Source organism: Chaetodon trifascialis, chromosome 19, assembly GCF_039877785.1.
Source record: "Chaetodon trifascialis isolate fChaTrf1 chromosome 19, fChaTrf1.hap1, whole genome shotgun sequence".
NCBI lineage: Eukaryota > Metazoa > Chordata > Actinopteri > Chaetodontiformes > Chaetodontidae > Chaetodon > Chaetodon trifascialis.
In genome coordinates, this window is record NC_092074.1 from 2,142,348 (window position 1) to 2,195,102 (window position 52,755).

The 52,755-nt window shown below is 40.8% G+C and overlaps 3 protein-coding genes across 3 annotated transcripts; 1 reads left to right on the forward strand and 2 right to left on the reverse strand.

Annotated features, from left to right (window-relative positions):
• The first annotated feature begins 4,874 nt into the window (after positions 1-4,874).
• On the forward strand, positions 4,875-25,293 carry znf292b (zinc finger protein 292b). The gene is made up of 8 exons (XM_070987120.1): positions 4,875-5,087; positions 11,987-12,141; positions 12,258-12,336; positions 12,691-12,826; positions 15,535-15,737; positions 16,189-16,325; positions 17,266-17,407; positions 18,320-25,293. Exons 1-8 carry the CDS (start codon positions 4,923-4,925, stop codon positions 24,866-24,868), a joined length of 7,566 nt encoding a protein of 2,521 aa, XP_070843221.1. The 5' UTR covers positions 4,875-4,922; the 3' UTR covers positions 24,869-25,293.
• Positions 25,294-31,724: 6,431 nt separating this feature from the next.
• gjb7 (gap junction protein beta 7) lies at positions 31,725-32,620 on the reverse strand. Its single transcript, XM_070987400.1, has one exon. The coding sequence runs from the start codon at positions 32,597-32,599 to the stop codon at positions 31,763-31,765; it is 837 nt and encodes a 278-aa protein (XP_070843501.1). The 5' UTR covers positions 32,600-32,620; the 3' UTR covers positions 31,725-31,762.
• A 10,552-nt stretch (positions 32,621-43,172) lies between these two features.
• Positions 43,173-44,159, reverse strand: LOC139348084 (putative nuclease HARBI1). The gene has a single exon (XM_070988030.1). The coding sequence runs from the start codon at positions 44,157-44,159 to the stop codon at positions 43,173-43,175; it is 987 nt and encodes a 328-aa protein (XP_070844131.1).
• Between the last annotated feature and the right edge of the window lie 8,596 nt (positions 44,160-52,755).

The following is a 52,755-nucleotide window of genomic DNA, read 5'->3' on the forward strand; positions in this document are numbered from 1 at the left end:
GGTTTTATAATTCAGTCAAGTCTACCTCAGTTTCTGCTATGTTTCCAAAACACTGCACATATCTGAAAACATTTTATTCAGCAGAAGGTGAATCAGCTTGTGAACTTCCTGCACTAAACCTGCAGAAATAAAAAGTTCTCAGGTTTTTCTCTGTTTACATTTTTACACTTTTTTTTACATTTATTATTTGAGTGTTTTCCATGGCTGTGTTGACATTTCCTTTCCTTTCTGCCTTGATAGCTGAGGGGATTACAATCAGAGGAAGGTTCAATTTAAAATAAAAATGTTTAAATTGAATGTACTTTTCTCCTGGTCCTTATTTTAAATAGGTCATAAAAAATATCAATAATTATCGATCAATATCACCCATATAAAACACTTATATCGCAATAGAGTTTTCAGCCATATCGCCCAGCCCTATACCCGTCTCAGTCAGTATTCGTGTGTTATCTCCCATTGATGTTCAAACTGGCAGTGACCTTGACAGTGTTTTCAAAACAGTCTTTCCATGAGTGCTATGTTGACTCTTCCCCAAATTGACGAGCTTTTCTGGCGATGTCTGCGTTGTTTTTGGTGAGATTCTCATTTATGAAGACGTCCTTTCCAAATTTACCCATGCATATGTGACAGTTGAGTCCCATCACTATGCCTCCTGCCCTGGCTACTTGGCGAAGGAGATATCCCTTTGGCTAAATGGTTAGGAGGCATGACTCTAACACGGGAGTCTGTGATTTGGAGCCTGCCCGGGCCCTCTTCACCATGCCACACATAGTGTGCACATGTATTCATGTGAGTGTGTTAGGCTATGTGGTGAGTTTCAAATGACATAAGCCACAGTAGCTTCACAATCACATAAATGGCCAAAATACATTTTATTATTCATAAAGGTAGCCAAATTATTTAGTTTAGTTTTGGAGTACTTCAAAATCATCATCATTGTCAGATGCTGATGCAACAGCTGACAGGACAATTTCATCAAATAGGCCTAATCCTGGATGTCCAAGGCAGAGCGTCTATTTGCAACTTATTTTGGTAGACGTCCAGACCAGGTCAGGTTGGTCGTCGCAATGTCATTTATCAATTAATTTTGGATGTCCAATACAGGTCACGGCCTTGTCATTTGCAGCTCATTTTGGATGTCTGTAGACGTCCAGAACTGGGTAAGGGGTGCACGTATAATCCCAATGTCATTTATCAACAAATTCTGGATGTCCAATACACGTCCAAATCATGGACAAGCAGTATGTCTTTTTGCAACTCATTCTGGTTGTCTGTAGACATCCAGAGCCGGGTCAGGCTAGACTTATAATCGCAATGTTATTTATCAACTTATTCTTGATGTCACGTACGTAAACATGGTCAAGCAAAACGTCTTTTTGCATCTCATTTTGGTTGTTAATAGACGTCCAGAACTGGGTCAGGGTGCACATACAATCGCAATGTCATTTATCAACTAATTCTGGATGTCATATAGACGTCCAGATCATGGCCAACTAAAACGTATTTTTGCAACTCATTCTGGCTTTCTGTAGACGCCCAGAACCGGCTCAGGCTGGACGTGCAATCCCAATGTCATTTATCAACTAATTCTTGACGTCCCATACACGTCCAGATCATGGCCAAGCAGAACGTCAGGATGGACGTATAATAGCAATGTCATTTACCAACTAATTCTGGATGTCGTATAGACGTCCAGATCATAGCCTGGATGGGATATCAACTCGTCTTGGACGTCCATGGACGTTGCCTGCTCAGTGGGTCTGCTATACACACCTCGGGTGGAAATGTCCTCATGTTTTCACTGAAGACATGCAGAATAATGTTCAGGCACAAACTGTCGGTTAAACAGCCCCCAAAAACACCAACTACATACTTTTCACGGAGTTTTCCTTAGACGTTGCGACTCAGGTAGTCAAGCTACACACATCCAAACAAAACTTCCTTTTCCTGGCATTACCTTCAAAAGAAAATACTCTCAGAATAAAAGATGTTTATTTAACGACGTTAAACCGAGGGAGCGTGCCGTTCACAGACACCAGAATTAATGAGTTCATAGTGACGTCAAGTAACGAACTTTTTTTCCACGTATTTTCAGGAACCAAAGTTCAACGAACGTGTCACTGAAAAAATGAACTGCACACGTACGGCCGTTCTATTCGATAGACCTCGCTAATCACACATACACACCTACCTACGCGACACCTACCTCTCTGTCTCTGAAGCTTATCCCTCTCTCTCTCTCTCTCTCTCTCTCTCTCTCTCTCTCTCTCTCTCTCTCTCTCTCTCTCTCTCTCAGTGCGCGACAATGCGCATTAATATGACTTCGTCTTCATGTTATGGAAAAAAAAACCGTCAATGTGTTACATGCACACACAGATGAATAGATACTTTATTTATCCCCACGGGGAAATTCACAAAAATGCATTGTTTCCAGGAACACATGAATATAAACGGCGTAGATCACAGCCTAAAAATAAGAATCTTTCGTCGTCATACTTTCATGTAGAAACATGATTGAAATATTTTCTGGGTCACAAAGACTTCAGAGTTGCCCGGTGAAATACGTTTTTGATATCTAGTACGGGTTTTATTATATCGCCATTTAAAAACTCCCGTCATCTCTGTTTTCGACAGCTCACTTACACACAGCTGTCTATGGGTTCTGGTCGGCGCTGTCTGCAGACAGAAACTATTTATTTAGAAACGGTAAGTCATATCAAAATGACAGCAACACAGTGTGACAGAGGACAAATTTCTCTACGTTTTTATTTAGACATTGTACATGAAGGTTGAACAATGAGGGCAATACAAGAGGTTGAAAGACATTTGGCGAACACAGCTGGAGCTAGAGCGCGGGTCACGTGACAGGCGCTCTCAACTGCAGTGTTAAAAATATTGTGGAAAAAAAAAAAAAAACTACTGACAAAGTACAAAATATATCAAAGAGTTGAATTGTGGAAAAATTCTGCTATATAAGTTGAACATTTGACAAGTTGAATGAAGTTTCTGGCTGGAAATATAAGGCGAAGCCCCTGCTGTGTTCAGTGCTCAGCACTGTATCACAAATAAGAATAATAAATAGTGAGAAGAACATAAGTGTGCAAGCTTCCAGCCTGCCCACTAAATAGTGGGAAGAACATAAGTGTGCAAGCTTCAGCTTGCCCACTAATAATTAATAGTGGGAAGAACATAAATGTGCAAGCTTCAGCTTGCCCACTAATAAGAATAATAAATAGTGAGAAGAACATAAGTGTGCAAGCTTCCAGCCACTGTATCAATAATAATAAGAAGAAGAACACGCAGAATAACAAGATTGTCCAGTGCTCACTGTAAGTAGACTTATGAGAATGTCACAGAACTGTGAGAAAGATCTCATATTGATGAGTCTAACTTTCTCTGAAGTTGGAGTCACCAAAAGTGAGATCTTTCTCTCATTCATTAGTCCCTGTGTGTTAAGAAATGTTAACATCCCAAAATAGAATATCTCTAAGGAAATAGAACAATTCTACTGTGGAGTTGGAAGTCCAACTTTGATTAAACTGATGAAAAGAATAATGAAACAGTTACACTTACACATAAAGACTTTGGTGAGTGATTGTTAGATCAGTGTCACTTGAGTATTTTTCTGGATGACATTTAACTTTGCATTATGTCAAGATAAGACTTTTTTCTCTCTCTTTCATGAGATGATAAGTGTTCAGCAGCGCTGCCATGAATTCTGCTTTTATGGAGTTTACAAAGTTCAGTTTTTGTTGGCAGTCAGAAATGCATAAATTCAATTATCTGTTATTACTGAGATCATAGTTAAAGGTGTTGTTGTTCTGAACTACATTATACTGATGGGTGTTTCAATTTTTTTATACTCCTATTTACATACATGAGGTGGGCACAATATTACAAACACCTCTGGATATGGTGGAGCTCAGCTCAGAGCTCACCTCGATGCTAAAACATATAACTGAATTAATACCACTATGACACCATAAACAGAACCCTGACCATTATAGACAACATAAAAGCAGAATTTACAGCTGAGCTACTGTACTGGATTACATTAGTCTGTGCATGTGTATCTAATATAGTGGCCAATGAGTGTATATCCCTGCAAACTCAAGTCATGGACTCTGCTGTATGCTCCCTGGGATGTGTGTTCTGGGCTAACCCTTCATCTAAATTACAGCAAATCTCAGCTATGTTAAAGCAAAATGTGAAATGGATTGATTCTGTGTTGTTACTTTTGTTATTAGGAAGATTTCTTGCCACCAGACCTGAGCAGTGGTCACACATGGAGGAAACAGCTGAAATGTTGCCAGGAATTAATCGCTAATTCCTGATGGTACCATAATATTCCATTATAATTTATCAGTTGATTACATTTTGTATTCTTAATCTGAATATGCAGAGTAACTCAAATTCTAAATGCAGTGAGTCAAAACTACAATATTTCCCTCTGTCTGTAGCAGACAGAATACTCAAGTATCTCAATATTGTGTATAACACTTGATTCGTCACTTTCCACCACTGTTGTAAATGAATTCTGCTATGTGAGAGCAGTTCCCCTTCCCTCCAAAATTTTCGCATAAAATCTATAAAGTCTCTCCGCCACTCCCCAGGAAAAACATGCTATATTTAACGTAGGTGTCGTCATCGCAACGCATTGATCAGTGCACATTACTCATTAATATTGACTGAAAATGGATGCAGATATAGCCGCTGCTGATGCGTGGAATTGTTTGGAATTATGTGTGTAACTCTCTTTTTCAACCGTGTTGATTCAAGTATTATCAATCATCAATCTTCTGCACTCATTCTGGTGTGACGTCTGCAGTCATGACAGCAGTTGCATCATCACTACGTAAACATCGTTTTGCGCTGCATACGTCGCTACGCGGTAGTGGTACGAGCTGGAGCTGGGTGTGAAGATGGCGGACGAGGAGGCCGAGCAGGACCGTAGTCCTGAGAACGGTATTAGTGAAATGATTGGGGAACTCAGACAACGGTTGCAACAACTGCAAGACGTCGTAGTTAGAGAAAGCGGCGACTCTCCAACCCGGTCGTCTTCAGAGTATTGCCAGGAGTTTTGTAGGGTGAGTTATTTTCCACACATATTAAGTCAAGAAGCTAGCCAGCTAGCATTGGTAATAACGGTGCGCTACTGGATAATCCAGGGGAATGTTTGATTTGCAAGCCGAATTATGATTGAATGAGAGTGGTAGTTGTAATTGGTACGTTGACCAGTTACAGATTAAAAACACGTGCAGTGTTAAAGTTATCTGTGAAATAACGTTAGAGCGTACGAACAGAACTGAGACTGAAATGGCTAGCTCATCTAGCTATTAGCACACAGTAACTGGTAGCTGTGTCTGCAGGAGGTAGTTAACCTTAGTCTTATCGGCGTAAAAAAAAAATCCATCAGATATTTATCTAACACTAGTAACATATCGTTGACTGGTTCTCATCTGTCTATGCTTGGTTCGACGTGATAGCAATTCTCAGTTACTCAGTAGCATATCAGCTTTAACAGTTCTACCTGCATTTAGTTAGCTTTTAGCTCTGTATGTTTGACTGGATGCGCGTGCACATGAGAATATTTTTTCGCTTATGAGGGTTTCGTAGCCCCCCAGCTAGCAAAACGAAGTAGGTTTACTTCGTAAAGGGTTTCGTTGTAGCCAGTGCCTCAAATTTTGTTGTCAGCAGCAAGTTTACTATCTTGCGTGAAATGTAGAGAATTTGATAGGACTTCACTGGAGAATAGCACTGTTTGTGAGTTTTTTTTACCGCCATGAATTTCCTGTGTGGACGTGCTGAAGAAGAGGCACGCATGGTTGCATACTAAAATCAATACAAAACAAATTAATTATTTCCTTGGAGTCCTTAACGTTGTCCATTGGTAAGCCTTCAGCACATTTCAGTTGCCCCAGAGAAGTGTGTAACATGTTGTCTAAGCATATGAGAGCTCTGGCAGGGTGAATCTGCACCGAGCGTCTCCACTACCATTGTAGTGCGTGTGTCAACTGTCAACTCCAGGAACAGTACAAAATGAGACTAAAGTGTTGTGGCAGTTAAATAATATAAGCTACAGAACACAGGTGTAGCTCTAAAAATGATGCTAGTTAAGTCTTGTGGATGGTTTTTAGGAAATGTGAACTTGATGTCACATCGTGTTGAAGTTTGGATAACTGACATCTTCACTTTGTTTACACTACCATGTTGTGAGGACACCTCAGCTGTCCTCAGGTAAACACTAAATGCTAACGTTATTTACATCTCTGTCGCATGATCTAACATGGTTAGCATGTATGCCTAAACTCTCTAAGTATACACTGTTTTATGTTTGTCTGTACAGATACATTTGTGAGTAATGACCTACAGAGTCCAGTGAAGTAGAAAGTATTTGTTGTGAGGAGCTACCTTTGTGCATGTGGCACAGTATGTAATATAAACAGAGTAATTTCCAGCAATTGGGGGTGGAAAGTATGATATGAAACAACAGCTAATTTGAAACATTGGTCAAGAACTTATTTTTGGTCAAAAGAGTAATCAGTAGTACAGTAGCCATTGTCCACATGTGTTATCCTGACTACACATTAGTTTCATCAGCTCAGTGACATTATAAAAAGGCAGCAAACTGCCTGGACTAGACTTTATCCTTACCATGTCAACATAACTGAAGGAGTTACTGATCTTATGAAGTATCATGCTTATGTAATTGAAAAACTGCTCATTAACCAAAGTATCTGCAGCTACTGTTTTTTTGACCCTCCTAAATGAAAGTTTTTCATACATAACATTTGTGGAAGAACATGTTATGTTTCTTTAATACCACAGGACTTTTACTACTACATTCGAAATTGACCAGAACTCTCCTTAAAAATAAAGCACTTTATTCACATGCAGTGAAATAGGAATATATGATGGGGGGTCATCCTGACTTGTTGTTGGTACCAAGACTTTGCTGAAGCTGCTGGGCGCTGTGTTGTCTGTCACTTGACAGAGGCATAACACCTCCCAAGCAATAACTTACTCCTCTGATTGGTCCTAATTTACTTCTGTGATGGGTGTAGGCATGCCTGAGCTTCATTGGGTCCCTCAGATGATCTGTAAAGACGTGACAGATTAAGTATTACTTACAAATACAAATACATTGCAATATTACAGTGTAAGTACAACAACTAAAGGCTGCAAATGTTCATTGTAGCTCAAAGTAGTCCTAATACATCAGGCTACAAACCTGCACCTCTGACGTGTGTCTCTGTGGTGGTTTGGTCTGGCAGAAAACGTCCCTTGTTGCAGGTAACTGTAGTGATGTGCTGGCCTATATGCAGGGAACAGGTTACACCAACTTCTCAAATGTGTTGTTATGCCAACAGCTACACACAGAAGAATATCAAATAATTTATTCAGTCAATTATTGAAGAAGAAACTGATTACAAAGAACATTTAACTACAAGTGTATTTTGTGCCATACCAAAAGCTTGTAAATATAGCCTATGATTCAATAAAATAATAGTATAGCTGAAGGTTTTGCAATTTTTGTTTGGTTTAAAAACAGGACAAGCACCTTACTTTTGTGAGTATGACTGTGCTCTTGCAGGTTGCTGGCTTATGCATTAGCAGATCTTGCACTCAGGCACTTCAGTACTGTTCATGAGCTAGTAGGGATTTGTAACTTTTAAACTCACAAAAAGTGTATGCACTTAGTCCAAAGAGAGTTTGTAATGTCTGGGTCTGTGAGTGAAGGTAGTGCATGAGGGTCTGTAATCCAGTCTTGGGCTGCCAAGTCATATGGATCTATGTTGTTCATCGTGCTTGCTTTATGCAAATACTGATCCTTAGCATTGTGGTTTAGTTTCTCCCAGTAGCATCCTTGTTCTTTTTCTTTTCCCTTCTCCATCAGATTTGACTAATTTAACCAACTTTTTAGCCAAATAAAATGAAAGGAAAGCAGATAATCAAGATAACAGACACAGTTAACTGAGGCCCCATTTACACGACAACGCTCGCGGGTGAAACAACAAAATGATTTATCGGATGTGCCTTTCGTTTAGATGGCGAAGGCCTTTTTGGGGCTTAAAAACGCAAAACAGTGAAACCCCCCCTCCAGAGTGGAAATCTGAAAAACACTCCACCGTCATGTTCCCGTCTAAAGGGTAAAAACGCAAAAGTGTGCTCCGATCTGTCAGAGCCTGTCCCTTACATTCTCTGATTCCACACACTTTTGCGTCACCATATGTATGCAGATTTCCCCCCCAAAAAATGCAGATTTACAGATAATGCCTGTTAAAAGATACTATGATTTGTAACGGTTTACTGTATGATGTAGTTGGGGTTCGTTTTATGATCAGTCTGTATTTTTTCATGACCATACAAGTATTAAACAGGATAGTAAAGTGCTCAGTGGGAGATGCTGTGGGTGGAAGATGATGAGTGTGTGTGTTGGAGTTGTGACATCTGAGAAGCATGCTGTGTAAACAGGTTGTTGAGCCTAAACCAAGAGTTGTAAATGTCACAAAGGTGTCTCACTTTTAACCTAGCTAGATCGCTATGGTAATTTATGATGGATACCTAACCTGCTCCAGAGGAGTTTGCATTCAGGGTTTCATATTTAAATCTGCTATAAAAAGTGCTGCCCTTTCACAAATTCTTCTCCCGACAATATTCTCAATGAGTGCTATATTATATCCTTATTAATTTCTCTGAACGGCACTGTGTAATTATAGCAGTACAAACTGTATGTATGATGTTGGATTATGTTTTTATGCATGGATTACAACATTTATTGGTCTATTGGTTTATCACAGATAATATTCAATCAGTAAAATTCATTTCACTTCGCAAAAACTAATTTGATTTCCATGGATCCTTCATTTAGAGTCAGTGTCAGACACAAATGCAACTCCTTAGAATAATGGTTGAGTATTCTGTGCAGTTTTCATCTTAGAAATGGCTAAATAAATACATCAGTTTTACAATTTACAGAAATAGCAATCTTCTGCCAGCATTCCTCTCTTGCCTTATTTGCAGCTTTATTGCAACAGTTTTGCATTTTGCTGTAACAATTGTTATATATTTGTCATGATGCTCCATTATAGTAACCTGTTTCTCTTGACTGAAGTATGATCGTACAATCCATTTTGTCTGGAAGAAGAGCCAATTAACCACCAAATGCCCCTTTTTATGAGAACACACAAAAAGCCAGATGAAGAAAACCTGGGTCAACAAAGAAAGTTGATAACCACTGTTTTGATACCCATTACCTCTGATAGGGATTTTAGGTTTTTTTCAAGCCAGCACACACAAAGAAAGCCTGGCTCTTGAACTTGCTTCATAGTATGCCCCCTGTCTCTCTCCTCCAGGTACCCAGAATAACTTATGTAAACTAAGACATTTCTTTTTCCCACCAAGGAAAGAGAAATGATCTAATCAATTCTCTTTGTAGCATCCTCATCATAATGAAAATTTATGCTGACCTTGCTGAAAGAAAAATAACAGATTTTGTTATTTTTCTTTCAGCAGAATAAATCATGATGAAGGAATGCTTATCTAATCACTATGTATCCATTTTGAATATTTTGAATTTATGCTAAAAATGTAAACATCCAAAAAATTGATTTTTTTTTTTCTTTTATAAACTTCCTAGTTTTTTTAGTTTGGTTTGAAACATGAACCCAATCTGACTTATCATTTATTATGGTAAATGGACTGTATTTATATAGCGCTTTTCTAGTCTGATGAGCCCTTTTTACAACACTAGAGAGCATTCAACCTTTCACTCACATTCATAGGATGGCTAGGCCACCAGCTCACTGCAAGCTTTTTAACCATTCACACTCTCACACACTGATGGCACAGCATCTGCAGCAGTTTGAGGTTCAGTATCCTGCCCAAGGATAACTTTGACATGTTGAGGCCAGGCATGGAACCACCAACCTTCTGATAAATGAAATAAAGAAATATTCAGTTATTCCCATCCATCCATCCATCCATCATATAGAACCACTGACCTTTGGATGGTCATGGTGGGCCTAGAGCCAGTCCCTGCTGACACTGGGCGAGAGGTGGGGTACAGCCTGGACAGGTCACCAGTTCATGGAGACAACCAGCCATTCATGCCCACATTCACAACAACTATTAAAAGTCCCCAATTAACTTGCAAGTCTTTGGATTGTGGGAGGCTGCCAGAGTAGCTGTAGGAAACCTGTGCAGACACAGGAGGAACATGTCAACTCTACACAGAAAGTCTGAACTCAGTTCAAACCTACAACCTTCTTGTTTTGGCTATTAACAGGTCATTTCAGAGAGGGCATGGTGAAAGCCTAGTCTCACATAGCCAGACCTATCTCCGCACTTTGTTTTGGTGAAAGTGAACGTTAAAGCCTGATTCATTGGTGTAAAATCCTGCAACTGGTAATAAATTTCCATTACCTTCTTTGTCCACGACAGCCTGTAACCATGTGAACATATTTTATAGTCAGACATTGGGCTCATTGTGTTCGATGACTTAGTGCTCTCATTGACAGGTGGTAAAGAGGCATGACTCCAAACAGTGGGGAATAAGTTTTCAGGGGGGACAGGCAGCAGAGATTGCAAGAGAAGGTTTTGCATTGTGTATTTTTAATTGTGGCATCTGCACCTTTTAAGAATGGTCCACATCCAGGCTTTTCTTACAATGAAAGTTGCAGTTTTGTATAATTTGGCTTTTGTTCTTTGTGCTTTTGCTCATCATTCTTGTTGGTTATTATAGCACTTTGTTCATCTGAAACCTGTTGACACAACAACACAATACTAAGTTAAGTAACTCAGGGAATCAGGTTTAAACAAGTCATCAGTATATGGCAAGTTTAAGTTAAACCAGGATATAGCTCTGCCACGCCCAATTGACGTTAACAAGGAATTTTCAAATACTCTTGACCAAAATGATTAAACAAGCCAAAACATTACACCAAACTTGAACTTTTCAGTTTCTTCCTCCCCAATGGTTTAATTATTTTATTTTTTATTCGTTTTTTGGTCTAGCAAAGTTGACTCATAGTTTGCAACATCCAGTGTTTGCTGCAATTAAGATTTAGGTATGAACTCTCTGCATTCCCTTTGGTGCTTTATCAAGGTCAAGGTAAGGGTCAATTTTATTTATATAGCAAATTTAAAAACAACCAAAGTTGATCAAAGTGCTACAGACTTCTAAGCACTACAAAAACAACATACATGAACATAAAATGAAGAAAGGCAATATATATGCAGCCAGCCAATGCCCAACTGAACTGAAAGCCACTGAGTAAAGATTGGACTTCAGCTGGGACTTAAAAGTTTCCATAGTCTGAGCAGCCCTAATGGCCAGCGGCAGGCTGTTCCAAAGTTTAGGGGCTGCCACTGAAAAGGCTCGGTCACCTTTAGTCCTGAGCCTGGATCTGGGGACCTCCAGGACCACTTGACTGGACGACCTCAGGTCTTTAATAGGTTTGTGGACCTGAATAAGGTCTGCTAAATAAGGTGGGGCCAACCCATGTAAAACTTAAAAAACAAGAAATAAAACCTTAAAAACTGTTCTAAAATTAACAGGAAGCCAGTGAAGCGATGCCAAGACTGGTGTTATATGCTCCCGCTATCAGACCACAGTAGGGCATTTCAACACCTGTGTGACTGCTAACATGGCCATAAAACAAACTGTTGGTTAAAAGATCAGACTTTGATTGGAGTTTTAGTGGTTGATCAAAATATATTCATTGTGATAAGCTGTGATATTACCAGCATCCTTAGTGAATCTGGCAGTGTCAAATAAGTCTTCTGATGCAGTCCTTTCATTTTTTTTTCTCTGAACATTCTCTTTCTATTGATGGCATTCATATCTTGCACTGATGGGCATTTCTGCTTGTGCTAAATACCCAACCTTATGTTTTTATTTTCGCACTGTTGATAGAAGTTGTCAGTACAAACAGGGTCTCTAACTTGCTGTTTAGTAAGTGAATGATTGTGGTTCCCTCTCTAGACACTGCTGGAGTATGCAGGCCGTTGGAGGATAGAGGAGGAGCCTTTGCCGCTGGTGGAAGTGTACATAGTCGCCCTGCTGAGTTACGCCCAGGCTTCTCCATACCTCTCCCTGCAGTGTGAAAATGTTCCTCTTGTGGTTGAGAGGCTTTCACTGTAAGTGCCATTAAAATGTGATTAACAGTAGATGAAATATAGAGCTTATTGTACTTGTGTTTAAAGTTGTGGCAAATATCAGTCACATTTTTGTTTTTTCCTTGTTCATTCTGCAGGAGTTTTGTGGAGCTTTTGCTCTCACTGAAGAAGGATGTTCCAGATGTATTATGGAAGAAATTTAAGTCATCTGTGCAGGTAAAGCCAGCCAAAAAATTGCCAGGCCACTACAAAATTTGCTTTGATTACACAGTATGAAAGTGATTGATTGAGTGAGTGTGTAAATATTGCACTCGTCCTTTTAAAAATTTCTAGTTGAAATATGTCAGTTTTCAAAATGTCCAACTTGTACTACAACAACACTGTTGTTAGATTCAAGTGAGGAAATAGGATTTCAAACTGGCTTTACTCTGTCATATGCCGAGTTCACAGCCTTTAATGTAACTAACTTTCCATAAACTTGCTTTTCATTTGCAGTCCAGACACTACCAACATCTTGACTAAATAGAGTCAAACTTTCTTCAAGTCATAGAGTTTTCCTTTTGTGTACAGTTTGTTTACAGTAAGCTGCAGGAGAATGGAATCACTCAGCTGTCCCTGCTGTCTGCTTTGGGCCAGTATGATGGTGTTTGGACCAACAGGATCTTGCAAGGCCTTATGTCCAATGAAACTCTTCAGACTGAACAAGGTGAGCTCCTGTGCTGGTTTTCAGATGTGTCTAACAGTTTTCTGAAAAAAATTATGAAGACACTGATGTTTAAAGATCATAGCAGCTTAGATAGGAAGTCCTTATAAATGAAGACAGAGGTATGGTGATGCCTTTCTAGACGTCAGTGATGAAGATCCAATCGTTGATAGATGTCTTATGCCTATGACAGTGAGTTCAGTACCCCGACTACAGCTACTAACATAAGAGAGGATTTAATTTCTTTACAAAGATTAGATGTGTTTGGATAAGCAGTATTATTAGGAGATTGAGTACTGATGCATCTAAGATTCACTAGTGTAACACTCTTAGCTCTGTAGTTCTGCCTGGGCAGTTGTACAGTGCTATGAATAGTGGGAACACTATACAGAAGTGAACAGTTAATGGTAATTGGAGTGTGGTTGACTTATAAAATAAATATCACTTGCAGGCATGTAAGTAATTTTTTAGGGCAAGGCCACTTTGGCCTTTAATAAACAAAAATTTATTGCTTAAACCAATGGTACAACAGCAGTAAGTGATAATTATATACAGGAGGTCCCAAGGTTACGACATCTCCAACTTCATCAAGTCATATATTTTGTTGTTCTGTGATATACTCGTATATTCGTACATATGAACCGGAAAAGAACTACTTAACGTAGTGGGCATGGAAAAATACTATGTGGTCGTCCCAGTTCCCGCGTGGCGCCATTTGTAACACATTGTGCATCGTTCATACTTATATACATAATATGAATGTATGACTTGACTTACATAGAAAATCGGGTTACAAATGTAAGCAAATAACGGATCTCATTTACGAACTGGTAACTCTTTATATTATGAAGACAAAATGGTATCCCGTTGACAATCAGGAGTCAGTATATTGAAAATCAGTACTGAATTTATTAAAAAATTAGCCAGAATTTTTAACTTTGTCATAAAATGCTGTCTGATTTGTTTTTTTAAATGTGGCCACCTTATTGTTGCTATACAATACACAAAAATGACCTAAAACACTTTTTACGCATTAAACACACTGACTCACACTGTCTCAAGATAAGACTACTAATTTCTGCAGACAGACAGCAGCTGACAGAAAGAGGAGGTCATACAGGGAAATATTAGCTGTTTCTGGGTGAATAAATGTTAATGTTACTTAAAAAAGGGAAGCTGAAAAAGGGCAACAAGAGTGCTGAGTTTTCAAGTTTCACCAGAAGTCATTAATAACACCATCAAGCACGTGATGTTTAGGAAAGTAGTTAAAAGCATGTGCAAAAAGGGCAACCATTGACTGCATCCTGTCTTTAAAGACTGAGTACAATTAGCTGATAATTAGTCTGATCAGCCACACACATCACTAGACTGTAAACCATTAATCAAAGCAGTAACATCAATGAATGTCAGACTTTTCATGCTTTAGCAGTTACCTTGTGTTTTTTTGTGTGTGCATTTGATTTGAACTCAAGCTTCCTGCACTGTCTGGGGAAAATATGTGGCAAACATATTACATATTATTATTATTTATCCATAAAAACACATTACTCTAGAAACACATGATAGAATGTGCCATATGTCAATAATCTTCTTGTCAATTCAGCATCAATATAATCCATAGAAATGTTACAGATTTTGGGGGCTTCACAGCCTCCATTGGTTAGCTGTGCTATTTTAGTGGTTGATAACCGTGGGAATAAGAGGCAAACCATTTCAAAAATTCAGATTTCTCAAAATAATACGGTCTGGATTAAACAATTAAACACACTCATATCACTGTTTAATTCATTGTGTAGCATCAGGGAAAAATTTGGTGGCATTCCCTGAACACATTAATAGTGAGTTTACTGCAGCCTTTTGGATTGTAACACAGGATGCATACCTATCAACATCACCGGACATTGAATAGTAATGAATGCTGTACACCAGTGTTTCTCAACTCCAGTCCTCAGACCCCGGAGTTGAGAAACACTGCTGTACACAAATAAGTGGCAAGTTAGATCTCACAACTACTTATAAACCCTATGTACAGTTGTAGTTAGTTAACACTTTGTGGCAAAACCTTTTGTAGAGTGGCAGAAATCTGAGCAGTTGATGTCCAGCTGATGCCAGAGGCATTGGGAAACCCGAGTTTCTTTATTTACTGTGTTGCATGTAGTTTTATGTGAAGAAATTCACAACTTTCTTTTAAGGACACAACTGGCCTTGTGGCAGAAGGGGCATTACAACCATACCCCAGGCCATCAGTGACATTTGATTGTGGCATAATTCCTGCCCTACACTTTAAAAGTCCATTTCTGCCAACATTTCTGTATAGCCCAAAAAAACTGCAAAGTTGTCCACAAAAGGCAGGCCCAGTGCACAGCAGACTTGTTTCCACCATAGGTGAAACTGTCAGATTCCACAGAATTTTTTGTCTCTCTAATAGGGAGCAGCTGAAGGGCCATAAATAATCCAACACATAAAAAAGTCTACAACAGTGTTGCTCAGAGACATGTCATGCAGTTTTATTTTGATCGACTGTTGCAGGGAAATGTTATTTGATCCAGTATGCAGGATAACAGATGATGCACTGTGGTGGTTGTTTAGTAGAAAATATGATGGTGTGAAGTATCTCCACTATATCTTTTAAGTGATGGGTACATTCCTGTTGCACCAACAATTAAAACAGAATTTATAAAATGTCACTGAATATTCCCACCAATTTTCAGTTGAGGAGTTCCTGGTCGAGGAGGGACTGGTCCTGTTGGAGATGAGAGTGAAGCAGCTGATGAAGGAGAATAAGCTGGGAAAGGCTGCACTCCTGGCAAAGACGTGTTTTCAGTGTCCTGCCTTCCAAGGGAAGGGACCTTTCAAGCAGATGTACCTTGTCTGCCTCTGTGCTACCTCAGAACAGGATCAGCTGATGGACGAGGTAAGTGTAACTACATAATTGAGATTACTGACTTGCATTTTTGTATGATTGGAAAACTCATAAGAAACTGCTAAGCAAACTCTCACTCTCACTTATGCAAAAAGAATGTGATCCACCTAGTAGAGCTTTGCATTATATTATTTGAATGAAGCATACTATTTTAATAGTGCAACATTGTGTTTACAAATGTTTGGGCTTGAGTGGTCCTCTAATAACAAAATATTATTGTGCAGTGCACATTGCTGAAGCTTCACTCTTGTGCTGTCTATGCTATGCCTTCCACTGAGTGTATCATTTAGACTTTACTTGTAATAGGTTTCTTGTCCACAAGATGGCAGACTTACACTTAAAACAATTTGTTAGACTATGATTTCTCTTAAGTCTTAAAATACTGGAAGATGAAACTAACTTTTAACTTAACTTACTGCATACATGGTATCTATCTGTGCAGCTTTCAAAGGTGGACTGCAGCGATGCATTAGAGATGATCTGTAACCTGGAGTCAGATGGAGATGAGAGGGCAGCTTTCAGTTTATGCTCAGCCTTTCTGACCAGGCAGCTTCTCCAAGGAGATACATACTGTGCTTGGTAAGAAAACACAAGCCACCCCAATTAATGCATCTATATGGAGTTTCCTTGTTTTGTGAAGGGAAGAAAAGAAGAGTTTGGAACTGAAATTCAGTTCCAAATTAGAACTGAATCCAAAATTCGAGGAAATGGATACACATAAAAAGTTTTAATTTTGGTTCTTCCCCTTCCTTTATTATTGTAAACAAAGGACACATATTTGCAAGGACATGGCGACAGTATCTGCCAGGATCTGTCTACATGATTGTCATACATCAACACAACAGAGTGTGGTGCAGAAGGTCACAAGGACCCTTTGTTTGAGTGAGGAGGACGAGGGAGCAAATAGTCATCAAAAAAAGTATGCTTGAGATGCCCATCCCTTGTAGTGACATGAGATTTTGCACTGTAAATTGAGTTTGCAAATTCTACCAAAGTGATGAGCAGAATCAGAATCAGTAAAATTCTAAACATATAATATATACCCAGCCCTAAGGAAAACTTTTGTCCTTGACAGGTCAAATAATGATCAGATAATGCATGATTCAATTCAGAATCTGCACCTGTCTTAAAATGAAATCAACAAAGCTGTATGGCCATTCCACAAACAAATATAAATGCCGGTGAAATAAGTTATAAATTGCTAAGTCCCCTGTGCTTGTCAGGTAAAATATGATATGATGCTGATGAGAAGAAACGCCATACTGAAAAGAAAAGTTTGGTAAAAGTTTCATGCAGAATTGATCTGGATATGTTCATTCAGTGTAAAATGAACCAAAAGTATATAATGAATCTGCACAAGATCAGTATGTCATTTGGTGGGGCTCTTAAATTACTTGTTTGTGTCATTGAATGTTGTTAATAAATGAATAATATTGAGAGGATAATGGTCAGTGTTAGATGAATTAATAGATATTGAACAGAAAATGAATGGGCAATGAATTCCCTTTTTTCAAATCAGGGAGCTCACTTTGTTTTGGAGCAAACTGCTGAAGCGATTAGAACCATCAGACCAGGCATTCCTTGACAGATGCCGCCAGATGTCCCAACTTTCCAAAACCATGTACCACATCCTGTTCCTCATCAAGGTCATCCAATCAGAGGTCAGTAAACAGTCAGCTACTGTCCACTAAAAAGCAGAAATTATCATCACCCTTTAACTCTCATTATCACACTCATTATCACGTATTGTTACACTCCCCCATATAGTTTTCTCAGTACATTTATTGTATCCTGTCTTTGCCTTTGAAATTTAAAGCTATCTTTATTGTATCAAATGCTCCATGCACGTAAGCTTAAAATGTGGTTTTGTGTGCATAGATAACAGCAGCCATGGTCAGCTTTATATAATTTACAATGTGTTCTAAAGGCAACACAATTTCAGTTTCATAGTTTCATCATCATCTTTTTCATTGTCTTTTTGTTTCATTATTATGTTTTGAGTCAATGTTCACCCAAATAGCGTGGTTAGCATTTGTTATTTTTTCTTTATTTATTTATTCATTTATTTTAATGCTAAAAATCTATCACCAACAATAGGTCATAAGGAACACACTGAAAAAAACTCAAGACAAATGCAAGTTTATTTAGCCATATTTCACAATGATGTAAGTATTTGGAACATACTGAGCCTATGGATTTAAGTTGGATGAGGCACACCACAGTTGCTGCCCTCCGCAAAGGAGAATGGTATGTTGCAAAGGCATACATTTTTCAAAGCCACCTTTCATGTCTACAGATAGTGAGTTGATGACATTGAAAAAAATCTGGGTGTAGCACTCCTTTAATCTATTCAAAAGTATGTGGTGGCTTTGTTATGTATAATGCGTAAGATAATAATGATTATGATGAAAGTAATGATTCAGTAATGATTAACTTACTTATTGATGTGAGAAATTATTTCAAATGTTTCTCTAACCCAAAAATGTATTTACTTCGACAATTGTGAAAGTCCCAGGTGAGTTTCTTCCATATATTTGGCAGCTTTAAAATATTTGGCTTCCTTTTTTTCATAGATTGACAGCGTTGGACTGCCAGTGTGCATTGAAATGTGCATAAGGGCTCTGCGGATAGAATCTGGTGATGGAAACACCAAAGCCACTGTGTGTAAAACTATTTCATGTTTGCTTCCCACTGACTTGGAAGTCAAGCGAGCCTGCCAGCTGACAGAGTTCCTCTTGGAGCCCACAGTGGATTCATACTATGCTGTGGAGACACTTTACAATGAACCAGATCAAAAATTAGAGGAGGAGAGTATGCCTGTTCCCAACTCACTGCGCTGCGAGCTTCTGTTGGTTTTTAAAACCCAATGGCCTTTTGACCCGGAGTTCTGGGACTGGAAAACACTTAAGCGTCATTGTCTTGCACTAATGGGTGAAGAAGCTTCAATAGTGTCATCGATTGACTTGCTGAATGATACTGAGGGCCCTGAAGAAGAGGAAGACTTGGCCAATCAGGATGAGTTGAAGAATATCCCAGATCACTTAGTCAGTGGCACCTATGAGCTAAAAGATATAACAGACAGGAGACAGAAAAACAGAGAAATGAAGAAACTGCGAGAAAAAGGTTTCATATCTGCCAGGTTCAGAAACTGGCAGGCATATATGCAGTACTGTGTGCTGTGTGACAAAGAGTTTCTTGGCCACAGGATTGTACGCCATGCGCAGACTCATCTGAGTGGTGGAGTATACAGCTGCCCAATATGTGCTCAAACCTTTGCCTCAAAGGACTTACTGATTCCGCATGTAACATCACATGTTAAACAGTCATGCAAGGAAAGGCTGAATGCAATGAAGACAAACAAGAAATTGGCCAATCCTAAAACAGCCGCCCCTGTTATTGCGGCATTAAAGGCAAAGACAGAGAATGATCTTTATGAAAATGCTGACTCCACAGGGCAAAATGGTGGGTTCATGCATAATGTTCAGGCCAGAGTGGCTAAGTGTAACATGGAGAGTAATGAGGACAATATGTGCCCTGTTGGAAAATGCAGAAGGAGCTTCAAATTTTTCAAAAATCTTGTTGCACATGTCAAAGCTCATGGGGACAATGAGGAAGCTAAAACTTTCCTTGAAATGCGGAGCAAAAAGGTTGTTTGCCAGTACTGCCGCCGTCACTTTGTTAATGTCACCCATCTTAATGATCATTTACAGGTCCACTGTGGTGTGAAGCCTTACATCTGCATACAGTTGAACTGCAAGGCAAGTTTTCTGTCCAACACTGAACTCCTTATACACAGGAAAACACATTCTGTTTTTAAGGCTAGATGTATGTTCCCAAATTGTGGAAAGATTTTCAATGAGGCCTTTAAACTCTATGACCACGAGGCACAACATTATAAAACTTTCACTTGTAAAGTTGTGGACTGTGGTAAGGTATTCCATTCACAACAGCAACTAGATTTGCACAAGGAAAAGCATGACATCCAAGAACAGGAAACCCCATCTTCTGAACAGATCTCACCAAATATCAAGCCTGGCCCTTCACTCATTGAACAAATGCTTTCCAACCACACTTCAATGAAAAAAGAGAATTCCCAAGAAAACTGGAACACTGAAGATGATGTTAGTCCAGATCATGGAAGGCTGCCACTCTCCATGAAGAGTTTGCTGAAATCATCGGAAGCTCCTCTGGAGACCTTGGGACAATACAGAGACGAACTTGAACCACAAAATACACCTTTCTCAACCAGTCATACACAGAGTTCAAATAATTCTGTGATTCAGCCTGTGAATTCCCACTTTTCTGCTACTAATAGACACAGAGATGGTTCTGGTGGTCATACTTTTGATTATATGAGACCACCCCTACAGAATCAAACAGTGCCTACATTTGAAGCTAATTTATGTAACATGCCACACAACTATAATACAGATGTCTCACAAGGCCAGCCACACATATTTGTCAATAATGTAAATACTGGATCAATGAGTTACAACTCTGAATGCAACTTACCATTGCCAGGGCAGCAAGAGCCAATGTGTAGTAGTAACCTGTTAACAGTAAAAGCACTCCAAAACTCCACAGAGCCAGCAATGTCACAACCACTTCCTCCAACAGTAACTCCACAGCCACTAACTGGGAACAGACCAGAGAACTCTGTGGCAGCCTCAACTAGCATGGGTCCCCTTCCAGGACAGAGAGAGCGATTTCACTGTGCATTTGAAACATGTACAAGGCACTACAGCTCCTACAGAAGTGTTACCAAGCACATGAAAACTGTTCACCCAGATTTTTATGAGCAATGGAAAGTCACTCGAACTAAAATCAAGATAACATATGCTCCAGCACCAAGCACGTCATCTGCCAGACATCTCAGTTCAGTTGCCTCACTTCAGAACCACCAGGCTGACAGACTACCAGTTCATGGTGCCCAGCGGCAGAATGTTATCCAGTCACCTCCTTATACTTACATGGGTACAAGCACAAAGTATACTACCCAACATTCCCATTCCTCATCTGCGCACAACCAGAGTGCTTCGCACGTGATGGAAAATGTTTTAAATCCCATTGTTCTCTCTCAGCTCAAAAGGGATACAAATCCAGGTTGTCAAAATTGGCACTCAGCCCCTGGAACGGAGCAGAATCAAAACTGTGGCTCTTCCCAGGTTTATCCATCTAACATGCAAGTGATGCCACAAGTCGATTCTACCAGTGCCACTCTACCACTTAATGTCTCATCTTGCTCAATGATAGGATCAACAATGAACAGAGAGTCACCATTTATGGAAAATGGGCCCCAGTCACTTTTGCCCTCATACCTGGATGGTACTAAGGAAGTGTCACAACAAGCTGAAGACCTTCTTCCACCTTACACATCACAGATGCAAAGCAGTTTGGTCTCTGGTTCCATGGCTTCAGAAAAAAATAAAATAGAAAATCATATGCAGTCCTTATTCTCTTCTTCAGACAGTGCAAGCCAAAAAAATGCTAACATCCAACCTGGAAATGGCCCAGTCATCTCTGAAAATGGTTCTGAAAATCAAAAGCGAGCCAAAAGAAACAAAAGGACCAAATGGCCAGCTATTCTTAGGGATGGCAAATTTATTTGTTGCAGGTGTTTTAGAGAATTTAATAGTCCCAAATCCCTTGGAGGCCATTTGTCAAAACGTGCAATCTGTAAACCATACGACGAGTCAGAACTGAACACAGACCTGCCAGCATCATTTCTTGACCTTCTCAATTCAGAGCAAACGGTTAGCACCGCTCAGCCACAGTTGTCTTACAATCCTGCTGATGTTTATCAGGAGAAGCCCCATCAGTCCGTAAAAAATGGTTCATCAGCACAAAAAGATTACCATACTGGTGATTATCCACAAAATAATTTCCCAGTATATGGGAATGGTGAGACAAATGATGACATTCTTAAACAAATCATGGCTGAATCTAACATGTCCGATCTTTTCGTGCACACGCCTGCTATCCAGCCATTGTTCCAAAACCTTTGTGTTCCCTATGGAGCTGGTGAACGTTTGCCAGGGAGCTCAGTCATACAGCATACAGAAAATGTCCAGCTGAAGCGTGAGACCAACTCATATAGTGCAACTCATTATCCTCAGCCAAGTGTCAACACATTTGCTGGAAGCGAATTCCCTGACCCACTTCTTTCTCAAAATCTCACAGAAAACCCCGCCACTGCTGTTCCTGGAAGTGTTCCCACAAACCACAGTGAAGGGTATCACTCTGAGACAACCATTCAGACACCAGATCCAGATCCAAACCTGGTGACACAAACACTGTTACCTGATAGTCAGCTTAGTCCAGCAACAAATGGCAAGCAGGCTGAGACACAAAGGAAGATAACTGAGCAAGATATTAAAAAGAGACTGCGGGAGCAGATTTTGGCTGGCGACTTTCAGCGTAGAAACAGCTTATGTCATTCAAGCAACACTGACACTAATGCCAATTCAAATAATGCCATGTCTTTCGGCCCAATATGCAGTCCTTCTGATAATTCTGGACTTCATCAAATGTCTTGTGATGTAAAGAGTGACTCAACAAGTGAAGGACAAGTCATCCAAGACAACTCTGCAATCATTCCAGGATCCTCTGGGGAAATTGGACAACTACTTAACACACAGAGCTTTACATGTTTTAGAGACACCTCTACCCCGCAGCAGGAGGTACTGAGCCCCAATGGCATCATGTCAAATGATGCAGATTTTGAGCCTACTCAGTTATCTGCCAGCCAGCAAGAGTGGATGACAGAAATTCAAAGTGCATTTGAAAGGCTTGACTTGGTTAGACAAATATCTGATCAGATGTCAGCTTCCATGAAACAAAATGGCAATGCTACTAACAGCCAGAAAGAATCAGCAAAGGTTGATTTACAAAGTTGTTCAAAATCATCAAACTTTATCAAGCCATTTGCATGTGAAAATGAGAACTGCACATTTAGTTCCATGTCAAGTGAAGCCCTTTGGAAACACCTGTCTAAAACTCACAACTACACACTTGAGATGGTGAATGTGGTTAAAAAAAAGTATGGCCAATATGCTCCTTTCAAGTGTCAAAAATGTAGTAAAACATTCACTCGTAACTCAAACCTTCGCACCCACTACCAGTCAGCTCACAAATTATCTGCTAAAGAAATTGCAGATCTAGATTTGAAGCGCAGACAGGCCAAAACTGCTGCTATTCAAAACCAGGCTCAAACCACAATGGCTATACATTTATCAATGGAGAGCAGAACACATTTGTATACTCTCCAAGATGCAGTAAAAAGCGATTGCCCATCACAGGCATTTGTACCACACACTAGCATGGGCATAATTAATCAGAAATTTCAAGATGACGGTAGTTTCACAGTCATTCATTCTTTGCAAACTGCCATGCCTCAGGCTAATGGGCCTCCCTCTCTCAATAAACAATCTGCTGTTAATAGTCAGGCAATAGTTAAGCCAAGTGTAGAGATTACGAAGAAGACAAAAGAGAAGAAGCCTAACTCAGGTGATTCCATGAGTCCATACCGACCATATCGCTGCGTTCATCAGGGTTGTGTGGCAGCATTCACCATCCAGCACAATCTGATCCTCCACTACAGAGCTGTCCACCAGTCTGCTTTGTCAGCATTGGAGGTGAACAAAGAGCATGACCAAAGTGAGGGACTGGATGAAGTAATTGACCACAACGAGGAGGAACAAGAAGCAGAGCTCTCCCAAATTTCTGAGTTTAGATGCCAAGTCAAAGACTGCTCCCGAGTTTTCCAAGAAGTTCCCAACCTTTTGCAGCATTATGTTCAGCTGCATGAATTCAATCTTGATAAGGTTGGGACTCTTTTGTCTGGCATGAAGCTTGGCAAATTTGTTTGTGGCCACCAAGGGTGCACTGCATCCTTCACTGCTTTCAGGAACTATTTAGGGCATGTCAAAGAACACCATAAAGATATGAAGTTGGCCAAACCCGAACAATTAAATGGCTCCTTCAGGTGTGAAATTGAAGGCTGTGACCGTTCATATGCAACAAAGTCTAACTTGTTAAGACATGTCATGAAAAAGCATCAGGACTTGTACCAACCCAAACTAAAGAACCAACGGATAAAAGACGGGATGAAGCACAACTCTAAGACTTTGCATTATCAAATTACCAAGACGAGTAATGGGAAGGAAAACATTGAGAGCAATAAAAAGATCCTACAAAGGGGAAATGATACAAAGAGAATAAGCAAAGCAAAAAATCACTGGACTAAATATGGAAAACCTTCCTTGAAATCTAAAGTGGAGGCATCTTCAATATGCACTAAGAAATTTCCTCTACAGTACCCCTGCATGATTAAAGGTTGTGAGTCAGTCATGAAATCAGAACGGAGCATATTAAAACATTACATGGGACATGGACTGTCAGAAAAGTACCTGGAACAGCAAAGGAGTCATTTCATATTTTGCAAAAAGTTCCCCAGGCAGAAGTGCCGCTCCATCAGGAGTGAGGATTCCAAATCAGACAATGCCTCTGATCTGTCAGACAACGAGTTGACAGCAGACCCCAGCTTGGAAAGAGGCGAATATGACTATTCAAAGCCTGTCCTACGCAAAAGGGCCCCAGTGGGAATCCCTGCTGCATTGTTTGACAGCAAATTGTCAAATGATGAAAGTTCTGATGGCTCTGTGGTGCTCAAACGCAAACGAGGACGGCCACGAAAACTGATTGAAAAAATTGTGAAGCGCAAAAAAATTCCACGTACAACTAAGGTTGATGTAGTGTACAGTCAGGATGATGAATCAGACTCTTCTTGCCCAGCAATAGTGCAGGAGGAGGTGGCTGAGCAGAGTGCTCCACTGGCCTCTTTTAAACCAATGGGATTTGAAATGTCTTTCTTAAAGTTCCTGGAACAGTCAAATAAATGTGAACATCACTTGACGAGGAAGGTTGATGTGCCAGAAACATGGAGAAAAACATCCATTCTGAACACCAAAGACACCTGTGTCAGGTTCAGCAACCGTCAGAATTTGAAATCGCTTAGTAAGGTTAAAATAATTATTGACAGGGCCTTTTCAGGTGTCACTGACCTTATGTTGAAACAGCTGCAGGAAATGCGGCCCACAGTGGTATTGGAAAAAAATGACTAATTTGTCTTTTTGTTGTTTTTAAGAAGCAGATTCTCAGGACTAGAATGAGTAAAATCTGCTGCAGACGGTGCCCTACATATGAAATGTTTTTTACACATCCCGTCATTGAAAAAAGCAGTTGTTTTGACTTATGCTGTAATATTGTCTGTATTTTTTTTGTCTTTTTTATAGAATAGTGTATAGCATGGTTTTATTTATGGACTCTTAAGTCTAAAAGTTATCCGAACATTTTGCTGAAAAATTAAATGACATCGGCGTTTGGTGTCTGAATAATCCCTGTGGGACTTTGAAATGAACTTTTAAAATGGGTTGTATTGTGTGTAGTTTGTGATTTGAAGATGTTGATTATTGTGTGTTGTGTATATAGTTTGAAATCACGCACTGCCACCAGCAGTCTTACTATTAAAAGAACAACTTTTTTACAACCAGTTTGGCTTGTTTTTCATCATTTGCTATTTTCTTAGATCACACTGCAGTTTAGAAATTCCTTTTATGGTGTAAAGTTTGATCAAATCAAATTTTATTTATATAGCACTTTTCATACATAATAAAATGCAACACAAAGTGCTTCACAGGAGTTAAAAAACAATATAAATCAAAATAAAGCAACAATAAAAACCCATCCCTCCCACCCTCCGTATGTACAAACACCCACCCTCAACTACATGCATACACACACACACACACATATACACACACACACACATTCTTACTGCAGACAATAGCAGGGGTAACGAGACATGGCTCGGCACTAATGGTTGAGGAGAACGCCACCTTTGGGGTCGTCCACACCGAGAGACATCAGGGACTGTGAGCACAGGGGGCACCCACACCTGGGCCCACCTGAGCCCGACATACTGGTGGACCCCACACCAAGGTAGGGAGTTGCCTGACCAGCTGGGCCAAGGGGGCCCGAGGACAGCACCCCCTGCAACAGATCAGACACATCTCTCACTGTGGAGGACCTGCCGAGGAAACACTGGAATTAAAAAATAAACATTTTAAAAAAGTTCATAAGATAATAAGTAAAGTAAATAAAATAGGGTAAAATAATACAACATATAAAACATGAGCATTGAATGAAATAAGATAAAAATAGAAAAACTTTATATTCCCACTGTGGGAAAGAAGCTAGGTGTACTCTTTACAAAAATGCTGAACTACATGTTAAGCTTTAGTGCGGTTTAAAGGGTGAGACAAGTTGTGGGCGTCAGGGGGTGTAAGAGCGCATTCATTGCAGGGCAAGGATGGATGACCAAAGAATTTAAACGAACAAGTCATTCAACAATGTTGCTGTTGTGTCACTTCTCATTTATGGCGACAGATCGGCTTTAATTTATACTCTTGATCAGGGACGGACTGACCATCTGGCATACCGAGCATTTGCCCGGTGGGCCGACGTGCTATCTGGGCCGACAGTCGGCCCCCTTTTTTTTTTTTTTTTTTTTTTTGTTGTTGTTGTTTTTTAAATATTGGTCTCACTGACCCATACAGACAGTTGATCAGCGGCCGAAATTGACACTCGGCTGGCCCGATCACATTGTTACGCACCCTTGCACTTTGGCCCTGCGGCGTAATGCATTTGGCAAAAAAAAAAGTCACCGCAAGAGTTTGTTCGTAAACACCGACTGGCTCTCGACACACGCAGTTCTGCGGCCGATAGGTTATTTTCTTCACTGACACGTGATGGGGCTCATCTCACCCAATCACATGATGAAACACTTCCCCTCTTTTACGTCGGTAACGTAATCTGTTAGGAAAACGAAAAGGAGGTGCAGAGAAACTGCGAGAGAAAAAGAAGCTGGCTCTTCAAGCCAGCGCTGAAAAATTAGTGCTACATTTGCCACGACAGGGCCTTCATCAGCTCCCGTGGACGATGACAGTGGTGGTGGCAACATTGCACAGCAACATGCAGTAAACTGGACTGTTTTCAGAACACTTGTAATGAGGAAAGCAACCCAACAACTTGGCAAATCTGACAATGATAAAACGTCAATAACATATTTTTGGCTAATGTTCTATGGCCAGGTTAGTTTGTATTCCAGTTGGTTTGTAATACCTGTACAATACCTGTATACACAGGTATTTATAAGGCATTGTGTATGTAGCCCTCTCCCTCATTCATGTGTCATCATCCCTCTTAAGTTTTCAGTTTCAACACTGCTATTTTTATCTTGAAGATTTGCCAATAATTAAATCTCTCTGTCTTTCTCTCTCAAAGATACACACACAGAGTTCAAAGTTCATTCAGGAGTTCAGCTACATTCATCCTTTTGGACTGGGTCACTTCACAATTTATTGAGTACTACTCTTGGAAGAGTTAGCATCTGATCCATCATTTCTCATCTCTTTCTTTTTTTCTTCCTCCCTGAAACACATAGGTACACCCAATAGTATGAATTCTGCTTAAAGATCCATTACTGTGATGGAGTGGTGGAGTATACTTTTTTGTAGCGTTAATAAATTACACTTTTTGAAAGTATTTAATGTATCCACTCTCACTGATTCCCGTTAACTCATTGCATGGCTTAAGGTACGTGGTTTTAAAGAGTTGTACAGTTGGTATACACATTCAAGAGACCAAAAAGGTGTCTGGTCCAAAATGCCCGGGCCAATTTCTTGTCCCAGTCTGCCCCTGCTCTTGATGGATTGCCAATCCAAAGCAGCAGCTTTTTGCAGAGAAGCTATTAGTGTTCACAATGTAGGTGAGAAAGAATTGCATGTTTAATGTGTATATTACCTTATTATAGCATTTAACATGTTTACAAACAATAATGACATTTGGTTAATTCTGATGGCAGAAATAATGCTTGTGAACAGCAGTGTAAATTGGGCTATATCAAGCCTTTTTTTCAAGCCCATCAGTACAGTATAATGTAAAATAAAGCTAGAGACATTACAGCTGCCAAACAACAACGTGTGTGGGGTTTCCCCCATATATGATATTATATAATGTCAATACAAGCCAGAATTGTCTCAATTCAATATTCCTTTATTTGTCCCTCGAGGGGAAATTCCGTCTCCTCCTGGTTAAATGAGTATTCAGATTGTCCTTAGAGTTAAACCCTTTTCTAATGTGAATCTACTGGATAAACACCTGATTGAGTTTATATATATATACACAGAAATAACACAATTCCACCATAAACAAGCAATTAATAAAAACAGCTACAAGAAAAACATTAGACAATAAAGCTTTAAAACCTCCATGGGTAAAAGAAGAAGAAGAGGAAGACGAATCGTACTTTCATTATCCTGGTCATCCTTCCGCCGCGGCAGACCAGGAGCAGTGGGCAGCCAGCTGACAGTCGACAGTGGCGCCTGGGGACCCAACTCTCTTCATCACCATTGGTCAGGTGGTGATCTTCTTGCATGTTTTTAGTGGGGGTATTTTTAAAGAGGATACCCCAGGTGAGCACGGGGAGAATATGCAAACTCCACACAGAAAAAGTGAATAATCACCAGTTAAAACCAGTTTAGCCAGCCATTAGTGTGTACATAAGGGATATCTAAGGTTAAGAGTACACTGCTGTAGTTCCTAGATTTAAGTGGGAACGGTTGTGCTTCAACAGTAGAGCTTTATAGATGAATAACACAAGATGGCTATTTCTTCTTGACTGTAAGGAAGTTCATCCAGCTGTATGATGGTGAGAACAATGATAAGTATGAAATTTGTCATTTGTGAGAAAGGGTAATGCACAATGATACATAAGGTGTAACTGCTGAATTGTTAATGGGGCAGCATTGACACAGTGTAGCTCCACAGTCAAGTACAGACATGAAGTTGACTGCACAATAGTTTTACAGTTGGAAGAAGAAAAACTGCCTTTAATTCTATACGAGCCTATTTTGATTTTTTTGAAATTTTAAATAAAATATTGGATATGAATCTTGAAAGATAGTATGACTCAACAAGAGTAATCTGAGTGCCATTTAGAGTTTTAATGGCATAACAGTCAGAGTCACTGGTGGAGCTGAAGAATACCATGTACTTGGTCTTTCCTGCATTTACAACTAGTCTGTGATTAAGGAGTAATAATTGGAGACCATCAAAGACAGACTAAATATGATGGTAAGAGGGCTTGACTGAGTACCATTATCACCATCTGCACTACTGATGTCAACATATTCAACAGCCTGTGAAAAAGGCCATACTTCCACCTCCTGTTCTTCCAGAAATGGAGGAGAAACTAAACTACTCACCTTGGAGTTGGGGTGGCCAGCATTTTGAGAGAGTACAGGGTTAAGACAATGAACACCACATTTTGGCTGGGTATGAGCCAACTTTTAGAGTAATTGATGGCAAGGTCCAACCATGTCACGTGACATAGAAGGGCCATAATGTCCTGCTCTGCCTGTTCCTGTTGTCTAAATATGGGAAGACACACATACCTTTGGCTTGCACTGGGGCAAGCGCTGCCTTGTCTATGCACCTTGTGAAGATCCGTGGGCCTAGGGAAAGAACAGGGGCACCTTGATCTGCTCAGCACTGACATGTTAAACTACAAGTCCTTCAAATTGATGTTACCAACTTAGCCATGTGATGGTTTGGAGCACATTTAACATCTAGCCAGACCCCTGATGCCTCTGTGTCTTAGGTGCTGATCACATGGGAGCCCAGTGGTGGTGTTCAGGCTACTCAAAGGATTGCAAGGTCTGCGTGTAACCACCAGGACTGGCAGTCAAGGGCAAGTGGTGCCATAACCTTTCAGAGACTGCTGTCTTAGCAGGGGTGTAGGTCCCTGAAGGCTATCAGACTTCTGCCAAGTCTGTTTCACCTGGATTCCATGATCTAAGACCTGCTGCGCTACTGCTCCCCCAGAACTACCCTGGCTCTGAAAGTGGGGATTGGGCTCACTATACTCGGCAGTGAGTATGGGTAAGCCTTGTCATTAGTCTGCTAAGCTCCCTGGTCAAAACATTTCACCATAAAGTCATCTGTAGTGCAACACTGTGGCCTGGGACAAGCATTGTCTCAAGACCTCATCGGGTGACACAATGAGGGAGGCAATAGATGACTCCACGGCTGGCATCCAGTCCATAACTGCTGGTATTTTGCATGGAAGCCAAGGCTGCTGTGTCAGTTGTGTGGTGAGAAAGTGATTAGGGTCTGGGCAGCAGTTGTGAAGCTCCTCAATGTATGGCTGGAAGGGGAGCATGGACAAAGTATCCTGCATTTCTGCAAACTGTGAGATGTGTTAACTTAAGCTGCTAAACAATCCACTTCACCCAAGAGAACAGGTTACTTGTGAGTGGAAACACTCCTTATTTCAAGAGATCAGGAACCAGGATTACTATCTCAAACTCCAATCAAAACAACTCCCTCAACAACAAGACCCAAGTAAACTAGTACTGCTAACTTACAAAATAGGGGGCAAATGTTGCTACAGTCAGAATACATAATAATATTTAAAAAAAAAAAATCTGTCAGAAATCGAAAGTTTAAAAAGTCTTGGAAAAAGGTAAGAGCACTCGTTAATTGCACAATTTTTGGACAATCCTACAGCAAAGGAAAAGAATAAATCCAGGCATCCAGAAAAGGGCTTTGGGTTTAAAGGGTTAACATCCAGCAACAGAACACCATAAAGCAGTCACAACAAAAGAAGTTTCACCCACAAGTGAAATCACTTACTGAGGAGCCAACAAGTGAAAGCACTCATCAGAGAGGAATAAATCAAATCAAGCTAAGAAACTGTCTTACACTAACAGTCAGCACCAACTACTAACTACTGCAAGTTTGCCTATCATTGCAAGCACAAACACAGTAACAATTAACTTCAGGGGAGATGGGAAAACAGGCCACTATAGAAAGCATAACTTATCTCAAAGCTAACAAAGCTGACACTTACCTTACCAGCCTTGCTTCAGAGCTGGCAAAAGCCTAAACATAATGTTAGGTGCTGAGAGTACCAGTGAAAACAAAACAAAAATATCACTGCCCTTGGAGAATAAAACTTTTGCTAAAAGTACCATAGGCTTTGTTTGACGCATCCTGCATTCACAGATTACCTGAAATTCAGGGTAGAACGGAAAACAGGCCACTACGGAAAGCATAATTTATCTCAAAGCTAACAAAGCTGACACTTACCTTACCAGCCTTGCTTCAGAGCTGGCAAAAGCCTAAACATAATGTTCAGCGCTGAAAGCACCAATGAAAACAAAACAAAAATATCGCCCTTGGAGAACAAAACTTTTACTAAAAGTTCCATAGGCTTTGTTTGACGCATCCTGCATTCACAGATTACCTGAGCTACAAGGGACATCTTTCATGATGATGTGGGCTTACTTCCAATAGCCATCGTGATTAAACCTCCCTACCTAGTTAAACACCCCCCCCACACACACACACACACACACACACACACACACACACAAAACAAAAAACTGTAGTATTAAAAAATTGTAGTCTCCAAGCCCAACCTGAGATAACCCTGACATCACTATTACATCATCAGGGTTGTTATGTCAGACTTGACAGAGCTTCCCTAGAGCCACAAATGTTTTCACAGGCTAAGTACTGTGTATGTGTGATGAGTGAAATGATCTTCATGTGTCAATGTCAAATTAACCAATAGGGAGAGGTATTGAATTTGAGTTGCACCTGTTATATTTGAAACGGAGCTATGTGGAATTCATGTTTCAGATTTCATCCAGTCAGGAGTTAGAAAAATCTAAGTGTGTTTAAATATCTTAAATTTGAGTAGATTTGAATAGTCATTGCTAACTCTAAGTAGAATCTGTTCACCTACTAAATGATGTAGTAGTTTGACACAGCTTTTCTCAGTTTAGGCCCATTTGCACCATCAAATCTTTTAGCTATTTTGTATAGTACAAGTTGTAACAACTACCGCTTGCGAGCACTGTCCATGTTAGTTTGTCAAGTAACCAGGGGTTTCACTGTGGTTTTGTGGGGAACATGAGCTTTGTGTCAGTCCCAGTCCTCAAGGACTGGACTGGCTGGTTTTTAGCTGTGGATGCTGGCTGTGTTGTGCTGTCCTCTGTGTTTACTATAAGCTGATTGGAGGCAAACTTGTTGACAATGGAAACAGGTGGCTGGCATTGGCTGAAAGCCTTTTCTTCCATGGGGATGTACCGCCTGGTAAAACATTTACACAACTGCTTCCATAAAATGTACATAAGCTCCACAAAATTCAGAGTGATACACAGAATGGAGGTGCAACCCATGATGTAGAGGAAGACCTTCTTCTCTGTGGCTTTGGCAATGTAACAATCCACCGTGTTGGGACAGGGATTCTGGCTGCAGCGGAGTAGTATGGGCACCTCCAAGCCATTGTACAGGAAGTAGAAAGCAAGAAGGGAGCCCACCTCAAAGGCTGTCTTGAACACAAGGCTGATGGTGTAGGTATAGAACAGACCACCATCTATGCTTCCTTTGTCCTTGTACAGTTTTCGCTTATGTTTGGCCTCCCGATGCTCCCTGTAGGCCACATGCAGAGCAACTAGCAGGGATGGGGTTGACACTATAATGAGCTGCAGAGCCCAGAGGCGCACCTGCGAGATGGGGAAGAAATGGTCGAAGCACGCGTTCTCACAACCGGGCTGCTGGGTGTTGCACACAAAATCCTTCTGCTCATCCTTCCACACCTGCTCAGCCGCTGCCACATACACCAAGATCCTGAAGAGAAAGACCACAGAGAGCCAGATGCGCCCAATCACAGTAGAGTACTTGTTCACCCCAGTGAGGATGTTTTCCAAAAAGCTCCAGTTCATCTTCGTCTTATCCTCCTGTCAGGAATAAAAAACAGCAGTTAGGTAGAACTGAATAAAGCACAAGAGAAGCAGTAGGAGATTTGAGAGAGTTTTTTATCGAAATATATGAGTTTACACATGTCTTTACCTATATTTACAATAAATAGCATACTTTATATTTTCAATACTGGTGGCCAGTGTCCTGGAAGCCACTGATTTCTATTCATTGCACATGATGAAAATAATTCAGCAGATTTACACTTGACACTTATACTTGACTCGTGTAGTGTAGAGTGTGCACAATTCATAATAAATGGGCTAACATACACACACACAACACACACACACACACACACACACACACACACACACACACACACACACACACACACACACACACACACACACAGTAAATCCACTGAACACACTCATGATATTGTGGGAAGGCAGATTAGAATTGCCTTCTGGGTTGTCTTTATTTCATATATGCGTTATGTGTTACCTTACCTTGTGTGTTTCACACTATTGCTCATCTGACACTTATGTAATGACATACATGACAAGATGTTGACCCTATTATGTACTTATTATGTTTGTGGTAATTTGGTGAGGCACAGATCTATTTAGAAATATCTACCATGTAAATTCAGATTCAGGACCCCTCTACAAGTCAGATAGACAAGTCAGGTAATAATGCAGCATTTGTCTTCATTATTTCTGCTGAAACTGTGCTTCAGTGGGGCAAACAAATGTGCAAATATGCAAATGACCACAAACCAACACCTGGGCGGTTGCCAGCGCTGTGTATAGTTATAATGTGTTTCACTGTATGTTTTCTGTTGACAGACCACATCCAGCCAGTGAAGGACCAAACTTACAATGTGCACTTTTTCAGTGTGCATCTCACATGCTGATATCTCATGCTATAAAATATCAAACCATTCCTAAAAAGCTGCATAGAGGTTAGTCAAGTAGAACTTACCGGCTGTGTCCGGGAGATTTCTCCTCTGAGTAACAGCAGGTGGTGCCGGGTTTGTGCTGTGTCTCCTCTGCTGCACACCTGCACAGCACAGCTCTGTGCCACACCTCATCCAACAACAACCACCTTACTGCAAACAGCACTGTTTGATATCCGCTGTGTCACACTCTGTTTTCTTTTGAGCTGACTGTGAATTACCAGAAACTGTTTGACCAGGAGCCTTCCTCCCAGATCACCTGTTAAATATGTCAGTTGGAAGTGAAGCATGTGTGTACACAGACAACATCACCATGGAGCTGTCCAATGCAAATATCTGCCGCCTGTCTGCTCAGGCTCAGTGTGGGGGAGGTGAACACTGAAATAACCTCAAATACACACACTGTCAACTGTGTTTTATTTCCTTATTCTTCCACCTGCCCTGATATATGTAACTTTGATGAGTCAGATCATATTACACTGTTGATAAATAATACATGTAACCTCAGGCCAGTGTCTCTTATCTGTCAGGTTTTTTCCGACACTCTTAAAATGGCAACGCCTATTATAAGTCTGCTCTCTTTGTGATCCATTATGTTGCGCACAAAAGAGTCCCCACTCTGATGTCCCCACTGTAATGTCCAGTTCAACGAAAATCATTATACATTGCTACAACATATTCTGTAGTGGTTGTAACTTTATATTTGTGTAGTACAAAGCTGGAATTTATCAATCAACAAGATACTTCCTAAATCATTTTGAACACTATCAGAACTTTCATACTGTACTACATTATATAAAGTAAGGTCTCCTCTTCCTTTGTAAAATTATGCAGTAAAAATGTCAGACAGTTTTGAGGCTGGCAACCTCAACTTTTAATAAAAATAATGTTCTAATTAGAAAATCTATCTCATACTTACAAAATGTATTTTCAGATGTCTACTTCCAAGATAACCCCACCATGGTCAGTCAATATGGGTGTTGAAATGGTACAGAATGTAAGTAGCCACATTTTTTAAGTCCTGTAACTCTGAAGACCTTTCACATAAATTAGTTCAATTATTAGGCTCTACTTCATTTGACACTGATGGTTACTATTGCAAAGTGAGATTTTACATTGAAATCACACGATCAACTTGTAAAATATGATGCATTGTTAAAAATTACTAAACAGTAGGCTACATGAAGTCGTTAAAATTAGCTTCACTTAATGAATCAGTAATAATAATATACAATACCATCAACAAAGGTCATTTTGCGGGTATTAAGACCTTTTAATTATGGTTTAAAGGAAAAAGATGATGGGGCGGCACGGTGGCGCAGCAGGTAGTACGCGTGCCTCACAGCAAGAAGGTCGCCGGTTCGATCCCCGGGTAAAGTTTGCATGTTCTTCCCGTGCATGCGTGGGTTCTCTCCCACAGACCAAAAACATGCTCATTAGGTTAATTGGTGACTCTATATATATGTCTATATATATGTTGCGATCGGCTGGCGACCGGTCCAGAGTGTACCCCAATGACAGCTGGGATAGGCTCCAGCCCCCCCGCAACCCTGAAAGCGATAGCTGGGCATAGACAATGGATGGATGGATGGATGGATAAAGATGGCATTGTTCTGTATTTTTGTTATTGTCAGTCAGTGGCAGGGCTTGTGGACGGGCAATTCAGGCAGGCAGTCGCTTGGAGCTCCCAGCCACCACTTATTTACAACAACAATTATTGATAGGCCAGGGGGGCATTCCAGGTAGGAGGTTCAACAAATTCTGAGTTTATCTCTGAACTCTGAGTTGACTTACTCTGAGATGGGAAACTCTGAGTAACTGGTTCCAGAACAGCTGATCTGAGTTAGTTCAATCAACTCTGAGTATGTTAACCTTGAGCCATCATCAATAGAGCCCCGATACCACGAGTCACCATGACAACTGAAGAAGAAGAAAAAAAAGAAAAGATCAAGTTATTTTACCCCGATAGAGTTGGAGGTCTTACTGCAGGCCTACGCGGAGTATGAGCACATATTTCGGCATAAATATATCACCGCTGCAGCAGCGAAGGAGAGAGAAACGGCATGGGAGAAAACTGCTACCCAAGACAACGCGTAAGTTTGAATGTACTATTCCATTGACTTAACATTTAACTGTGCTTAAGATCGTAGCAAACAGTTATGAATGTAAGTAGGAATAAAATCTGATTTTCATTTAGATGCAATCCAACAGCGGAGAAAGAAGCAGCGAAAAATGAAATATAAAAACATCATTCAAAAAGGTAAGGCGTATTTTGCTAGGCTGTGATTGTACCTCACTTTGATTTTAATTTTATTTTTTAATTGGCTATTAAACGAAGTAAATATTAATTCAGTGGCGACTTCAAGTAGTAATTTAAACCCCTAACAACATGTTGTTTTAACATGTCATCTCACTTAATATCCCAATTAGTAGATTAACACTTGATACAATGTTTACACATTTTTATTTTATAGGTATTGAGGTCATTTAAAATGTGACGATGTGTCCACGAACACTCAATAAAATACTAATTTAAAAAAGATTAACATTTGACTTCTGCTCAACCAACAGAGAGAAGGCAGAGGCCCGAAAAACAGGTGGGGGGCCACATCCACCACCAAAGTATTCTGAAACAGTATATTTTCCTTCATCACAGGAGGATGATGATGATGATTATGATGATGATGATGATGAAACACTGTCTGCTGCCACAGGGAGCGATCCAGAGAGGCCTACTGAAGTGTGTCTTAATATTATGTAGAGCTACTGGCAGTGCTCTGCCCATTTACATTCCTTTACATTCTGGGGTGGAATTTGGAGTTTGACATGTACACTGAAGTGATGAGCATAGATTATGGACAAATAACTAGCACATTCTTGTCCTTCAACAGAACAACTGGGCATCACCAGGAGGAGGGTCCATCAACTTCCACAGTGCAGCTTCACACAGTCAGATTTTTGGTCAATACCATGTTAAATCTGTACGTAGAACTGTAGGATTTGAATGTTGTCCATAAGTTTCCCAGTTACCAGTGAAGGAGTTGTATAGAGTCAACCTCATGAAGAGTACAGAGTGAAAAGGAAATGGTCTATTTGGATCGCCAGATTAGAAAAACAGACCTTGAAATTCTATTAATGGAACACCAGTTGAGGTGGGTGCACTTCACAGGTGAAATATGTTAATGGATGGAGCAATATTACAAATCTTGACTGCTGCTTTTGTACTTTTAGGGAATAAAGAAGACCTAACCACATGGGAATTTGTCATTATTTGACTGTTTTTATCAAAAGTAGTTTCTGCTGTTTAGGTCCCTTACAGCCCTTCCATCCTGGATGTCTGCAGAGTGGATGGGATGGTTATCCTCAGGGTCATTCATTTGAACGGCAGGGTGTTGCTCTCTTCTAATAGTTGCAATATTATGGAGAACAACACATGCCACAATGATGTCGCATGCCCTCTCTGGGGTGACCCTGATCTTACGCAGGCACTGGAACCAGGATTTGAGTATGCCCATGGCCATCTCTACCCGGGCTCCAGTCCTGCAGTGGGCTACATCAAAACATTGTTGGGGCCCCGGCTCAGGGTCAGGGTAAGGGGTCAACAGAGTGGGCTGACATGGATAGCCTCGACCCCCCAGTAGGTAGCCATCAAGCACTCCTGTAATTACAGAGGACACATTTGAGCGCGGTAAAAAGGGAGACAAAGAAAATTTGTACAAAGTTTTAGCTTCCTTACCTCGTGCAAATCTGTTGCTCAGACTACACTCCTAGTAGATCCGGGAGTCATGTACAGAGCCAGGCCACCTGGCTACTACATTTGTAATGATGCAAGCATCATATATAATCTTCACAGTGAAGAGAATGACATGAGTTACAGTGTATTGTATACATTTTCATGTACATAATTTTTAAGATGGTAGGTCATAAACCTGGACATTGATGCTCTGAAAGGATTTTCTATTCAAATAGTCCCCTTCGTTTTCTGCAGGTGCAGTAACACGAATTTGCGTCCCATCTATGCATCCTATCACATTTGGAAGCCCTGCAAAATGACAGCTAATTAAGCTACTGAACCCACTCTGAGGTCGCAGCAGAATCTATATCATAATTTAAAATAAAAGAATATATGATTTCTACATCAGTCATCAGTCACTACCTACTAATCATTGGTAACAGGCGTTTCAGTGCGAGGATCACTTTCCTCACTTATATCGTTTGATGAAAAGCGGCGCCCCAAGAGACCCCAACAACGCCACGGTTGTCAGTAAATGTCACAGTCCAGCCCAGCACTTACCTGTGCTACAGCTCTTCAGCCATGCCTATACCTGTCCATCTGCACACCTAGCCTATTAGGCTCATCAGGAGGGTATTTAAGCCATGTTGTCATTCTTTCCAGTTGCCAGACTGTCTTTGCCTCATGCCAGTCTCTCCAGCGTTCCTTGCCATCCTGATCTCCGGTATCCGACCTTGCCTGTTCCTGACTACTCCGTCAGTCAAATCCCTGTGTCTGCGGGTGTGCAGATCTTACCACCTCAGTGGTATTAAAGCAGTATCTATCGCTCACTTCATTCAGAAGACATGAATCGAGCAATCGAACAAGGACAGTGATGGATGTTAAAAATACTGTGTCTAAACTGTAAATATGTAATTCTTAATTTGTACATAAATGGATGTTTTAGTGTGACAGGGTTATTGACATTGTATGACTGATATAAGTATTCATCAGAGTGATGGCAAGTGGGAAGAAAATGCTTTTGTGCCAGATTGTTATGGTGGCCAGTGATCTATAACACATGCACAGCCTCCTCCTTGAGAAGAAGTTGGAACAGGTTATATCTGGGGTGTGGTATATCTGCACTGATGTTTCCTACCTGTCTCCTGACTCTGCAGATGACTAAGTCCTGAATGGAGGGCAGATTGGCACCAATTCTCTCTGCAGTCCTGACTCTCCATTGCAGTCTCTTTCTGCCCTGTTTGGTGGCTAATCCAAACCAGACAGTGGTAGGTGAACAAAGAATTAGCAGGATCATTGGAAAGTAGAACTGGATCAGCAGTTCTTGAAGCAGGTTGAACTTTCTGAATGGGTTGGAAATAATTAGACCAAATGTACATATTATACACTGGCTAATAATTAGCCTGCTCTTCATCCATTCTGACAAACTAACCTCAATCCATGTTCAGTTAAATAACATATCCTAATTAGCTACAAACAAATGTGCCAGTTGTGTCGCTGTGACCTTTCAAATCAAATCAAATCAAATCAAATCAAATCAAATCAAATCAAATCACTTTCCTTCCTTGTCTCTTCCAACTGGTCGTAGTCATCTTTGACTTTTAAGCATAGTTGCATTTGGAAAGCAGCATAGCATTCATTTTTTGAGCTCTATGCATAGGTTCCATTGGACATGTCACATAAAGAAGTCACACTGTTGTGAGATGTCCAGCCTGAACTCTTCATAGAATTGGTAGGTACTGGTTGTAACTCCTGTTCTATGAGTATGTGCATAACCCCACCTAATCAGGGGGTAGCCATCAAGCAAAATATAAAACCTCTCTTTGAACTTAGCAATGGGAGTAGAACAGGTAAAAATGGGGATAAGCAGTACAGGAGAATCATTCTGTGTCCTGCCACCCCAACTCTGAAGGATACTTCTTGGTGGGGAGTATTTAACCCTTACTAGATTCATGAGATTAATTAGATGTGCTAGTGCAGTTATTCTTCACTCTTATGTGAAGCTCAGCATCACATAGACCCTCCAGGAGTCCCCAGCCCAGAGCCCAGCCAGGAACAGCCAGCAATAGTTTCCAGCCCGGAGTCCAGCCATCCACAGCCAACACCAGTCCCCAACCCAGAACCAAGCCTGCAATACTCAGCAGAGTCCAGCCAGCCACGGCCAACACCAGTCCCCAGCCCAGCGCCCAGCCAGCCACTGCCAGCAACAGAAAGGAAGATGGAAGGGAGGAAACCTCAGATCCTGTGGCCCAAATCCAGCCAGATGACAGAGTGGCAGACCATCAATTCAGACCTTGTCCTCCTACTAGAACAACAGAAGGGTCCTGTTGAGAGAAAACTGGAGAACATGGGATCCATCATCTACAGCTACGGTGCTGAGAGACTTGGGACAAAGGGCAAAATGCAGAGGCAGCAGAAAGACTCTCTAAATCAGTCGAAGTCCAGGAGGCAGCGGGAAATCGACAGAATAGTGTGTAGCGCTTGGCTCGAATAAACAAGACGGAGAGTTTCAAGAACAGGTGTCTGTATTCACATTTACTTGTATTGCACCATGAAAACTACAGAGGAAAAAGACAGAAAAACACTTTCCTGTAGCTTCACAACTCACATTCAAACATGAGTTTAACAGTGCAAGTGTTACATTTGTCTTCCTGAAATTCTTCTGATTCACATGAACATAGATCATATCTTTGACAATAACACACAATCGTTGTTTCATACCTCGTTCCGCATACAGTGCCAAGGGCGCTAGCTTAAGGGGGTGTGGACGACAGCTCTTTCCATTAGCCTTGTTCTTCATTGACCAGCCCTTTGAAATAGCGTATGTACAATACAAAGGCAATGAGGTAAATAACAAGATAGACTAACTTCTCAAGATCTAACATGGAAACAAGATACATGGCTAACTTTAGCATTTAAACATTTACCTGTACGCTCGATGATCTCCAAACTTAGCATTACAACCGTAAAACAGCGTGAAAAGTCTTGACGTACGGCAAGAGGAAACAGCAACCTTTCAAAATAAAATGCTGTAACAAGCCAAAAAGTGGTAGTGCAGCACTACATCATCGGACAACAGACCCATATAACAATCATAGCAGAGGTAATTTTAAAGTCATTTACATAGTGAAAGAAAGAAGACAACTGAGAAAGCAGTGGAGGAAGGCCACAGAGATGGAAAGAGGGGGACTTGACGGTCTGCAAGCTGAAATAAAGCAGCGACTGGCAAAGCTGCAAAGATTAGAGCACCTCAGATGACAACGCAAGAGGAAAGAGTGGACAAGGACCCTTTTCTACAGCAATCCCCACAGCTTTGTTAAAGGCCTCTTTGACCAAGAAAAGAGTGGGAGCCTCAAAGATCTGGAAGAGTATCTGAGGAAGACCTACTCTGATGATCGGAGGCATGAGCCAATCACCATCCCAAAGGACATGCCACCAATTCATGCACCTGAACACCAAATGGACATAGGGCCCCCCCACACATGGAGTGAGGTGGAGAAGACAGGGAAGCAGGCAAGATCAGCATCAGCACCTGGGCCCAATGGCATCCCGTATAAGCTCTATAAGAACACCTCCGGAGTCCTTAAATATCTCTGGAAGCTGATGAAGGTGGCTTGACAGAAGGGAGTGATACCGAAAGCATGGAGAAGAGCAGTAGGTATCCTGATCCCCAAAGAGTAGGACTCATCATCCATCAGCCAGTTTCGCCAAATCAACCTGCTGAATGTAGAAAGAAAGATCTCCTTCGGTGTCCTGGCCCAAAGGCTCTCTACATTCTTGCAAAGAAACAACTTTGTTGACACATCAGTGCAGAATGCTAATATCATCTGGCACCAGATACAAACTGCCAAAAAGGAACAGAGAAACCTACACGTGGTTTTCTTAGACCTTGCCAAGACCTTCAGTTCAGTCCCTCACAAGATCTTGTGGACGGCCTTTAACTACTTCGGCGTACCAAACCACATCACAGATTTGGTCAAGAGCTACTTTCAGGATCTCCAGTTCTGTGTAGCAATTTCCCCTCTGGCATTCGTCATGGCACTGGAACCGATCATACGGGCATCTCGTTGAGGGTAGTGGACGACATGACCATCATCACAACAACAAAACCATGCACTAGAAGCTTGCTTCAGAAACTCCAGGAAAACATCTAGTGGGCAAGAATGGAGTTCAAGCCAGGGAAGTCACGCAGCATTGTTGTCAAGGGCCAACTAACGGGCAAGCAGTTCTACGTCAGCGATGAACCAATTCCGACAGTCCTAGAGAAGCCCATCAAGAGCCTCGTATGGTGATATAATGCAGACCTCAAAGACACCCAACAACTTGAGAAACTCCGGCAGGATATGGCTAACGGCCTTAAGCAAATCAACAACACTGCGCTACCGGGGAAACTGAAGCTCTGGTGTTACCAGTTTGGGCTGCTACCCAGACTCTTGTGGCCATTGACCATGTACAAGGTCTTGGTTAGCCATGCCAATCAGCTGATGTATGCAGCAGCAAAAGTCATCCTGCACATGCTAGGCTACAAAATGAACAACAGTAGCTGGAAGGAGCAGGGGAACCCTCCATGGAAGAGGAGACTGGAGAGCAAGATCACGGCAACAAGGAGGGAGTGTGATGTGAGTTCAAGGAAGGCAGGACCCAAATGCGGAGTGGAAAATGATAATAGTTTATTAATGAAAAAACTCTCAGCGGCCGACAAACGATGCACAAACTGAGGAATGCAGTCTCGGCTGGAGGGAAACTCGACAGCACTGTGTAAAACAAAAATCTCTGTAAGAGAAAACAGGCTCACGGGCAGAAGGCAGGTTTGGTATTGGAGGGAAAGCTCAACAGCGCTAAAAAGAACAAAAATCTCCGTTAATGGGAAAAAGCACTCAGGCAGACAAAAGCAAAAACAAACACTGGAGGAATTGACTCAACAGCGCTGTAAGGAACAGAAATCTCTTTTAAAGGGAAAAAGGGCACTCAGGCAATCAACACAAAAATCTCGAGAGAAGTAACTCAGCTTAGACACAACGACGGGAGACGCGTGGCAGGGACCAGAGATCATCAACCCTGTGGAAGACACTCTGGGAAGAACCATAATCTTCTGGCACCAGAGTGTGAGAGGAGCGTGCTTAAGAGAGGGAGATCTAATCAGTGGAAATTAATCACAGGTGCATCTGGCCGCTGCTTTGCCTCAGGTGAGATCAACCCCGCCCCTGCCACGCGCCAGCCCTGGAGAAACACAGAAGCAGTGTCAGAGCAGATACCACAAAACCCAGCCATAACAGGGAGGTTAGCTTGCTAACTGAGCTACAGAAAGGTGTAAAGATCAGGAAGGAAATGCCAAGGGGCCAGTTGTTCAAAGGTAATCTGATCGGATTTTGGTTATCGGATTGGATCAAATCTTGAAAATGGGTTGTTCAAAAGGGAGAGACGGATTCTGATATCAGATTAGATCATGTAATCCAATCCTAGTTTTAATCTGGATCAAACCTTCACTTTGTGTTGTTCAAAACATTTCAGTAGGATCTGAATAACTTTGATCCAAAAAAAACAGGATTATCCTGATCCCAACAGGGGGTAGGATTTCAAGGTGGATTTCAGGAAGAAAATGTAGCAAAACTTTAAAATTGGTCAAATAATTGATTTGTATCATTTTGTGTTTATACTATTATTTATATTTTGCACTTGATTTGTTCAACTGTTACAGTGATGAAGGAGATAAAGTAGACATAGGCTACCAATTAAGCCTTTCAGTATAGTAAAGTAAAAATAAAATACAAATAAAAATGATCTTGTCCTCATGAAATAAACCCCCAAACAGATTTGAATAACAAACGTAAATGATATATTCATTATTTCTGTCATTCATCACTGTATATTAATTTCAACAAAACAATCATCAGAGATGAACCTGTCAAAAATAATTTCGAACAATTGCATCCCTTACTACACATCCAGTCAGTCCCTCGTCCTGACAGAACACCAGAGGTTGGTCTGGTTCATCAACAGGCTCAGGTACATCATAAACATCATCACAGAGAGGGATATTGCGCCTGGTAGCGATGTTGTGCAGGACAATACATGCAAGTATTATGTTGCATGCTCCCTGTGGTTCCATTCGCAAGTAGTTAAGGCATGCAAAGCGTCTCTTCAGGTGAGCGGTGTTGAAGCGTGCATGCGCAGGTGTGGTTGCTGCAAGAAAAGGAGTAATCAGCCATGGTAGGAGTGGATAGGCACTGTCTCCTAATATTATGCCATCAGGTCGGTTGGTTTGGAGCTCTCTGTATAAAGCACTCTCCCTCAGGATACGTGCATCATGAATAGACCCAGGCCACTTCATGACGCAGTTTGTGATGATGAGGTCAGCATCGCCCACAAGTTGGATGTTGATGCTGCGCCTCTCCTTTCGGTTGATGTACTCCCAATCCCTCTCATGAGGTGCTTCGATATGCACATGAGTGCAGTCAATAACCCCAATAGTATTGGGCATATTCCCCAAAAGAAAAAGCTTGTGCTTGGTCAGGGCAATCTGGTCATCCTTTGGAAGTGAAACAAACTGATTGACCAGGCTGGCCAATGCAATTGACACAGCTTTCACTACATCACTCACAGTTGATTTGTCCACTCCAATATTGTCACCAACAACTTGGTAGAAAGTCCCAGATGCATAGAAGCACAGAGCAATGAGGACCTGTTCTTCCACAGACAGACTGTGACTCCTTTGGGTTCTCCGTTGAAGTTTTGGCCTGACAAAGTCTGCAATGTACTTAATATCAGCATTCCCAAAGCGAAAGTGAACGTACAGTTCTTCAGTGGTGTACTGCTCCAGTGGTTTTGCACGCTCAACATACACCCTTTGACAGTATCCTCTTCCACCAAAATGATGGACAATACCTGCCATGTCAGTGCCTCTCTGTAAGTCCTCTGAGAAAGGCTTAATATAAGATGGCTGTCAAAAACCCGCCCACTCATCAGCTGACGTGTTTTGGCTTGTGATCAATTAAGTCAATCATGCCCAAGGCCTATAAATACTATGCTCACTACAACAGATGAGGTGGAACCATGGACCCAAAAGGACCTAATTTCACTGTTGCAGAAACCCATGCACTGCTGGAGGGTGTAAAGTGCCATTATGCCTCAATAGTAGGAAGTTCTGTTGTGGGTGGAATGGTGACGAACAAGAGGAAGAAAGACATTTGGGTTGAAGTCACCCAGAATGTTAATGCAATGGGGTCTGGCCAGAAGAGGACTTTGGAGCAGGTGAAATTTAGATGGAAGAATCTGCGGGCCAGAGCCACAAAGGACCTTGCTGAAGCAAAAAACACCCAAACAGGCAACAAACCCTTTAAGAAAGGTGAATACACAGATGTGGTTCTGGACATTATTGGAGGTAAGAACTCTAAAGCTCTGCATGGGATTTAAGGTGTTGTTGGGGATGGTGAGCCTACGATTGTAGAGCAAAGTGAGCCAGTTCCTCCTAATGCAGAGGAAACATTTATTCTGGATCTCAGCCCTATTACCAAAGAACAACCTGGATCCTCACTGGTAGAGCCACCAGTCACAGGAGCTCAGAAAAGAGGCTTGAAGCGTCCTTTGCCAAATAATAATGATGCCTTTGAATTACTCCTTAATCAAGAAACTGAAAGAGCAGAAGCACAGATACTCCTGGCACAGGAACAAATCAAGCTGGCCAAACTGCAGCAAACCAGGGCAAAACTTCAGATCTGCCTCCTAAAAGCAGGGCTTGAAAATGCTGGTCTCTCCTACTCGGATGAAGAACCCTGAACATTCTTTATTTTGTTAACTATAGGACATTTTGTTAGGATCCTGTTTTACTTTGGTATCCTGAGTTCCTGTTTTATTTTGGTAGCCTTCCTTTGTGTGTTGTAGTTCTCTTTATTTCCTATATGTTTCCCTCCTTTGTGATTTGTGATTTGTGATTGCGTCCACCTGTGTCTGTGTAGTTTCCCCTCTATTTAAGTCTGTGTGTTTCTTTTGTCTTTGTGGGATCATTCCCATTGTGTGCAGTTTTCTTGTCCCTGGTTTCACTGTGAGTATTTTGGCCTAGTCCTTGTTTTTCCCATTTTGGTTTTTGGATAGTTGATTTTTGCTGGCCTTTTGTCTTTGTTATTCTTGTCCTGAGTGGATTTTGGTTTGCCTGATCTTTTTGTTAAATAAATTACCTGGACATTCTCTGCTCAGCCTTTGGTTTTGTTTAAGTCTGCATCTTTGGGTTCATGCCTGAATTTTTCCTAGCTCCACAACAAGTCATAACACATTTAGCCTTTTTTTTTTTTTTTTTTTTTCTTTTAAGACTTTTTCAAAATATCCACAATGTATTTGTTTATGTATATTTGTTATTTGTTGTGGCTCAGATGAGTGGTCATAAAAGAAATCCTAAATAGAAGTGGATGTTTATGTTATTTTTGTGTCTTCAAGTGACCCCACGTTGGCTCTTCTACCTGTTGTTCTTTACATTGCTGGTAGCCACATTGTGATATGTTGTTCCATTTAGAGCACTGGTAATCCAGATTTGGTAATCTTGAAAATTGTATTTGGATCAGGGTGATCCAATCCAATGTTGCTTTGAAAAACCGGCATAAAAGTAAGATGGATTACCTGATCCTGGATAGCAAAAAATGGGATTTCCAAATCTGAATAATTTTGATCCAGATTACATTTTTTGAACAACTGGCCCAAGGAGATACAACAAGCTTTCCATAGATGTAGCTCTGGAGACTGCTAAGCAGAAGCTCACAGCTCGGGCTACCCACCTTAAGAGATACAGCAGTGATGCCGAGACCAGAAGAATAAATAGACTCTTCTCCAACAACCCTGGAGCGGTAACCCCCAAGCTGGGAGAATGGCTCCAGCAGATACCAGGAAGAACATCTAAAATCTCTGTCCAGAAGAGCGCACTCCTGGGAACAGCCAAGATCCTGCGCAGAACCCTCAAGCTCCCAGGCCTCTGGTAGAGGACCCGAGCTTGAAGGAGGCACAATACCGTGAGAAGGGGATTTATATATATATATATAGATTTTTAGCCAGTAGAGCACCAGCATCTCATAGAAAATAGGTTGGCCACACTTCCTTTCATGTTAAGTTGTTAATAACAGAGAAAAAGCCCCTGAACATACAATGAGATTAACAATGCAGAATAACGTTACCCTTTTGTGAGCAATGTCAAGTGATGAGGTGAGTGCAGAAGGCAAGCACGAGGATGTACATCTTGGCTATTATTCATTGGTTGAAATCTTGATTGTTACTAGTATATAGTTATTTTTGTAACACTGGTAATGTATTCAACTTGGGAACTATTTTGTCCATCTGCCAAGGGACATCCATGTAATTTTTAGCTAATGGTGGTTGCCTGGAGCATCAAGTAAAATATGCTTTAGGTAACTAAAGTTTGATGGTTTCAAAATATCTGGGACACTGCTTGGAACTGCACTCATCTCATTTTTACAGTGCTCTGAGGGAGGCCACTCTCTTTGTCTCTTTTCTGTACAAACACGGGGAGGACTGACAGTTTCAAAGGGGGGGACACACATTCAGTTCAATTCAGTTTTATTTGTATAGCGCCAAATCACAACAGAAGTTGTCTCAGGACACTTTCCATATAGAGCTGGTACAAACCAAGCTCTTTTATCTACAGAAAACCAACAATTCCCCCATGAGCAAGCACTTGGCGACAGTGGTGAGGAAAAACTTCCTTTTAACAGGCAGAAACATCGGGCAGAACCAGACTCTGGGTGGGCGGCCATCTGCCTCGACCGGTTGGGTGAGAGAGGGAGAGCAAGAGAGGGAGAGTGAGACAGACAGACAGACAGACAGACATGCAGTCAGAGAGAGAGAGAGAGAGAGACAGACATGCAATCACAGTAACAGTGACAGTGGATGTTATAATAGCAGTGGCAGTTGCAGTGGATGTCAGGCAGGGCCAAGGCGGGAGACGCAGCTGAAATCCACAATCCAGATTCAGCCACTGTGTAACCTGCAAGACGACAAAGCACAGAGACTCCGGGGAAGGAGCTAAGTTAGTAACACGCCGTGGTAGGACATGAAAGCGTGCAGATGGAGAGGGACAGAAGGACAGAGGAGCTCGGTGTATCTTTGGATGTCCCCCGACAGTCTAATCCTATAGCAGCATAACTAGGGGCTGGTCCAGGACAAGCCTGAGCCAGCCCTAACTATAAGCTTTATCAAAAAGGAAAGTTTTAAGCCTACTCTTAAATGTAGAGACAGTGTCTGCCTCCCAGACAAAGACTGGAAGATGGTTCCACAGGAGAGGAGCTTGATAGCTAAATGCTCTGACTCCTGTTCTGCTTTTTGAGACTTTAGGAACCATAAGTAGACCTGCATTCTGGGAACGCAGTGTTCGAGTGGGGCAATAAGGTACTATGAGCTCTTTAAGATAAGAAGGTACCTGGCCATTTATGGCTTTGTAAGTAAGGAGGAGAATTTTAAACTCTATTCTAAACTTTACAGGGAGCCAGTGCAGAGTGGCTAGTATTGGAGAAATATGATCTCTCTTCCTGGTTTTTGTCAGGACACGTGCTGCAGCGTTCTGGAGCAACTGAAGAATATTCAGCAACAAATTTGGGCAGCGTGATAGTAAAGAATTGCAATAATCCAGCCTGGAAGTTACGAATGCATGGACTAGTTTTTCTGCATCATTTTGAGACAAAATATGCCTGATTTTTGCGATATTACGTAGGTGAAAAAAGGCTGTCCTTGAAATTTGTTTTACATGGGAGTGAAAGGACATGTCTTGGTCAAAAATAACTCCCAGATTCTTTACAGTGGTGCTGGAGGCCAGTGCAATGCCATCCATAGCTGCTATGTCATCAGAAACTGACTTTCTAAGATGTTTAGGGCCTACTACTATAACTTCAGTTTTGTCTGAGTTTAGCATCAAAAAATTGCAGGTCATCCAGGTCTTTATGTCATGAAGACATGCTTGTAGTCTAGTTAACTGACTGGTTTCTTCCGGCTTCATTGATAAATATAGCTGGGTATCATCTGCATAGCAATGAAAATTTATTGAGTGCTTCCTGATAATCTTACCTAAAGGAAGCATAAGGTGAATAGAATTGGTCCAAGCACAGAACCCTGCGGAACTCCATAGCTGACTTTAGTGAGCACAGAGGAGTCGTCATTAATGCGTACAAACTGAGAGCGATCTGACAAGTAGGATTTAAACCAGCTTAGCGCAGTTCCCTTAATGCCAATGAAGTGTTCCAGTGTCTGCAATAGGATGCCATGGTCAATGGTGTCAAATGCAGCACTAAGATCCAATAAGACTAGTACAGAGACAAATCCTTTATCAGATGCAATTAGGAGGTCATTTGTAACTTTAACCAGTGCTGTCTCTGTGCTATGATGTACTCTAAATCCTGACTGGAAATCCTCAAATAAACTATTATTGTTTAGAAAGTCGCACAGCTGATTGGCAACTGCTTTCTCAAGAGTTTTTGAGAGAAAGGGAAGGTTGGATATCGGTCTATAGTTGGCTAAAACCCCTGGATCAAGAGTAGGCTTTTTAAGGAGCGGTTTTATCACAGCTACTTTAAAGGACTGTGGTACGTAGCCTGTTGATAAAGACAGATTGATCATGTCTAATACTGAAGAGTCAATTAGAGGTAATACATCTTTAAACAGCTTAGTCGGGATTGGATCTAAAATACAGGTTTGTTTATTTGTTTATTTCGATCACGTGAACAACAATGTACAAAAAATAAATAAAGCACACATGTATACATACATACATACATACATACATACATACATACATACATACATACATACATACATACATACACAGTACCTATATAAATAATAATAATCATAAGGAAATAAGTGCACAATAAAAAATGTCTCATAAGCAACATAGTTTACATGAGCGAAAGGGAGTAGGAAGAAGTATAAACTTATCTAATCCTACCCCTATAATCTTAACTATTAATATGTTCTAATAAATTTCATAGCATAAGAACAAAAGGAATATTTATTTCATTCCTTCATTACACTATGTATCATTTCCTGCCACATTTTAATTCAAACAGCAAGCAAACACCTTGTGTAAATTATTCAATGTACCTCTGGAGAATAATTTCTTTATGTCTCTTTTTAAACAGAATTATACTCGAAATGCTTTTGATTTCAGTGCTCAAATTATTCCACAGTTTTACTCCACAAATGGTGATACAGAAACTTTTCTTTGTTGTGCGAGCTCTGCCAACCTTTAGATTTGATTTCTCTCTTAAATCATAACCTTGCTCTCTTTCATGAAACATTCATGAATATTTCTTGGTAGCAGATAGTTCCTTGCTTTATATAAAACTTGGGCTGTTTTATGCTCCACCAAATCAAACAGTTTTAGAGTTTTAGACTTCCAGAATAAGTCATTGGTGTGTGCCCCATAATCAACCCTGTGAATAATTCTCATTGCTCTTTTTTGTAGTATGAAAAGTGGCTGAAGTGCAGTTTTGTATGTATTTCCCCATGTCTCTATACAGTACTCTAAATAAGAAAGAATCAGTGAATTGTACAGCATATAGAGTGATTTATGATCTAGGACATGCTTTGCTTTAACCAGAACTGAAATGCTGGGAGACAGTTTAGATTTAATATGTTTGATGTGAGGTTTCCAGCAAATTTTTTCATCTATTATCACTCCCAGGAATTTATTTTGATGTACTCTTTCAATGTTTACACCATCTATTTGTACCTGTATTTGATCATGTATTTTACGATTTCCAAATAACATGATTTTTATTTTGTTCAGATTTAGTGAAAGTTTATTCTTATCAAACCATCCAAAAGTTGCTGCAAACTCTCACCAGAACAAAAAATATTTGTGTCATCTGCAAATAAAATACATTTACCTAAACTAGACACATTACAGATGTCATTAATATATAGGACAAAGAGTTTCGGTCCCAACACTGACCCCTGGGGGACACCACATACAGGTTGATGATTTTGCTGATGAAATTATTGAAATTAGTTGGTGAAGGTCAACAGGAGTAAAACAGTCTAAAACTGCGACAGACTGAGTAACAGTTTCTACAGTTTCTGTGTTTGAAGACAAAACAGTACCTGTTGACGGCAGGAGCCGATGAATTCTGTCTCTAATAGTTAGAATTTTATCATTAAAGAAGCTCATGAAGTCATTACTGTTCAGAGCTAAAGGAATACATGGTTCAACAGAATTATGGCTCTCTGTCAGCCTGGCTACAGTGCTGAAGAGAAACCTGGGATTGTTCTTATTTTCCTCTATTTGTGCAGAATAATAGGCTGCCCTGGCACTGCGGAGGGCTTTCCTGTATATTTTAAGACTGTCTTGCCAGGCGGACCGAAATTCTTCCGAATTAGTAGAACGCCATTTCCTTTCTATTTTCTGTGAAGATTGCTTTAATTTGCGGGTTTGAGGAGTATACCATGGAGCTAACCTCCTCTGTTTAATTATCTTCTTTTTTAGGGGAGCAACAGAGTCAAGTGTCATACGCAATCAACCTGTAGCACGATCAACCAGGTAGTCAATCTGGGAGGGACTAATGTTAGCATAGGAATCCTTTGTTGTATTGAAACATAGCATTGAATTAAATACTGATGGGATCATATCCTTAAATTTAGCTACAGCACTATCAGACAGGAGTCTGGTATAAGAATTTTTGCCTACTGGCTGGTAGTCTGGTAATATGAATTCAAAAGTTATTAAATGATAGTCCGATAAAAGAGGATTCTGTGAGGAGACTATTAAGTCTTCGATTTCAATGCCATATGTCAGAACAAGGTCGAGGGTGTGGTTAAAACAGTGAGTTGGTTCATGTACATTCTGATGGAAGCCAACTGAGTCTAATACTGAGATAAACGCAGTGCTAAGGCTGTCATTATCAACGTTGACATGTACATTAAAGTCACCTACAATAATTACTTTATCTGCTTTAAGGACTAAGCCTGATAGAAACTCCAAGAACTCAGCTATAAATTCGGAGTAAGGACCAGGAGAGCGGTATACTACAACAAATAAAAGTGGCTGCACTGTTTTCCATTTCTCATGAGAAAGAGTGAGAACAAGGTTTTCAAATGAGTTATAGTCGAGTTTAGGTTTAGAGTTGATCAAAAGGCTTGAGTCAAAAATGGCTGCAACTCCACCTCCTCTGCCGCTGCCTCGAGGAATGTGAGTATCAATATGGCTGGGAGGAGTAGCTTCATTCAGGCTCACATACTCTTCAGGACACAGCCAGGTTTCAGTCAGACAAAATGAATCAATATTTTGGTCTGATATTAACTCATTTACTAGAACAGCTTTAGAGGACAGAGATCTGATGTTGAGGAGTCCACATTTAATTCTCCTATCTTGTTGTACTATTGCAGAGGTTGTTTTAATTTTAATTAGATTCTTATGTTTAACTCCTCTCCTCTGTAATTTTGGTTTACTTAGTTTACGTGGTCGGGGGGCAGACACAGTCTCTATGGAGTGTTGGGTGGGTAACTGCTCTAATGGAGGCGCAGAGAAGCGTGTAGGACTGCAGCTCTGACTCCTGGTCTCAACTCTGAGTTGTCAGGGGTTAGGTTCATAAATAAAATCGGTCAGATTTCTAGAGATGAGAGCTGCTCCCTCCAAAGTGGGATGGATGCCGTCTCTCCTAATCACATGCAAGCACATCCAACCAGCTACCTAAACAGAGAACAGAGAAGCTTGGATTACAACACGTACAGAGGGAGTATGACCTCATTCTCTGCCCAAGACACCATTACTCCACTATATCTGTACATAACAAAGTTGTTTACTGCTTTATTAAAATTCTAAACTCATATATAACACCTTTAAACCTTTGCAGGCAAAACAAGCTACCTAGCACATCAAAATTCACAGCTGAACCTCACATCCTAACCAATTAAGCATTGTTTAAGTTAGCTGCAGGGACTGTTAGAGAATTATCTGAGGTTAGTTTATCTGATTTTGTAAATTGAGTTATATTATTATGTATTTTGGAAGGTTCAAGTCAGTTATAAGTTAACACCCCAAAATGGAAAAGTTAGGCAGTTAGCTGGAAAGATCGCAGTCTGAGCTTTGGTCCAATTTTACCAGGGTGTTATGGTCAGGAGGTGCAGATCTTTGTTCATGCATCAGTATGTTTGACTTGTCAGACAAGTAATTTCAACTGTTATCAGTTTTGTAGCTCCCTGTAACTACACGAGAGATTGAGTGCCGGTGTGACATTATACAGAAAGTCACCAGAGCTTAAAGAACTCTTGTTATTATTCTTATTTGCATATATTTTCCATGTTCTCAAGCTACAGTAGCTACCAGGAGTGATGCTGCGGGCAACACCACATTCCACCTTCTTCCGCTCTGTTCTTCAGACTCCATTTAAGCAGAAAGCATTAGTTTTTGAGATATCTTGTGCACAGACAGACATGACAAAAACATTACTTCCTAAGAAAAGGTTATTGCAAATGAGTTTAGCAGTGTATACAAATGAGTT

Excerpts from the sequence above, each read along its gene's own strand:
- gjb7 (XM_070987400.1), bottom strand. The coding sequence starts at position 32,599 with ATGAACTGGAGCTTTTTGGAAAACATCCTCACTGGGGTGAACAAGTAC.
- LOC139348084 (XM_070988030.1), bottom strand. The coding sequence starts at position 44,159 with ATGGCAGGTATTGTCCATCATTTTGGTGGAAGAGGATACTGTCAAAGG.
- znf292b (XM_070987120.1), top strand. The coding sequence starts at position 4,923 with ATGGCGGACGAGGAGGCCGAGCAGGACCGTAGTCCTGAGAACGGTATT. Across the intron at positions 15,738-16,188 it reads AGGATCAGCTGATGGACGAG|CTTTCAAAGGTGGACTGCAG; the intron begins GTAAGTGTAACT and ends CTATCTGTGCAG. Across the intron at positions 16,326-17,265 it reads GGAGATACATACTGTGCTTG|GGAGCTCACTTTGTTTTGGA; the intron begins GTAAGAAAACAC and ends TTTTCAAATCAG.